This window comes from Rattus norvegicus, chromosome 1 (assembly GCF_036323735.1).
Source record: "Rattus norvegicus strain BN/NHsdMcwi chromosome 1, GRCr8, whole genome shotgun sequence".
Lineage (NCBI taxonomy): Eukaryota > Metazoa > Chordata > Mammalia > Rodentia > Muridae > Rattus > Rattus norvegicus.
In genome coordinates, this window is record NC_086019.1 from 243,912,648 (window position 1) to 243,973,595 (window position 60,948).

At 44.3% G+C, this 60,948-nt stretch overlaps 2 long non-coding RNA genes across 4 annotated transcripts; one reads left to right on the forward strand and one right to left on the reverse strand.

Annotated features, from left to right (window-relative positions):
* Positions 1-6,920: 6,920 nt before the first annotated feature.
* LOC102553702 (uncharacterized) lies at positions 6,921-11,432 on the forward strand. 3 transcript variants are annotated; one of them, XR_010063253.1, is made up of 6 exons: positions 6,928-7,092; positions 7,768-7,929; positions 9,170-9,495; positions 9,767-9,923; positions 10,998-11,089; positions 11,214-11,432. It is a non-coding gene; the product is annotated as an uncharacterized LOC102553702 (long non-coding RNA). The 3 variants fall into 3 exon arrangements; XR_005499662.2 differs by having other exon boundaries at positions 6,921-7,092; positions 8,916-9,923; XR_005499663.2 differs by lacking the exon at positions 9,767-9,923 and having other exon boundaries at positions 6,931-7,092; positions 8,916-9,495.
* Positions 11,433-36,861: 25,429 nt separating this feature from the next.
* LOC134485232 (uncharacterized) lies at positions 36,862-54,403 on the reverse strand. Its single transcript, XR_010063254.1, has 3 exons — positions 52,822-54,403; positions 41,033-41,085; positions 36,862-39,739 (listed from the first exon to the last, which is right to left on the reverse strand). It is a non-coding gene; the product is annotated as an uncharacterized LOC134485232 (long non-coding RNA).
* Positions 54,404-60,948: the final 6,545 nt, after the last annotated feature.

The following is a 60,948-nucleotide window of genomic DNA, read 5'->3' on the forward strand; positions in this document are numbered from 1 at the left end:
AGAATTTCACAGCCTGTGCCACCAGCCTGGATATCCAGAATTGAATAGCTTTCATCCCTCTGTTCATCCTTTCTTTCCCTTTCAATGGAAAGTCAGGTACATTGTCTAGTCTGAGACACAAGAAATCCAGGTATGATGAAACAGACTGAATCCTAGCACTCTGAAGTCACCACAAGCTGCGGCTAACCTGATCTACATAGGAGTTCCAGGCCAGGCAGGGCTCCCTTGTGAAACCATGTCTTAGAAGATCAAAACCTAAGGCAAAACAAGGCACTGATTCAAGAGGTAACTCAGTCGGTACAGTGCTTGCCAAGTAAGCAGAGGACCTTATTCTGATCCCCAGAAACCAAGTGAAAACCCGGGCATAGTGGCATAGCCTTGTAAACCCAGCCCTTGGGAGGCAGGCACAGCCGAATTCTCGAGTTTCACTGGAGTCCACTGGAGTTTCACAAAAAATAAAAAAGTCAAACAAACTAGGCAACAACAAGGTGAATGGCTCCTAAGGTACAATATCCAAGGCTGCCCTTTGGCCTTCAGATGAACACATATGTGCATGGCCCTTCATTTCCTCATCCCTCCCCCCCACATATATATATATATATATATGCGCGCGCGCACACACACACACACACACACACACACACACACGAAAACTAGACACATAGAGTGCTCAAACAAGCAACTGGCATGGGTAATTTCTTCCTACAGGAAGAGAAACTAGAAAAACGATTGCCCTAGAAATAATTCGATCAGTGGGCATCCTATGCCCAACCCCACCAGGTATAAATAGTGTGCTTCCTAGCTCTCCGTGATACACACTGGTGCCCCCAGAATGCCTTGGTGATGGTCTCCTTACAGTCATCATAATGATTGGATGTTTTTTGCTGAAAACAAGCCTCTTCCTCTCACCTGCACATCATGCCTCTAAGCCACGCAAGGTGCTGGCTGCTGCTTCCTCTGCTGCTAGGTAAAGACTTGTAGTCATGCTGCAAAGCAGCACAAGCCCAGAAGCACAGAACGATGGTCCCCTCACCTGTATGTTGTGTCTGCAACCTTGCCACCACTGCTAGGCAAGAGAAAATTAGTGGTCCTAAACTATGGCCAAGATTGGGTAGGATGCAAAATGGGTTTCTCATATCAAGACATTGGGTACCATTATCTGAATTCTGGCCAAGCGTAACAGGCAAGGTCCCACAACACTCCCTGTGACCTCAAAGCAGGACATCCTGCCTGCCTGCACCCTGACTCCTATCTGTCCAGCCTCCATAGAACGTTTAGGCCATTCATTCCAAACCCCGAGGTCTTGTTAGGGCAGCATCAGGCAGGGGTTAGATGACACGTGAAGTCGGTAAGGTATGTGTGCAGGTGGTAAGCACACATCACCCATAGGTTGGGTGGTGACAGTCACAACTATATTTAGGGAGCAAGATTAGCACAGTCCTCCATGGGTACGGTGAGTACTGGCACAAAGGCTCATTTCACTGTGCCAGGGAGAAGGAGGCTTAGCAACGCATGCCATGCCAACTGGAGACTCAGCCACATAGGGAAATGGAAGCTGAGATTTAAAGGGAAGGGGAGAGCTAACCCTTGGTCAGCCAAATGGCTCGTTAACGATGGACAGCATCCTGGGTGTCCGAAGCTCCTACACTCAGCCACTCAGTTGTCAGCATGAAAGCTGAGGCCCCAACCGAGTCCTGAAGCAGAGTGTGGGACATTAGGAGCTAGGAAGGGCCTCTCCTGTGGGCAGAAGGTGTACGGTGGAGACATACTGTCTCACAAGGACTGCCAAGGCACAGTCTGGTCTGGACATGAGTTGGTAGGTCCTTTAATTTAGGAAATTTTGATTATCTGCAGAAGAAGCCTTGCATATAGCTGGCATAGGTAGGACAAATGACATCCAAGACAAAAACTTAAATAAACCCCACCGTATTAGCAGAGGGCAGCACTAGGAGCCCACTGAAAAGAGCCACAGAGGTGAGAGAGTAGTGACTCTTGCATGGTGCACGATGCCCTAAGAATCAAAGCGCTTTCCTGTGATGTATTTTATCGCACAAAACCCAGTGAGGCACAGAAGCACGTGTAGCCATCAAAGGTGACACAGCTGACTAAGCCTGGACCAGGATTTGAACCCAAGTGTCTGGGCCCAGACTTAGCTGCATGCAAGGCAGTAATTGCTTTTGTAAAAAAAAAAATTAAATTAATAAAAACCCAAACACATTGCAATTTTACAAGCTAATGCAGGATCAAAACCTTTCTTTTTTTATTTTTAATGACTTTTTTCTTTTTAATTTCAAATGCCTTGGTGTTTTGCCTACAGATATATCTGAGCAAGGGTGTCAGATCCCCTGGAGCTGGTAAACAGCATGTGGGTGCTGGCAATTAAACCCAGGTCCTCTGGAAGAGTAGCTAATGCTCTTAACCACTGAGCCATCTCACCAGCCCAAAGCCTTTCTTTAATAGTCTCAGAGTCCTTGGGGGAAAACTAGGACCTCTCTTTCTCACAAGAACCGCTGGTCTGGGGAAGGATGACACCTCAGGTTGAAGATCTTAGACCACCATGATCGAGTCTACTCTGGACTGTGGAGACACTCCTCACTGACCATGTCTGGCCCACATCTCAGATTTCTCAAGTTAAGGAGCAAGTGAGCTTCCTCACAACTGAGGCCAGAGGCCTGCCAATGGAGAGGTGGCACGGGGCACTGCCGGGTACCCGCCAAGGCACTAGGAGACGTTGCCCAATGTCAGCACTAACTGACCTATAAAACAAAAAGGAGGCTCTTAAGAGCTGGCGATCAAATGGGAAAATCTATTAGAAATAAGATCTCAAGTATGCCAGAGGGGAACACTGTGTGCAAGTGGTGTTAGGTATATGGACAGAGGGTTTATTTTGCTCAAAGCCTACCTACTGTGGGAATATACCTTAGTCTAGCCACTGTGAAAACCAGTGTGGAGGTTCCTCAAAATACTAAAACTGCAATTACTGTATGATCCGGCTGGATATATATCCGAGAGGATGAAAGGCAGAAGTCATTGTGTACTTCTTTGCATTGTTCCGTGGCTCTGTCTCATTGGTCAGCCGTGGAATCAGCTCAAGTGTCTATCAACACTTAAACAGTTAAAGAACGCACAGAATGTAAGGTCGTGGAGCACAATTCCGCCGTGCAGAGAAACGAAACTGTGTGATTTGCAGGAGATAGGCAGAGCTGGAAGATCACCATGGTAAGCAGAACACGCAGACCCAGAGACACACAACAGCGTGCGTTCTTTCACACGGAGAATCTAGCTGGTTTGGGGTTTGGTTTTGTTTTTGTTTTTTTTAAGTCATGAAAAAAAGATAGTAAACTATCTAGGGGAGAGGAAGAGACCAAAAAGAAACAGGGTGAGAGAGGAGAGAATTGAGGGTAACTGAGGGGTGGGTATTCTCAAAATAGATAATACACATGTGTGGAAATGTTGACAGGAACAAACAATACTGAGAAAAATATAAAATTGTACTTTCTAACTTTCCTGGGGAAGGCATCATGGTAGGAACTGTGAAAGTGGAGATAAATCCACTCAGAATGGTAGCAACCAATACCCACGAGCCTGCAGTTCCTCGCTGGAGTACAGTGTGGCCGATAAACCAGGTCACGCCACGGACTGATGCTGTGGGAGCCTCAGGACAAGTTTTTACTGTACACAGGGAGTTTGAGGAGCTACCATCTGCAGTCAGCCAATCAGAACAAAGCTATGTTGACTTAGTGAAGCCAAGAGAGCTGGGCTAAGGACAAGCCGGGTGGTGTAGGAACACAGCCCCAGATGTAGGCAGGCCCCAGATGTCAGCCAACCCACCACCATCCTCCTTTCAGCAAACACAACCATGATTCAGCATTGTCCGTATAAATCCTATTGCTTACAGTTTCAAAGTCTCCTTTTTTTTTTTTTTTTTTTTTTTGGTTCTTTTTTTCGGAGCTGGGGACCGAACCCAGGGCCTTGCGCTTCCTAGGTAAGTGCTCTACCACTGAGCTAAATCCCCAGCCCCTCAAAGTCTCCTTTTAATGATGGTTCTTAAATGCTTTAACCTCCTTTCTAGCCCATCATCCACCAGAGGTCGTGGGGAAAAAAGGATGGGGGGTAGTGGACCTGTTTAGAAATGATTCTTTGGAGCAAATCTCATCTGCATTGTCAGGAAATGAGCAGTTCAGTTCACAGGTCGGCAATGGCAGCTCGATCCACTCACAAGCACTTCATGGATACACCAGCAGTCCAGTTCAGTAGAGTTGGACAGCAGCAGCGGTGGCATGACTTAGCAGGAGCAGCCAGGCCTCAGCCAAGTCGGCACGAGGCAGCAGGAGGGATCAGGACCAGCAGGGATATCTGGAGTGCTTTGCCCTGCCTCTCTCAGTGAAGACTCAAGACCAAGCAGCACTGCAGAACTAGCTCTTCCAGCAAGCCCCTCTCAGAATCCGTGGAGTCTTATTTACACTCCCTCCAAACATCACATGTCCTCCATGGGTCTTGCCTCAGCACCTGAGTCTGTCTTAGCAAAACTCCATGTAAATCTGTATCAGCTGACATCACTCTGCCAATTGGCCTGAGTCCTCAGAAGCAGTGGAGGATGAAGGGTTGGGGGTGGAGGTAGCACACCCCCAGAAGTCTTTGGTGCATTTCTTTCTATGGCATCCCAACAAAAGGAGCTCAACTACACAATGTAAGGTGGACCAATGTATACACTGTAGAGGGCCGCAATAACACTCGCCACCACTAGATGGCGCTGGCTTCCACTGCGCCCCACATGGAAGGCCAGGATAGCCTCCGCCATTACAAGATGGCGCTGGCCTCCGCCGCACCAGCCGACTTCCTTTCAGGAAGTTAACTGTGTGCGCATGTGCAAGAGTGCCTTCGTGCCAGGTCTTTGCCCATTCCAGGGCATGCCTTATGAGATCATGGGTAAGCGACCAATCAGGTGTGGATGCGCCGCGCTAGGGTGTATATAGCCGCGCCATGCGGGCGCGCGGGGGCTTCTCCTTAAGATATTAATAAAGTGGGGTTGGGGATTTAGCTCAGTGGTAAAGTGCTTGCCTAGGAAGCGTAAGGCCCTGGGTTCAGTCCCCAGCTCCGAAAAAAAGAACCAAAAAAAAAAAAAAAAAAAAGATATTAATGAAGTTTGGTCGCAGCTAGGATTCCTATGTCCCCGCGTGTTTTCTTGCTGGTGAGGTCGCGCGAGGGACAATACATGTGGTTAGCGAAGAATCCTTCACCACGTGTCCTTTCACGTGCTTGCTTTAGCAGAACGTCCTTTCACCTGTCTGCTTCAGGAAAACACTCCTTCACAGTGTTTGTCACAGCAAAACACCATCCCACACAACTGACTTTTCAAAGAACACTTAAGTCTCCTCTTCAGTGTCCTCTAGAGTCATAGAGCTTATGGAATGAATAAGATAGACAGACAGACAGACGGGCAGACAGACAGACAGACAGACAGACAGACAGACAGAAGGGGCTATAGTCCAACTAATTCAACAATGGCCAGCCATGAACGGGAAATAAATTATCTTGTTCTTATGTTGTCAAGTAATACCTCTACGACACAGATTCTCCAGGTAGGGCTGACATGGCTTAGCAGGCAAGAGCAAAGGACCCAGATTCAGCTTCCAGCACCCACACAGCAGCTCGCAACCATCTATAACTCTAATTCTTTGGGATTCAACACCGTCTTCTGGCCTTGGCAAGTTATGCACAAGCATACGTTCAGACAAAAACATCCATACACATAAAATAAAAGTAAGAAGAAAAACCTTTAAGATTCTACAGACACTCAAACTGGTTGACTAGTACTTCCTGATTGTGGGGAGTTGGAATGTTGTAGATCCTCAGCCAGTATTACCTTTAGTCCCCCTCAGCACCATTTATCATCTACCCTAGTATCTGCTTTAATATCCATCCACTTGACTGTTAGCTATAAGTATATAAAGATGGACACTCACTGGGATTTCTAGATTCTTATGTCCCTGAACAAATGTGAGGACAGAGATGTAGATGGCAACATGGGCATGAGATGACAAAGAGAGTTTATTGACATTCATTGGAAAAGAGAAAAGCCAAATCCCAGAGAGAGAGATGACACCATTAAGAGGAAGCAGGACCATGAAAGTCAAGAAAATACTTTATCTTATGGGCCATTTGCTCAAAGATTCATATCTAGATAGGCAGGTATCTCACTATCTCATTAAGTAGTAAATAGTATACTACATGTCTTTTTGACACTAGCCATGTAGTCAGGGTGCCACAGGTCCTCGGTAGCTATGCTCCAGATGCTTGTATACAGTAAGTCATGACCTAGTTGATAAAGTGTGGAAATTTTGTTTTCATTCCTGATCTGTCTCTACAAAAACATTCCACTAGTCAAGACAAGTCATGTGGCAAAGCCAGCATCAATGGATCAGGAATACACCATCTCTCATAATGTCAACAAGGCCACATGACAGAATATTGGAGATATAACATAATTGGTAGCCAATCAGGACACGGGGAGGAAATCAGGACCAGCCAAGCTAACCAGATGTAGCACTTCACAGCTTGAATGTGTCACTCAAGCCTGTTGATTCTGCTCACATGACGTGTCAGAATCCCAGACAGTACGTAAGTCTAATTTTTACTAATCCCAGACTATGGCTCCATTTCCACAAAATGGACAGGTCATTTCTGTCTAGAAAGGTCTAGAAATATAAAGAAATCAAAACCCCCTATTTTATCTGACCTCTTCCTCAGAGGCAGAATATCTTTACTCTAGTCATTTCCTGTTGCCTCCCTTAGAAAAACAATTGCTATTGGTTATTGTGACAAGTGTTTTAAAAATTGAATTGTGTTCATCTGGTTTAAGATTTGACTAATGAGTTTGGAATCTCACTTTGAGCTAACATTGTCCAGGCACTTTAAAAAGTCACCTAGATAACAGATTGCCTAACATAAAGAGCTGTGTTTGGTTTCAAGGTAATTCTAGTTCATCTGGTGGTTTATTAGCTGTGATCAAATCTGGCTGAAAGTGTCCAGAAGGACAGAGAAAGGGCGGAAAATCAAAGACCTCACCTTGCCTACATCTACACAGCCAAGGTGAGATTTCTATGCTGGTATTTAACATAGTGCTTGCTCCTGCTAAAAATAAGAATGTGTGTTTCTGGAGGGCTGGGAAGGAATCTAAAGCAGAGTATTGTGACCCGTTTCCTGATGGGTACATCTCACAGACTTAAGAACTTTGAACTTTTGGTTAGCATGCGTTTGGGCTGTCAACCAAGAGCTAGATTAAGTCCCTGTGGTTTTAAGCCCTTTTTTTTTTTTCCGCAGAGTCACCGCGTGCATTAGTAGAAGCTCCAGCTGTTAGAGGACACAATTTCATTCTTCTTTTACAAAATTGTACAGAGCTGTGAAATTTCTCAACAGTCTGGTCCTTCCATTCATAATGATACTTACCTTTGCCTGATCCAAAGGATGACAAAAAGCCCTGTCTAAACTAAGAGATCAGAGGGGGTTCTCACAGGGATTCCAGGGAGGAAGAAAAAGAAAATCACCAGCCCCACTCACCTTCTGCGCACTCATACACATGCTCTATTGCTAAGGATTACATCATACTATAGATCTTCTCCAATATGGGACAGTGACCTCTAAAAAGTCATCGTGACCCTTTTCTGTTTTTCTGAGACCTTAGAACACAGCACACTTCTATCCAATGAATTTCTTTTCCCACCTGCTCTTAGAAATCAACCAAGAAAGTACCCTTTATCCTTACAGACTGCCACAAAACAAGAGACAGAGTCTGCATTAAAGCAGACACAAGATATAGACATAAGTTGCCTGTTCTGCACCCATGGAACTTCCTGGACGTCCATTCGCTTTCTGACCTTTCCTGCCCATGCTTCAGACGGAGCAACCCATTCTTCATGGCCTTCCAGGGTTTGTGATTTATATAATGGCTTATCTTCTTGCTTGACCATTAATGTCAGGGCACAACAATCACACATGCAATTGATGAATAAATGTGTGAGACAAATGATCTATTGTTATCCTCCATGACGTTTTCATCTAGCCACGGGGAGGCGGGGGAACAAATGACAAGACTGTAAACGATGGACTCCTCTTAGAGTTCCCAAGAAGAAATGAGCAGTAAGTGACAAAGCGTAAATGCCCTATTTGTCACCACACCTTGGAGCATTTAATATAAGGGACAATTATCTCATGTATCCATGTTTTAATGAGACTAATTACACTAATCACGGAAACTCCAAAGTCCTTCAAATATTCCAGGCCTTCCCCACACACACCCACTCCCCCCACACCCACCCCCTTTCTATCTTTCTATCATGTCTCCTATGATATCATTTGACCCAGCAGTTAGAGGAACAGCCTAGCCTATTTACCAAGTCCATCTTTAATTTCTCCACTTCCACTATGTCCTTACTCCTCAGAATTTTTTCATTGCTTTTGTTCATTGCTTCCTAGCAATTCCAGAGAATTTAAGATTAAGTTGAAAACAAAGAGCTTAAAAACGTCCTGTGAGGGGTTGGGGATTTAGCTCAGTGGTAGAGCGCTTGCCTAGCAAGCGCAAGGCCCTGGGTTCGGTCCCCAGCTCTGAAAAAAAAAAAAAGTCCTGTGACTCTCTAGAATAAAGTGACTACGTAAAAACCGTGTGTACAAAGCTATCCTAGTGAGCTGCCATTAACCACTGTTTTCAATATAACATTTGGTCAAGAAGGCCGTAGTTTGTGAATGGCTCTGGTTTCTATCCTCACGCCGTTCAAGTGACATAGCATTGGGCTATCCCAATCTAAAGTCAAACCGTAGGTCAGTACAGCTCCTTGTTTTTCCCTTGGCATTATTTTCACTGTTTTCTTTGTTTGGACAAAGATTTCAACTGCTCTTTGCTTTTTGTTTGCAAGTAGCTGTCACGTCTGTTGTTCGCCGTCCGTGGACACCAAAGTGGAGAGCTGGCTCTCCTTGAAACAGCTTGAGAAAAATTCCAATGTGGCTCCCGGTTCTGACCTCCCGAGGACTTTCGGACAGAGCAAATACATCTCTGCAAAGTCAGATGTTTAAGGCGAAGGCTAAAACGAAGTCCGAGCTTTTACTTTAGACTTTGCCCGTCAGCCTGCCGTCTTCCCAGGCTTACTTCCCGCCTCCCCTCTGTCTTAACCAGATCACACCAGGCTCTCTCGGTTCCTGCTGCTTTCCCGAATCCTCATCCCTGAAGTCTCAGCGCACCTGTCCTGTCACCTCCATGAAACTCCTGCATCACCCTGTTTGGACGTAATCTGAGCTCGCTGGGCTCTTCCTACCTCACGGGGCTTTTCTTCTGCTCTTGTGATGGTCCGTGTGTGAAGCAAGACCCATACGAAAAGGATCCTGTGTAGGAGGCTTGGCCGTGGTTGAGGGCGCCGTTGAAGATGATTGAATGTTAAGTGTGTTAACCTCTCCTGGCTTTTAGATGAGGCCTATAGGTTGCCGGGAGCATCAATTTGGAAGGTATCTTTTTTTTTCTTTTAACTTTTTATTGATTTTTTTATGAGTTTTACATTATGCACCCCAGTTCTTCTCAGCCCCCTGTCCCTTCATATCCACCCTTCGTCCTTGCAACCCCCCCCAAAAAATAAAAAATGCACAAATAAGCAAACAACAACAACAAAAAATAAGCAAAAAAAACCCAAAGCACAGAAAGCCTCTCATCACGGAAGCTGGAGGGTGTCCCAGAATATATATCCCTCTGTTCGTTGCGCTGAGTCATTGTTCTGGTTAGAGATCTCTGGCTTCTGTGACACCATCAATATTGGATCCTCACCGGGCCTCCTCCCAGTTATCCTGTGTTGGCCTGTGTCATAGAGATCTGGCAGCTTTGGATCAGCAGTCCTGGCCTTTGCATGTGTCCCAACCATCCATAGATAACGGATTTTTGGGTGAGTCAACTCAGAGCTTTGGATCTGGGCCTGGGTGGTAGCTAAGCTGGTCAGAGCCCCCACTCTCCCTTATCAGCACCACCAGGGCGAGTTCTCCAGCACTGTCCCAGCTAGGACACCCAGTACCACCCATGCAGGGTCAGCTCTCACGCCCTCCAGGCCAACTCACCTGCACCCCTGCCTCCAGAGTCGGCTTCGCTGTGCTGCCCAGTCAAGGTGTGAGGCCCACTCTCCCTAGTGCTTCACCCAGTGAGAGAAAGAGCCAACTCACCCTTCCTCATGATCCCAGCCCATGCCACCTCATGGCAGACGAGGGCCAGCTCTCCTTCACTTTTTCCCAGCTCACCTGAGCCACCTCCACTAGGGTGAGCTCTACTGTGCTGCACAGGTGAGGTGTAGGGCCAGCTCACCCACTCTCATGACCCCAGGGTCAGCTCTCCTATACTCATGGGGAGGGGTATTGACTCACACCTCCATCACCAGGGTCAGCTGTGTTGTCTGGGTGAGGTGCAGGGCCCAGTGCCACCTGTGACAGGTAGGCCCAACTCTCCAGAGCACAACAGCCAGTGAGAAGCAGGGCCAGCTCTGCATGGGTCCACCTGGACGTCCACCTGGGCCACAGCAGCTGCCCCAACCGGGGATGTCCCTATGTTCCCTAGTGGTAATATGAACCACGGACATCAACACCAACTTCTGCTTCTGTGTAGCCCCAGACCCAGACATGGCCCTCAGTGGCAACTCAGGCTGGGGCCTCATCATGACCCCAGGTGGTAGGACTGGCCACTTACAACGGGCTGCTCCTCTCTCCCCTCGAGTCTCCATTTTCCTTCCTCTTCCACCTGTCCACCACATATTGCACATTGTGGTGGCTCCCACTGCAGGCTGACCACAAAGCTGACTCCCTGTGGTGAGCCCCCGGGTGACATCCTCTGGCAAGCAGGTATCTACAGCTCTCTGTGCCATGTACTGGAGGGTAGGTCTGTGGGTGGCATGGCCGTCAGCAGGTCTCTGTCTGTCTTCCTCCTCCCATGCTGCACTGCCTGGATTTGACTTGATATTTTTTATATGTCCTAGGCATAAAACAGCTTTGGCCACCTTCCTTGAAATCAAACTATACTAAACAAAGAACTGCCATCCACTCTGCCCCTAACAACACTACTGACAAGGTATCTCTTTGCCCATTTCCAGGGTGATGGAGGGTATCTTGTTTTGAGACTTTTCTGCTTTCTCTGCTTCCTGGTTACCAGGGCATAAGCAATTTCGCTGTACCGGGTCCTTCTATCACCACAGTGTTCTGCCTCGCTCCGGTCCCACCACGATGGAGTCAGCCTTCAATAAACAAAAACCTTCAAGTCATGGGCCCAAATACATCTCTCCCCCACCCCACGACGGCATCCATCTCAGATGCTTTCAGGAGTGATGTAAAGTGACCAACTCGCTGTCTTATTCTACAGGCTCTCATAAAACCCGTCTCCCGGACCGACAATAAATTATCTGTAGTAAGACCTCGCTCCCTGTATCCTCCGCTTCTTATTACACAGTGTTTGGCTGATTAAGTACATATGGTTTCACACTTGCGAGCTACCTGTTACACATTTAGAATTCAACACATGCTGTGAATATCTAGTCTCTATTTTGGATGCCAAGGCAATGGGATAGATAGAAAAATAGTTCATGAGCTAGATCAGGACATAAGAAATTTGGTTTTGTTGTTGTTGTTTTGTTTTATATACATTGGAGAGCTCACCATTTACCTCAGATTTATGACAGGAATATTAATTCTACCCTGAGTCGAGTGATAAACCAAGGTCACAATAGACAGCATCAGCACCTCCTACTGGGAGAAACTGGAAATGCAGGCATTGGTGCACTGAGACATCAATTCCAAAAGGTCAGAGCCACAAACTTCCACTTTGTATTGGTTCGGGTGACTCAATTCACATATACTTGTGAGTTCAGAGCACAGTGACTGAGTGTCCCCATAACAAAATATATGACTTCGATGCCTGGCTAAGCCTGAAAAAACATTACCCAAGATAGTTCATGACTGTATAACCAAACTTGAGAGCTACAAACACACTCGGGAGAGTATTCTGCACTGGGACTGGGAGAGCCAGGAGCATTCAGGGAACTGGGGTTCGAGACAATAGGAAATGAACAACAACAGAATGGTGACCTTGGGAGCCATAAGCAAACAGAGCAAGGTACAGGTCTGGAAAGATAAGTACTTAAAGAAAGTGAGATCCTCACTCAGGATGATTTTTCTCAAGATCTGTCCACTTCCCTGTAAAATTCATGATGTCCTTGTTTTTTTTTTTTTTTCTTTTTTTTTTTTTATTAACTTGAGTATTTCTTATATACATTTCGAGTGTTATTCCCTTTCCCGGTTTCCGGGCAAACATCCCCCTCCCCCCTCCCCTTCCTTATGGGTGTTCCCCTCCCAACCCTCCCCCCATTGCCGCCCTCCCCCCATACACTAGTTCACTGGGGGTTCAGTCTTAGCAGGACCCAGGGCTTCCCCTTCCACTGGTGCTCTTACTAGGATATTCATTGCTACCTATGGGGTCAGAGTCCAGGGTCAGTCCATGTATAGTCTTTAGGTAGTGGCTTAGTCCCTGGAAGCTCTGGTTGCTTGGCATTGTTGTACATATGGAGTCTCGAGCCCCTTCAAGCTCTTCCAGTTCTTTCTCTGATTCCTTCAACGGGGGTCCTATTCTCAGTTCAGTGGTTTGCTGCTGGCATTCGCCTCTGTATTTGCTGTATTCTGGCTGTGTCTCTCAGGAGCGATCTACATCCGGCTCCTGTCGGTCTGCACTTCTTTGCTTCATCCATCTTGTCTAATTGGGTGGCTGTATATGTATGGGCCACATGTGGGGCAGGCTCTGAATGGGTGTTCCTTCAGTCTCTGTTTTAATCTTTGCCTCTCCCTTCCGTGCCAAGGGTATTCTTTTTCCTCATTTAAAGAAGGAGTGAAGCATTCACATTTTGATCATCCGTCTTGAGTTTCGTTTGTTCTAGGGATCTAGGGTAATTCAAGCATTTGGGCTAATAGCCACTTATCAATGAGTGCATACCATGTATGTCTTTCTGTGATTGGGTTAGCTCACTCAGGATGATATTTTCCAGTTCCAACCATTTGCCTACGAATTTCATAAACTCGTTGTTTTTGATAGCTGAGTAATATTCCATTGTGTAGATGTACCACATTTTCTGTATCCATTCCTCTGTTGAAGGGCATCTGGGTTCTTTCCATTTTCTGGCTATTATAAATAAGGCTGCGATGAACATAGTGGAGCACGTGTCTCTTTTATATGTTGAGGCATCTTTTGGGTATATGCCCAAGAGAGGTATAGCTGGATCCTCAGGCAGTTCAATGTCCAATTTTCTGAGGAACCTCCAGACTGATTTCCAGAATGGTTTTACCAGTCTGCAACCCCACCAACAATGGAGGGGTGTTCCTCTTTCTCCACATCCTCGCCAGCATCTGCTGTCACCTGAGTTTTTGATCTTAGCCAATCGCACTGGTGTGAGGTGAAATCTCAGGGTTGTTTTGATTTGCATTTCCCTTATGACTAAAGATGTTGAACATTTCTTTAGGTGTTTCTCAGCCATTCGGCATTCCTCAGCTGTGAATTCTTTGTTTAGCTCTGAACCCCATTTTTTAATAGGGTTATTTGTTTCCCTGCGGTCTAACTTCTTGAGTTCTTTGTATATTTTGGATATAAGGCCTCTATCTGTTGTAGGATTGGTAAAGATCTTTTCCCAATCTGTTGGTTGCCGTTTTGTCCTAACCACAGTGTCCTTTGCCTTACAGAAGCTTTGCAGTTTTATGAGATCCCATTTGTCAATTCTTGATCTTAGAGCATAAGCCATTGGTGTTTTGTTCAGGAAATTTTTTCCAGTGCCCATGTGTTCCAGATGCTTCCCTAGTTTTTCTTCTATTAGTTTGTGTGTCTGGTTTGATGTGGAGGTCCTTGATCCACTTGGACTTAAGCTTTGTACAGGGTGATAAGCATGGATCGATCTGCATTCTTCTACATGTTGCCCTCCAGTTGAACCAGCACCATTTGCTGAAAATGCTATCTTTTTTCCATTGGATGGTTTTGGCTCCTTTGTCAAAAATCAAGTGACCATAGGTGTGTGGGTTCATTTCTGGGTCTTCAATTCTATTCCATTGGTCTATCTGTCTGTCTCTGTACCAATACCATGCAGTTTTTATCACTATTGCTCTGTAATACTGCTTGAGTTCAGGGATAGTGATTCCCCCTGAAGTCCTTTTATTGTTGAGGATAGCTTTAGCTATCCTGGGTTTTTTGTTATTCCAGATGAATTTGCAAATTGTTCTGTCTAACTCTTTGAAGAATTGGATTGGTATTTTGATGGGGATTGCATTGAATCTGTAGATTGCTTTTGGTAAAATGGCCATTTTTACTATATTAATCCTGCCAATCCATGAGCATGGGAGATCTTTCCATCTTCTGAGGTCTTCTTCAATTTCTTTCCTCAGTGTCTTGAAGTTCTTATTGTACAGATCTTTTACTTGCTTGGTTAAAGTCACACCGAGGTACTTTATATTATTTGGGTCTATTATGAAGGGTGTCGTTTCCCTAATTTCTTTCTCGGCTTGTTTCTCTTTTGTATAGAGGAAGGCAACTGATTTATTTGAGTTAATTTTATACCCAGCCACTTTGCTGAAGTTGTTTATCAGCTTTAGTAGTTCTCTGGTGGAACTTTTGGGATCACTTAAATATACTATCATGTCATCTGCAAATAGTGATATTTTGACCTCTTCTTTTCCGATCTGTATCCCTTTGATCTCCTTTTGTTGTCTGATTGCTCTGGCTAGAACTTCAAGAACTATATTGAATAAGTAGGGAGAGAGTGGGCAGCCTTGTCTAGTCCCTGATTTTAGTGGGATTGCTTCAAGTTTCTCTCCATTTAGTTTAATGTTAGCAACTGGTTTGCTGTATATGGCTTTTACTATGTTTAGGTATGGGCCTTGAATTCCTATTCTTTCCAGGACTTTTATCATGAAGGGGTGTTGAATTTTGTCAAATGCTTTCTCAGCATCTAATGAAATGATCATGTGGTTCTGTTCTTTCAGTTTGTTTATATAATGGATCACGTTGATGGTTTTCCGTATATTAAACCATCCCTGCATGCCTGGGATGAAGCCTACTTGATCATGGTGGATGATTGTTTTGATGTGCTCTTGAATTCGGTTTGCCAGAATTTTATTGAGTATTTTTGCGTCGATATTCATAAGGGAAATTGGTCTGAAGTTCTCTTTCTTTGTTGTGTCTTTGTGTGGTTTAGGTATAAGAGTAATTGTGGCTTCGTAGAAGGAATTCGGTAGTGATCCATCTGTTTCAATTTTGTGGAATAGTTTGGATAATATTGGTATGAGGTCTTCTATGAAGGTTTGATAGAATTCTGCACTAAACCCGTCTGGACCTGGGCTCTTTTTGGTTGGGAGACCTTTAATGACTGCTTCTATTTCCTTAGGAGTTATGGGGTTGTTTAACTGGTTTATCTGTTCCTGATTTAACTTCGATACCTGGTATCTGTCTAGGAAATTGTCCATTTCCTGGAGATTTTCAAATTTTGTTGAATATAGGTTTTTATAGTAAGATCTGATGATTATTTGAATTTCCTCCGAATCTGTAGTTATGTCTCCCTTTTCATTTCTGATTTTGTTAATTTGGACGCACTCTCTGTGTCCTCTCGTTAGTCTGGCTAAGGGTTTATCTATCTTGTTGATTTTCTCAAAGAACCAACTTTTGGTTCTGTTGATTCTTTCTATGGTCCTTTTTGTTTCTACTTGGTTGATTTCAGCTCTGAGTTTGATTATTTCCTGCCTTCTACTCCTCCTGGGTGTATTTGCTTCTTTTTGTTCTAGAGCTTTTAGGTGTGCTGTCAAGCTGCTGACATATGCTCTTTCCTGTTTCTTTCTGCAGGCACTCAGCGCTATGAGTTTTCCTCTTAGCACAGCTTTCATTGTGTCCCATAAGTTTGAGTATGTTGTATCTTCATTTTCATTAAATTCTAAAAAGTTTTTAATTTCTTTCTTTATTTCTTCCTTGACCAGGTTATCATTGAGTAGAGCATTGTTCAATTTCCACGTATATGTGGGCATTCTTCCCTTATTGTTATTGAAGACCAGTTTTAGGCCGTGGTGGTCCGATAGCACGCATGGGATTATTTCTATCTTTCTGTACCTGTTGAGGCCCGTTTTTTGACCAATTATATGGTCAATTTTGGAGAAAGTACCATGAGGAGCTGAGAAGAAGGTATATCCTTTTGCTTTAGGATAGAATGTTCTATAAATATCCGTTAAGTCCATTTGGCTCATGACTTCTCTTAGTCTGTCGACATCACTGTTTAATTTCTGTTTCCATGATCTGTCCATTGATGAGAGTGGGGTGTTGAAATCTCCCACTATTATTGTGTGAGGTGCAATGTGTGTTTTGAGCTTTAGTAAGGTTTCTTTTCCGTATGTAGGTGCCCTTGTATTTGGGGCATAGATATTTAGGATTGAGAGTTCATCTTGGTTGATTTTTCCTTTGATGAATATGAAGTGTCCTTCCTTATCTTTTTTGATGACTTTTAATTGAAAATTGATTTTATTTGATATTAGAATGGCTACTCCAGCTTGCTTCTTCTGACCATTTGCTTGGAAAGTTGTTTTCCAGCCTTTCACTCTGAGGTAGTGTCTGTCTTTGTCTCTGAGGTGTGTTTCCTGTAGGCAGCAGAATGCAGGGTCCTCGTTGCGTATCCAGTTTGTTAATCTATGTCTTTTTATTGGGGAGTTGAGGCCATTGATATTGAGAGATATTAAGGAATAGTGATTATTGCTTCCCGTTATATTCATATTTGGATGTGAGGTTATGTTTGTGTGCTTTCATTCTCTTTGTTTTGTTGCCAAGACGATTAGTTTCTTGCTTCTTCTAGGGTATAGCTTGCCTCCTTATGTTGGGCTTTACCATTTATTATCCTTTGTAGTGCTGGATTTGTAGAAAGATATTGTGTAAATTTGGTTTTGTCATGGAATATCTTGGTTTCTCCATCAATGTTAATTGAGAGTTTTGCTGGATACAGTAACCTGGGCTGGCATTTGTGTTCTCTTAGGGTCTGTATAACATCAGTCCAGGATCTTCTGGCCTTCATAGTTTCTGGCGAGAAGTCTGGTGTGATTCTGATAGGTCTCCCTTTATATGTTACTTGACCTTTTTCCCTTACTGCTTTTAATATTCTTTCTTTATTTTGTGCGTTTGGTGTTTTGACAATTATGTGACGGGAGGTGTTTCTTTTCTGGTCCAATCTATTTGGAGTTCTGTAGGCTTCTTGTATGTCTATGGGTATCTCTTTTTTTAGGTTAGGGAAGTTTTCTTCTATGATTTTGTTGAAGATATTTACTGGTCCTTTGAGCTGGGAGTCTTCACTCTCTTCTATACCTATTATCCTTAGGTTTGATCTTCTCATTGAGTCCTGGATTTCCTGTATGTTTTGGACCAGTAGCTTTTTCTGCTTTACATTATCTTTGACAGTTGAGTCAATGATTTCTATGGAATCTTCTGCTCCTGAGATTCTCTCTTCCATCTCTTGTATTCTGTTGGTGAAGCTTGTATCTACAGCTCCTTGTCTTTTCTTTTGATTTTCTCTGTCCAGGGTTGTTTCCATGTGTTCTTTCTTGATTGCTTCTATTTCCATTTTTAATTCCTTCAACTGTTTGATTGTGTTTTCCTGGAATTCTTTCAGGGATTTTTGTGTCTCCTCTCTATGGGTTTCTACTTGTTTATTTATGTTTTCCTGGAATTCTTTCAGGCATTTTTGCGATTCCTCTCTGTAGGCTTCTACTTGTTCTCTAAGGGAGTTCTCCACGTCTTTCTTGAAGTCCTCCAGCATCATGATCAAATACAATTTTGAAACTAGATCTTGCTTTTCTGGTGTGTTTGGATATTCCATGTTTATTTTGGTGGGAGAATTGGGCTCCGATGATGCCATGTAGTCTTGGTTTCTATTGCTTGGGTTCCTGCGCTTGCCTCTCGCCATCAGATTATCTCTAGTGTTACTTTGTTCTGCTATTTCTGACCGTGGCTAGACTGTCCTATAAGCCTGTGTGTCAGGAGTGCTGTAGACCTGTTTTCCTGTTTTCTTTCAGCCAGTTATGGGGACAGAGTGTTCTGCTTTCGGGCATGTAGTTTTTCCTCTCTACATGTCTTCAGCTGTTCCTGTGGGCCTGTGTCTTGAGTTCACCAGGCAGCTTTCTTGCAGCAGAAAATTTGGTCTTACCTGTGGTCCCGAGGCTCAGGTTCGCTCGTGGGGTGCTGCCCAGGGGCTCTCTGCAGCGGCAGCAACCAGGAAGACCTGTGCCGCCCCTTCCGGGAGCTTCAGTGCACCAGGGTTCCAGATGGTCTTTGGCTTTTTCCTCTGGCGTCCGAGATGTGTGTGCAGGGAGCAGTCTCTTCTGGTTTCCCAGGCTTGTCTGCCTCTCTGAAGGTTTAGCTCTCCCTCCCACGGGATTTGGGTGCAGAGAACTGTTTATCTGGTCTGTTTCCTTCAGGGTCCGGCGGTGTCTCTGGCAGGGGTCCTGCCGCTCCTGGGCCCTCCCCCACGGGAGCCCAGAGGCCTTATACAGTTTCCTCTTGGGCCAGGGATGTGGGCAGGGGTGAGCAGTGTTGGTGGTCTCTTCCGCTCTGCAGCCTCAGGAGTGCCCACCTGACCAGGCGGTTGGGTCTCTCTCTCACCGGGTCTGGGAGCAGAGAGCTGCTGCGGGCCGGGATCCACGGGTCGATGTCCTTGTTTTTAATAGCTGGATAGTATTCCATTGTGCAGATGTACCACATTTTCTTTATCCATTCGCCAGTTGAGGGACATGTAGGTTGTTTCCAGTTTCCGGCTATCATGAAAAAAGCTGCTATGAATATGGTGGAGCATGTGTCCTTGTGGTATGCTGGAGCATCTTTTGGGTATATACCCAGGAGTGGTATAGCTAGGTTTTGAAGTAGAACAATTTCCAATTTTCTAAGAAACCTCCAGATTGATTTCCAAAGCAGTTATACAAATTCACACTCCCACCAGCAATGGAGGAGTGTTCCCCATTGCTCAACATCCTCCCCAGCCTGTGCTGTCACTTGGGTTTTTGATCTTAGCCATTCTGACAGCGGAAGATGGAATCATGTTAGCATGGTTCAGCCACAAGAATTATCACAGCTCAATTAAACAGCCAAAATATGTCCTTATATAAGTTATATACCAATATCTATTTTAACATATTAAAAAGAAATTGGGTCAAATAAATAGGAAGAAATTTTTATTTAATTTTATTTAGAAATATAATAACATTTTATACATATTAAGCCATTTTTAGTGTTATTCTTTTTTTTTTCTTTTTTCCCGGAGCTGGGGACCGAACCCAGGGCCTTGCGCTTGCCTCCCACTGAGCCAAATCCCCAACCCCTTTTAGTGTTATTCTTAAACACATAATAGATTATCTGTTCATGAATTAAGATTCATTACACGGGGGTTGGGGATTTAGCTCAGCGGAAGAGCGCTTGCCTAGCGAGCGCAAGGCCCTGGGTTCGGTCCCCAGCTCCGAAAAAAAGAAAAAAGAAAAAGAAAAAAAAAAAAAGATTCATTACACGGAGCTGGAAAAGTGGATCAGCAATTAAAAACATTTGCTGCTCTTCCAGAGGACCTGAGTTTAGTTCCAAATGCCCATAGTGAATGGCTCATAATCACCTCAACATCAGGCGGTCTGATACTCTCTCCTGGAATTTATAGGCTCCTGTACTCACAAGTTCACAGGTCCACACATGACACACACAGATACACATAATTTAAACCAAAGATAAATCTAAAACTAACTAATAAATACAGGACAACCAAAAAACTATTTGGGTAAAAGTTGACTTAGAATCTTAATTTATGAACAGATAATCTATTATGTATTTAAGAATAACACCAAAAGCGGCTTAATATGTATAAAATGTTATTATATTTCTAGATGGAAGATGGTTTATATAATTTATATAACTAAAACAATAAATGCAAATAAATTATTTACATTTCTATACTTCAAAATCACATCGTTAAAAGAGCTGAGTTAACAAACTGGAAAAATATTTGCAACAATATTCTTAATATACAAAAGCCTAAAAGAAAAGTGTAAAAAAAAGTAAATATAAAAGTCAATATAGGAAGATACAAGTTACAAACAAGCGTGAGAAATATTTAACCCCACTGATAATGAGAGGTAGAATCAAAATATTTGCCAACAGTAAAACCATAGCATTGTTGTAACAGGCATGAGGTAGGTCCTGGAGCTCACAGATAAACACTAGGGAAATCAGGAACATTAAACACGCAGCCTTGTCTTTCAAGGGAAGAGATGTATACCCGTTTCTGCCCAGAAAGCTGGGGATATTCGTAGTTTACAGCCTGATAATCTGTGCTATCTGCAGGGCCAGGACAAACCCAAATACCTCAGACTATTATTATTACGTTTATCTCAGGTTCTTCTTCCCTGAGCCTTTTTATCCTGAGCACTGCTTCTCAGTCAATAAAATTCATCCTTAGGGGAGATGTCACATGACCAGATCCTCCCCAGGCACTGAAGCTGTAAAACCCTTTTTTTTTCTGAGTTCCTGTAAAAGCCATTGTGGTGGTTTGACTAGGAACGGACTCTACTGACCGTTTGAATGCATGGCCCATAGAGAGTGGCACTATTAGAAGGTATGGCCTCTTGGAGTAGGTATGGTCTCGTTGGAGGAAGTGAGTCACTGTGGGGGTAGACCTTGAAGTCTTCGATGCTCAAGCTACGTCCAGTGACACAGTATCCTTCTACATGCGAATCGATATGTAGAACGCTTGGCTCCTCCAGCACCATGGCTGCCTGCACACGGCCATGTCTCCCACCATGATGACAATGGGCTAAACCTCTGAAACTGTAAGCCAGTTAAAGGTTTTCCTTTCTAAGAGTTGTCATGGTCACGGCGTCTCTTCACAGCAATGAAACGCCGACTAAGACAGCGGTTATGCACAAGATAGCCCAAGACAATCGACCCAAAAAAGAGGGTTGGGGAGCAGAGCCAGAGTACATCTCTACCAGGGCGTGTAGTGCGATGGTGAAGACCAGGAGATACCCTGGTGCCCCTGGACAGTAACTTGTGCCACCCTGTGCCTCAGTTTTCTCTCCTTTAAAATGGAGCATCCTGCTGCAGAATGCTAAGTATAAGAAGCCCCGCTGCTAAATGTTCTCTTTCTAGTTCTAGAGGCTATTCGACCTCCGCAGGCTGTCATGGTGTGGGCAGACAGAGAGGCCAAAGCTAGACTGCTGTCGGTGCTCTCCACAAGGGTCTCCTCCCACTCATATCCTCGGAGATAAAACTTTCTAAAGCCTCGGGCCAAAAAGTTTCCTAATGCTTCAGAAATAAATTCATATGAGTAACCTGGGACCCAAGCCATGTCTGCAGGCCACTTAGGGCCAGAAAACTCAGCATTTGAGTGGGAGACCGGAAGCAAAGAGCTGCCAACCTCGTTTCCCACCAGAGACTGCAGGATCCATGCCAGCCCGTTTCAGAAGCCTCTGTAAAGTGCTCCCAGAACTGGAGAGTGGATGATTTTGCTCGAACCGAGTCCCATGCTGTGGGTTAGACTCAAGCACCCGGGTGGAATTTGGTTGGGCTGAGACCAGCATCAGCTATGCTCAGTGGGGAAGACATATTTGGCTGGCTGTCCCTCGTAGCTTTTACCTGCGTGGGGTCCCTGCAGGAGAGGAACAATATCCAACTTCCTGTCTCTATAGATGAGGATGCTAAATATTCTCACCTCGGGCCAAAGGCCCACATGGATTTCTGGCTCTCACAGGGAGTCTTGATGCAGCTAAGCTACAAAGGCAGCCTGACCCAGTACAAAATGTCAGTTCTAGAAGCTTTCACTGCCTCAGCGAGCAGACTGTTCTGAAGCAGTTATTTATCCTCAGGCAAAGGATTCACTGATTCGGGTTCTGTTCATGTTACCCTTCTTGCTACTCAGATACCTCTGGGGTCATAAACAATAAAGAGAATGCCCAGCTAGCTCAGCCCATTTGCTCCCCAAGGCCAGAGAGAAAACAAGACCTCCAAACCTGGGATTGATTCTTGGTTCTTAGGACCTGTTGTTGTTGTTGTTGTTGTTGTTGTTGTTTTGTAAGATAGCCATTTTTTCTTTTCTTTTATTGGATATTTTCTTTACATTTCAAATGTTAACCCCTTTCATGGTTCCCCCTTCAGAAACTCCCTATCCTATTCTCCCTCCCCTGCTTCTATGAATGTGTTCCTCCACCCACCTACTACCTCCTGCCTCCCCGCCCTTTGGCATTCCCCTACACTGGGGCATCAAGCCTTCACAGGACCGAAGGCCTCTCCTCCCATTGGTGCCCGACAAGGCCATCCTCTGCTACATATGCAGCTGGAGCCATGGTCCCCCCATGTGTACTCTTTGGTTGGTGGTTTAGTCCCTGGGAGCTCTGGTTCATTAGTATTGTTGTTCTTATGGGGCTGTAAGCCCCTTCAGCTCCTTCAATTCTTTCTCTAACTCCTCTAATGGGGACCCCATTCTCAGTTCAATGGTTGGCTGGGAGCATTCACCTCTGTATTTGTCATGCTTTGTCAGATCCTCTCAGGAGACAGCTATATCAGGCTCCTGTCAGGATGCACTTCTTGGCATCTGCAATGGTCTCTGGGTTTGGTGACTGTATATAGGATGGATCTGCAGGTGGGGCAGTCTCTGGATGGCCTTTCCTTCAGTCTCTCTCCTCCACTCTTTGTCCCTGTATTTCCCCCTGTGAGTAATTTGTTTCCCCTTCTAAGAAGGACTGAAACATCCACACTTCGGTCTTCCTTCTTCTTGAGCTTCATGTGGTCTGTGAATTGTATCTTGGGTATTCCAAGCTTTTCAGCTTATAGCCAGTTATCACTCAGTGCACACCATGTGTGTTCTTTTGTGACTGGGTTACCTCACTCAGGATATTTTCTAGTTCCATCCGTTTGCCTACGAATTTCATAAAGTCGTTGTTTTTGATAGCTGAGTAATATTCCATTGTGTAGATGTACCACATTTTCTGTATCCATTCCTCTGTTGAAGGGCCTCTGGGTTCTTTCCAGCTTCTGGCTATTATAAATAAGGCTGCTTTGAACATAGTGGAGCACGTGTCTTTGTTATATGTTGGAGCATCTTTTGGGTATATGCCCAGGAGTGGTATAGCTGGGTCCTCAGGTACTTCAATGTCCAATTTTCTGAGGATCCTCCAGACTGATTTCCAGAGTAGTTGTACCAGTTTGCAATCCCACCAACTATGGAGGAGTGTTCCTCCCTCCACATCCTCACCAGCATCTGCTGCAACCTGAGTTTTTGGTCTTAGCCATTCTGACTGGTGTGAGGTGGAATCTCAGGGTTGTTTTGATTTGCATTTCCCTGATGACTTAATGATGTTGAACATTTCTTTAGGTGCTTCTCAGTCATTCAATATTCCTCAGTTGAGAATTCTTTGTTTAGCTCTGTACCCCATTTTTAATGGGGTTATTTGATCTCTGGAGTCCGGTTCTTAGGGCTTATGATATTTAACTGGGTATGAGACATACAGTGGTTAAAAAAGAGTCCCAAGGAAACAGGCAACCAACTTTATGGCCTGTGTTATAGCTTGAACTCCGAATTTATGTGGAAACTTTAACCTCAATGTAGTTTTTAGAAATGGAGCGTTTGAGGGGCCAGTAGGGTTAGAGCAGTGGTTCTCAACCTTCCTCTTAGTGCTGTGACCCTTTAATACAGTTCCTCACGGTGTGATGACACCTAACCATAAAATTATCTTCATTGCTAGTTCATAACTATAATTTTGCTACTGTTATGAATCATAATCAGATATGACATGCAGGATATCTGATAAACGACCCCTGTAAAAAAATCATTTGACATACACCCCCACCAAGCAGTCATGACCCATAGGCTAAGAACCCCTGGGCTAGAGGATTTCATGAAGGTGGGTACCCCATGATGACATTAGTGCTCTCACCAGAAAGAACACCAGAGAACTCATTTTCTCCCTCTATATGAGGACTATTGGTCAAGAAGACTCCCCCCCTTACCTACTCTTAGGCAAACAGCATTCAACACTCAATTAACATAGGGCCAGTATCTCCCAGAAACTATGAGATGCTAGGGTCCAGCTATCAATGACGCCAATTAATCTGCTCCCCACACACCAGGGATTATAGTGACCATAGCATGAACTACAGACAACACTGGATGGACATTACAGAAGAGCCCCTCAATAGAGAAAAGAAAGGTTTCTCCTGCTTCCCCACTTAATTCTCTGGTGAAGAGAATCTGAGTAGGAACCAGACTTTGGCACTATCCAGCTCATTCTCCTGAGTGGGCTAGCCCATTGTGCTGAGTGGGTTTATTTCGGAAGAACTCAGAAAACACTGCTCACCCCGGGGTGGTGGTTTACTCCAAATGTCCTCAAAGCTGCTCAAAAACCATCAGGGCTGAAGAGACGGCTCCATTGGTAAATCACTTGTTTGGGGATACACGGACCTGATTTGTATCCCCAGAACCCATTTGAAGAAGCTAGGTGTGGATGCATTTACCTCACACCAGAGAGGTAAAGACAAGACCCTTTGGACTCCTGGGCATTGCCAGCCTAGACTACTTGGTGTCTTCCAAGACACCGAGAAACACTGTCTCAAAACAACAACAAAACCCTGGTGTCCTCTGGCCTCCACATGCACACACATACATGGGCACTAACAAATGCTCACACAAATATGTACATAAAAGTAAGCAACCCAAAGATTAAAACAGAGACAGAAGGAACACCCATTCAGAGCCTGCCCCACATGTGGCCCCATACATATACAGCCACCCAATTGGACAGGATGGATGAAGCAGGGAAGTGCAGGCAGACGGGAGCCGGATGTGGATCTCTCCTGAGAGACACAGCCAGAATACAGCAAATACAGAGGCGAATGCCAGCAGCAAACCACTGAACTGAGAACGGGACCCCCGTTGAAGGAATCAGAGAAAGCACTGGAAGAGCTTGAAGGGGCTCGAGACCTCATATGTACAACAATGCCAAGCAACCAGAGCTTCCAGGGACTAAGTCACTACCTAAAGACTATACATGGACTGACCCTGGACTCTGACCTCATAGGTAGCAATGCATATCCTAGTAAGAGCACAAGTGTAAGGGGAAGCCCTGGGTCCTGCTAAGACTGAATCTCCAGTGAACTAGACTGTTGGGGGGAGGGCGGCAATGGGGGGAGGGTTGGGAGGGGAACACCCATAGAGAAGGGGAGGGGGAGGGGTTAGGGGGATGTTGGCCCGGAAACCAGGAAAGGCAATAACACTCGAAATGTAAATAAGATATACTCAAGTTAATAAAAAAAAAAAAAAGTAAGCAACCCGCTTCAGCATCCCAGTCCACGCGCATCCACTTCCTTTCACTTGGTGTACATATTACTCCATCCTGCCTTGCCAGTCGTTGGTTTGAACATCGTCTTCTGAACTCATTCACCGCCTCTGCTGTTCTCTCCTCTTTGGTGTCTTCGTTCTCAGAGCTCCCTCCCTTCACCACTTAGCTCCCCTGGAGCGCTTCCAGCCTCCTTAGATCATTCTGAGGATATCTTTACCTGAATCTGCCCACCTCCTCCCTCTGTCCGGGAGCAACCCTTCCCTGCCTGCCACGACAGGCCCAAGAAAGGCCACATTCCCAGTGTTCACCCTTGCAGGGCGGACCCTTCTCACCAACACATGCCTTGTGCTCAGACCTCGTGGTGTTCAAAGCTCTTTCATAGATGTTCTCCTCATTTGACAGGCCTTTGAGAGGTGGGCAAGGCAGATTCTAGCATCCCTGGGATACAGGAAACACAGATCCAGACTTAACTAAGGCAGTACGTCAGTTGCACGGTGACATAAACTGTTCATAGGTAAGAGAATTAAAATCTGGTTCCTAAGTTATACCAGTCCCATGGTCCCCCTCCTACTGGCTGCATCAGAGCAATGGCCGTATCCTTCTCGTGGGTTCAGAGTAAAATCCATGCCCTCTACGGTCTACGTGCCTCACTCACCTCACGCCTACGTGGATGACCTTCTTCCCCAAGTTCCCCGATTCCCGGTGGTGAGTCACTTCTGCCCTTGTTGCTACTGCACAGATTATTAATGTCTCTGCCTCGGACCGAGCTTCTGGCAAGCACTAAGCTATAATAATGTTCGATGCACTTTGAAAACCTGTTAGAGACAAAAACCAGCTTGTTTTCTGTCTGGTGGTTTTCTGACACACTGCCTTTCACTGTTCTGGTACTCACATATCCTATACTTTTTATTACTGCCACTGCTACTGCTGCTCCTGCTAATTCGACACTAGGTTCCCCAGGCTGGTTTCAAACTCCTGACCTCAAGCAATTTCCCCACTTTGAGGAGCTTCCTTGAGGAACTGGGACTACATTTGCTTGTCACTAAACCCCACTAAAATACCCTAGAAGACCCAATGTTAGGGGCCAACGAGATGGGTTAGCATATAAAGTTGCTTGCCAACAAGCCAGATAACATGAGCTCTATCCCTTGGACCAAACAAATCTCTTAAGTCATCCTCTGATCTTCACAAACATACCGTGGCTCATGTACACCCACGCATAATAAATAAATAAGTAAATAAATAAATAAATAAATGTGATTTTTAAGCATTTAAAACCAATTGAACAGAGTGTTTTAATCACAGCCGTCTGTGAGTGTGAGGCTAGCCTGCTCTATGTACCAAGTTCGAAACCAGCCAGGGCAACATAGTGAGACTGTGTCTCAAAATTTTTTTATTGAAAAAAAAAGTTTCAGGCACGATTTTTAAGTCAAATTCCTTATAAACAATCTTAGCCATTCCAACTCAGAGGCAAGGCCCCTGCTTCCTACCATTGTTTTCAAAGGCTACTTTGTGTATACACAAAATACAGAGTTTCCCATTGTCCAAGAGTGTGATCTCATCTATTATGACAGAGCTCCACAGACCCAGCAGCACTTAACCCAAAAGAGACTGAGGGTGTGAGAAACGTGGGGTAGGTAAGCCTTTTGGGAGAAAAGTGGCTGGGCCAGTCTTCAAAACTGAGTGGGAGGGCTGGAAAGATGGCTCAGCAGTAAAAAACATTGGCTGTTCTCCCGGAGGACCTCAGTTCAATTTCCAGCATCCTCATGGTAATCCACAGCTGTCTGTAACTCCAGCTCCAGGGGCTCCTATGGCCTCTCTTGGCCTCCAAAGGCATCAGGCATATTCATGCACATAGCCGAAACACCCAAACACATAAAATAAACTGAGTCAGGCCAACCCAAAGGGTAAAGAAGGGAAGGCAGTCTATGCACAAAAAAGCAGTGTGCATGCTTATACACTGTGTGAGAAGCTGAGAGGCGATGAGAAACTCAGTGCGGCACAAGGCAGGTTGGGTGGGACAGCACTAGGACACGAGCTTGCAGAAGAACCTGTGCCAGAGCAGGAAGGACTTGAGTGGCCCGCAGAGGCCATGACTGCGTACTCAAGGACACAGCCATCCTTGAAGAATTCTCACATGATACGGTCACATTTGTGGGAACATTCTAGATGCATAAAAGAACTTCTGGCACTGAAAGGGAGCAAAACCAAGTTTTGGGATTTAGAACTACATACAATAGCATTTAATCTGTCTGAAGTCCAGTACTATTTCGTTCACTAGTTAGGAACCAGGTAGCTTATGTCTTTGGTATCAAAGCATGCATTAATCAGGTTCATTAAAGAAAATGTAGCCTCTGTCCAGTGGTCAAATGCATATGAGTTTGTGTAGGGAACCAGTCTTAAAGGGTTGGGCAAGTTGGGATAAATCCGGGATACTGAGATACTGGATACCGAGGGTGAACAGGGTCACAAGTTGCTAGCCAGCCAAAAGCCAGGGTATCAGAGTGGGGCTGGAAACTCAAGATACCACCTATAGCAGAGACACTGGAGACAAAATATCAACCTCCCTCCTGGGCACCTGCAAAAGTTAGGTCTGGTTCTTCCTCCCAGCCCCATGCTCCCAGAAATAAAACTCAGACTGAGAACATATTTACAAATGCCTTGGCCATATAGCTCGGCTCTTCTCTAACTAGATCATAATTTAAAATAACCCATTTATTTTCGTCTGCATTCTGCCACACGCTGATTACCTGTCTCAGGTACTATGTGTCTGCCTCTGAGCGAATCCACTGTGCCTCGATCTATCCCAGAATCCTTTCTGCCTCCCAGATGTCCCACTTTTGATTCTACCCTTTCCTATAGGCCATGGTTTCATTTTGTTTTTTACACAAGATACTCTTTCCCCATGCACCCCAGAGATGAAATGAGTCTAGGAGCCAGATAGATCATGCCAATTTCATCATCTCTGCCCAGGAAGGCTGATCTAGACAAATCAGCTTTAAACTCTGAACCTTTCAAAACCTCCAGACTTCTAACCTTTGCCCGGCCCCGTGATCTGCCTGCACTTCCTGGTTCCAGCAACTCTTACTTCGCAAAATTGATAGACCCAGAAACAAAAGTCTCACCGTGGTAAATATATACTGCTTAGCTGGTGCCGTGACTAAAACTCATGTGTAACAGACACTGGGAGGAATAGGGAAAAGAGGCACAACGTGTTAGCTTGGTCCTTATCTGACACAGGAGATTGACAGGCTCCATGTACATCAGATGAATCAAGATGGGGCTGCCTGACTCTGTCAGTTAGAGACCTGAAGGAACTGAGTGGCCAAATCTTTTTAAGTTCAGACTCCATTTTAGAGACCCTGACCTAAGTTTGAACTCAGGTAAACTAACAGGCTGGTACCTAGCATTAGTTTCCAAGTTGCCCCCCAACAAAACCTGAGTCTAGCTCCAGTCTCTAGGTTAATCCCCAACAAGACCAGAGTTTCCAGGTTATTCCCCCAACAAACCTGCACGCCCAGATTCCAAGCCCAACCCTTGCCTAACGACCACCAATGCAGAGGGAAACAGAAATTAATTATGATATGACTTCCAGTACCAGCCAATTATGTTAAAGGCCACAGTAGCTCTCCAATCAGATGCTTGCACACTCACTCCTGCTTGCTGCTCACTCTAAAGCCTCGCCCCGATAGACATCTGGGGCTCCCCCACCACCAAAACCATCCTGTGTGACAGTGGCACATTGCAGGGGCCTAAGCTAGCTCAAATAAAGACCCTGCTGTGAGTTGTATCAGATTGACTCCTTCCTGTCTGTGTTTTCGGAGATCACTAACATTTCCCTGGCACAACAGAACCAGCAGAACTGAGCACAGAAATGACTGAGAGGAGATGGGGAGGTCACCTTGGGCAGTGGGCTGCAGGAGGGAAGGGTAGAGTTCTTCTGTAGTCTCTGGCGTTCTTTGAGGAAGGCACCAGAGATTTCCTGTACCTGGATCTTGTCCTGTGTGGTTCTGTCTGGAATATGCTTTGCTCAGACACTCATTGCCTTGTTTCCTCACCTCTATAGGGCCTGCCATGAGCATCCTACTTAAAACAGCAACTTCCACATCCTTTTTCCTTCTTCTCCACTCATACCACTTCATACCGTTAATACTTACATGTTTTCTTGGTCACATCAAGTCTTTTCTATCTGGACCGGTCACAGTACAATCTGCGTGGGATCTGGACCACGAGGGCACAGCCGACGGACCTCCATGAACGAATCACAGGTGTCACCGAGGGAAAAATACTTTCATGACTGACAAATGTTTCTGATAAGCTCACTTTTCCCCCCAGTTTGTTATTTTGTTATGGCCCATGCTGAGGTAGCTCTTGTCCTGTTCACTAGGCCTGAAGTTTTCCAAGAAGATTATTTTGTATTCTTCTTCAGAGAGCCCCTGGAGTTCTACCTGGAAAAGTGTGAAACTCACCAAATGCAAGGAGCTGATCCCATTAGACAAAAGGAACACAGTCTCTCCAGGATCATACCCAAACCTCTGAGGACAAGGTTGCTTATGGTGATAACAAAAAAACCCAAAAACAAACAAACAAACGAAAACTTTCAAAGTCAAGCTTCATAGGGATTGACATTCTGCATGTGGGAATTTGCCTAAACATTTCAATTCGAGTCAAAAGCACTGAACAATTGTGGTTTAGACAGTATTGCTGTCTATTAGATAAAGATGGCCTTTTCAGAGAGCTTAAATTGTAGTCATGTGCCCTCCTTCAAAGTCTTTTGAAAAGGCAAGTGATCCCTTGTGAAGGAATCTGTAAATATTAACAGCCTCTCTCTCTGTCTCTCTGTCTGTCTCTCTCTGTCTCTCTCTGTCTCTGTCTCTGTCTCTCTCTGTCTGTCTCTCTCTCTGTCTCTCTGTCTGTCTCTCTCTGTCTCTCTCTGTCTCTGTCTCTGTCTCTCTCTGTCTCTCTCTGTCTCTGTCTCTCTCTGTCTCTCTGTCTCTGTCTCTCTGTCTCTCTGTCTCTCTGTCTCTCTGTCTCTCTCTGTCTGTCTCTCTCTGTCTGTCTCTCTCTCTCTCTGTCTCTCTCTCTCTCTCTCTCTCTCTCTCTCTCTCTCTCTCTCTCTCTCTCTCATCTCTCTCTCTCCCCTGCACCTTCAGCTCCACTTTATCGAGTCGGCACTCAGACTGAACAAGTGACTCCAGTCACGTGGGCAAGGCTTGCCCTCCCAGGAAGGCAGCCCACCTGGGCGCAAGGCTGTGATGGTTGCTTTGATGTTCCGCGCCCGCCCAAGTGGCCACAGGGCTCCCTTTTATCTTCTTGATCATGGTAAACATGCTTTAGAATCTTTCGGCTTGCTGACCTCGAATTTGTGGATTAATCATTCCTCATCTGCTCTGCTCACTCTCCCTGAAGAAGCATTGCCCACCCCCTCCCTTACTTGGGAATGTCACATGCCCTGTGTCCCAGAAGAGCCACTACAGAGAGTTTGATATTAGCTAAGTGGTTACTCCTTTTTTTTTTCACTATTTTTTTATTTTTTATTAACTTGAGTATTTCTTATATACATTTCGAGTGTTATTCCCTTTCCCGGTTTCCGGGCAAACATCCCCCCCTCCCCTTCCTTATGGGTGTTCCCCTCCCAACCCTCCCCCCATTGCCGCCCTCCCCCCATAGACTAGTTCACTGGGGGTTCAGTCTTAGCAGGACCCAGGGCTTCCCCTTCCACTGGTGCTCTTATTAGGATATTCATTGCTACCTATGAGGTCATAGTCCAGGGTCAGTCCATGTATAGTCTTTGGGTAGTGGCTTAGTCCCTGGAAGCTCTGGTTGCTTGACATTGTTGTACATATGGGGTCTCGAGCCCCTTCAAGCTCTTTCAGTTCTTTCTCTGATTCCTTCAACGGGGGTCCTGTTCTCAGTTCAGTGGTTTGCTGCTGGCATTCGCCTCTGTATTTGCTGTATTCTGGCTGTGTCTCTCAGGAGCGATCTACATCCGGCTCCTGCCGGCCTGCACTTCTTTGCTTCATCCATCTTGTCTAATTGGGTGGCTGTATATGCATGGGCCACATGTGGGGCAGGCTCTGAATGGGTGTTCCTTCAGTCTCTGTTTTAATCTTTGCCTCTCTATTCCCTGCCAAGGGTATTCTTGTTCCCCCTTTTTTTTTTTTTTTTTTGGTTCTTTTTTTCGGAGCTGGGGACCGAACCCAGGGCCTTGCGCTTCCTAGGTAAGCGCTCTACCACTGAGCTAAATCCCCAGCCCCTCTTGTTCCCCTTTTAAAGAAGGAGTGAAGCATTCACATTTTGATCATCCGTCTTGAGTTTCATTTGTTCTAGGCATCTAGGGTAATTCAAGCATTTAGGCTAATAGCCACTTATCAATGAGTGCATACCATGTGTGTCTTTCTGTGATTGGGTTAGCTCACTCAGGATGATATTTTCCAGTTCCAACTATTTGCCTACGAATTTCATAAAGTCATTGTTTTTGACAGCTGAGTAATATTCCATTGTGTAGATGTACCACATTTTCTGTATCCATTCCTCTGTTGAAGGGCATCTGGGTTCTTTCCAGCTTCTGGCTATTATAAATAAGGCTGCGATGAACATAGTGGAGCCTTTTTTATATGTTGGGGCATCTTCTGGGTATATGCCCAAGAGAGGTATAGCTGGATCCTCAGGCAGTTCAATGTCCAATTTTCTGAGGAACCTCCAGACTGATTTCCAGAATGGTTGTACCAGTCTGCAATCCCACCAACAATGGAGGAGTGTTCCTCTTTCTCCGCATCCTCTCCAGCATCTGCTGTCACCTGAGTTTTTGATCTTAGCCATTCTCACTGGTGTGAGGTGAAATCTCAGGGTTATATTGATTTGCATTTCCCTTATGACTAAAGATGTTGAACATTTCTTTAGGTGTTTCTCAGCCATTCGGCATTCCTCAGCTGTGAATTCTTTGTTTAGCTCTGAACCCCATTTTTTAATAGGGTTATTTGTCTCCCTGCAGTCTAACTTCTTGAGTTCTTTGTATATTTTGGATATAAGGCTTAGGATTGGTAAAGATCTTTTCCCAATCTGTTGGTTGCCGTTTTGTCCTAACCACAGTGTCCTTTGCCTTACAGAAGCTTTGCAGTTTTATGAGATCCCATTTGTCGATTCTTGATCTTAGAGCGTAAGCCATTGGTCTTTTGTTCAGGAAATTTTTTCCAGTGCCCATGTATTCCAGATGCTTCCCTAGTTTTTCTTCTATTAGTTTGAGTGTGTCTGGTTTGATGTGGAGGTCCTTGATCCACTAGGACTTAAGCTTTGTACAGGGTGATAAGCATGGATCGATCTGCATTCTTCTACATGTTGACCTCCAGTTGAACCAGCACCATTTGCTGAAAATGCTATCTTTTTTCCATTGGATGGTTTTGGCTCCTTTGTCAAAAATCAAGTGCCCATAGGTGTATGGGTTCATTTCTGGGTCTTCAATTCTATTCCATTGGTCTATCTGTCTGTCTCTGTACCAATACCATGCAGTTTTTATCACTATTGCTCTGTAATACTGCTTGAGTTCAGGAATAGTGATTCCCCCTGAAGTCCTTTTATTGTTGAGGATAGTTTTAGCTATCCTGGGTTTTTTGTTATTCCAGATGAATTTGCAAATTATTCTGTCTAACTCTTTGAAGAATTGGATTGGTATTTTGATGGGGATTGCATTGAATCTGTAGATAGCTTTTGGTAGAATGGCCATTTTTACTATATTAATCCTGCCAATCCGTGGTTACTCCTTTCAATGTTATCTCTTGGCACGAGCTTTTGGGAGTTGTATGGGTAAATATGAACCTGAAATCCACTTGCAAGATGGTTGGATATGTAATGAAGATTTACATGGTGGGGACTTTAGGCTTTGCATATTCTGTTTGAACTACTCAGACTTGCTACTGTTTCACACGAATAGTCAGACAGATGAATTTATTGGGGGTACTGAGACGAGCACAGGCCAGTCACAGACAGCTATACCACTGGGAAGTCCTATGGGCAACCTGTGGGTGACTACACCACCAAGAAATCCAGATCCCAGTGAGCCTTCTCCTCCTCACATTCTAGCATCCTTGCAAACCGTGCCAACAGTCTCACTGTCACTACTGCCACTGGCCTGGCCACTGGTGTCACTGTACATCTCAGTTCACTGCCGTGGCTAAGACTGAGGGTCTTCTGCAGGCCACCACAACTTCTCCGCCACACCCAAAGGAACAGATACACTATGACACAGATGTGTTTCCAATAAAACGTTATTTACAAAAGAGACCCAGAAATTAGATCTGGCCTCAGGACTGTGGTCTGCCAACATCTGGTGTAAATGGGCAATACATAAATGTTTATTATACAACTCTTTTAGCACTTTTTAAAGCAGAGTTGAAAGGTACTGAGAGACTCGAGCCGATTCTTTTAGCTTTTTTGTATACTTTTTTAAAGCCCTCATAGTAAAATATTAAAAATAACGTTTATCATATAAATGTTTAAATATTAAACATTTATAAATTGACAAGTGTTGTGGTGTATTGCCTGTAACCCCAGCACTCAGGATTATGAAGAGTTTGTGGTCATCTGAATAAAGAGTTAATAGAGAGACAAATAAAGAATTCAAGGCCAGTCTGGGCCAGATTGTGAGGCAATGTCTTAAAATAATAATAAAAAAAAAAGCTCAAGTTCATTATCAAATTATCTTCAATTTATCAAATTATCATTTTTTTGTTTTATGTGTGCTCTTTGACATCAGGTCCCAGATGATAAAAACTGTGTATCAATTTTTCTAACGAGCTCTTCATTTTGGGCATTCGAATTATCCAGGAAAAGGATAGTTAACCCAACTGTAGTCCTTGGCAATGGTAGGATGAAAATTTCCTTCCTGCTTTTCCCAGCCAAAAATATTCAGTGACTTTCCACTTGATTGTGACCTTTCTATTCCTGATAAGAAAGGGGATATATATGGCATATGTTCCCCCTTTCGGGAACTTCTTTAAAATGCCGTTATTTAAGTTAACATTCTCTAAAACTGACAGCTGTGCCTTTCCATATTGTTTTCCTTTCAATAATTCTGTTACCTGATGCTTAATATAATTTGCCAGATTTTTCACTTCCTTTCACTGTGTGGATTTTTAAACTGTGACTTACGGAAGTTGTGACAAACTACTTGAAATGTTAAAAGGGTTCCAAATCTGTCTGATCTACAACAGTCACTGATGCTGAGCAGACCAAGACAAGGGCCAGAGCACAGGACAGACACCCTTGGCCTTCTTGAAAGAAAGTGGGGGTGGGGGGCAGGGTGACAGGAGAGCCAGGGAGCCAGGGGTCTATTTTAAATCATAATACAAAGTAGGTTAGAGGAGAAACTAGTTGTGTCTTTGTCCCTCTCAGATTTTTTTTTCTCCAGTCCCATCTAGCTACCCTTAGAGCCAATTGTTCTTTATAGAAAACAAAAATATGGGAACAGAAAGAAAAAAATCTACGCTGTGAGACCATTTTAGCCACCACGGTGACAAGGTGCCTCTGTAATGACACTCAACACCCTCAATGCTAAATGCTGCCCTCGTGGAACATCCCTACCTAGCCACTGTAACTTGGCTCTTTTTTTTTTTCTTTTTTTCAGAGTTGGGGACCAAACCCAGGGCCTTGCGCTTGCTAAACAAGCGCTCTACCGCAGAGCTAAATCCCCAACCCATCACTTGGCTCTTTTAAAAACACCTAGGAAACCTCCCTAGAGGGCTTTGTGTCCTCCTTGGTCGCCTGTATTCAACAATCAGGTCTTTGTGCCGGAGTTTTAGTTGGGTGAAGAAATTAAACAGAGTTAAACCATGCAGCCTTCCCTCCTGCTTGGTGAGTTCCACATCTTAACCCTGCCTCCTTGCTGACAGGGGAGCCAACTCACAAAAGACTTTGAGGACAAATGGAGAGTCAAGCCATGGGGGGTCAGCTCTGACACTTTGTGCCATTGACGGTGACGCATTTCAAGTTGCTGAACATTGCTGAGTTACACTAGCAATGGTTCCACGGATGTATCCAAGTCTTAAGGAAGGACCTTGAAGCGAGGAAATAACCCTTATTTTTCCACATGGTTCTAATGCCATCGCCAATGCCCTTAGAACAGTGGGTGAGTCAACTCCACGAACATCAAGGAGGAGCCGTGAGAGAGCGTGTGTGTGTGTGTGTGTGTGTGTGTGTGTGTGTGTGTGTGTAGTGGGCACCTAAGAGCTGCTTTGCCAAGGAGTAACGACACTCACGAGGGAATTGCAAGCAGAAAGAAATCCCGGCATCTGCCCTCATCTCACGACTTTCTCCAGTTCTTTGGTCAGACCTCTGCTTGGCTTAATCACCCAAGGAGTGTCTGCCCAAACTGCCTCATTCTCCTCCAGGCTGAAGGCAGAGACTCGTTATAAACAGCTACACTTCACAGGACAGACCACAGCCCATCCCCAGAAGACAAGTAATTTTCCATGCTGGTCATGGCACCGAAGAGATGCTCTTGTAGGAAGTGCGTTGGTCCCTCCAAACTATGACAGCAGTCGGGACTTCTGACACTGACCGCTTTGCTGAGGCTGACTGGCACAGTGATCAAGCAAACTACACTTTGACCAGGGTTGCTTAATCATGCAAACCCCTCGCTTTGTGCCTTAATTCCTTCTCTACCTAAACCTAAAGCTAATGCCAGGAACCCCAAACAGACTTGTGGTCGCTGAACTCCCTGATCTGTTCTTCCCTGGCTCCCATAATCAAGGCTGAACCTGGGGCCTCATACGGGGCTGCACGCGTGCTAGACAAGGCCTCATCGCTCCTCTCATTAATTGGCATGTTGTGGTGATTGGCCAAGCCTTGCCTGTGGGCACTGCCACGGTTAGGACTTTCACTATACGTGCTGGATGCAGATAAATTCAGACTGGAGTGGTTCCGCCACAAACTAACGCAATATCCCCCATGCCGGAAGGGGAACCTCCAAAAAAATCAGCCCTCCTGACAGCCTGATTTTGGATTTCCGGTGTCTAGGCTGTGGTTGTGGTCATTTGCTAATAGCAGCCAAAGGGAAGCTAAAAATGTCCGCTAAAATTAGTTTTTCGCTTGTTAGGCAAACGGGTTGCTAGGCTATCAAATCCCACGAACACGAAATACTAACCCAGTGTCCAGCACAGTAGACACAGAGCACAGAGCACACACCTACAGCTGTCGTTGTTGCCTTCATTGTTATGGACTGCGGAAGGAGAAATGTTGGCTAAGTATAGGGTCAGACTAGTTCTCAGCGGCATCGTCTTTGTCTGGGGGGAGAAAATGCCGTGTATAATTTGTTCCAAAGGAGTGACTTTCATAAAGAAGCCAGCTCCGTGGCCTGTTCTGTCGGTGTTCTGCAGATTCCCTTGCCAATAATTAGATAAGCCATGCTTCCGATGTTCGCTTCTAGTGTGTCTAAAGACAGCTACACTGTACTTGTGTACGTAAAATAAATAAATATTAGATACACCGTGATACTGCTTCCCATGTATTTAACTGTACATTTACTACAATCGATATGTTCAAAATAGAAAGTAAACATTTCCAGGTGTTTCGAAGGTCCCTAATCTAATTTTGAACCGCTGAACTCTCGAAAAACCACGGAGATTTTAAGCATGCTGCAAGTGGTTTGAGCCACGAGCACCACTTACTCACTCGAAAGCTAGATATTCACCAGGGCAGTTAGGGAAACGGTAAGAGTCACTCCTCAGATCCGGACTGAGGTGTGGTACGTTGGGAGAATAATCAATTATACCTGGTTTTGGAAAATTTAAAAGTGGAGAAGATGAAGTTTCTACCTTGGAGGGACACACAGGGCTATGGAGGAGATAGAAGCAAATAGATTTAAACTTAGATAATAATGGCGAAATATAACATCGCAAAGATCATGTTCCAGAAACTGTATGACACTGTGTTAACTCGTTTAATCTTCACAGTGGGATTTTAGCAAGGTGAACTTGCCCAAGATAAAACAGTATAAGGACAAGGGCATAAAAAGTAGAAAAGCACCCGAGTAGTCTACAGAGTGAGTTCTCAGGAGAAAAGAAAACAAAGTTGAAAAGCCATATGGGGAGCTACACACCTGTAACCCCAGCACCACGGTGGATGGGGTAGACAGATCGCATTTGAGGACATCTTAGACTATATGGTGACTTCAAGGCCAGAATTGCTACCTAGAGCTCCGATCAATTTTTAAGATTGACTTACTTTTATTGTATGGGTATGGGTGTTTTCCTGGCATGTGCCTCCGAGCACTATGTGCCTGCAGTACCCATAGCTGCCAGAAGAGGTCAGAAGATTCCCCTGGATCTGGAGTTACAGAGCGTGGACGGTCAGGTGGGTGCTGGGAATGGAACCCAGGTTCTCTGAAAGAGTAGCCAATGTTCTTAATTGCGGGGCCATCTTTCCAGTTATCTGATGAGTTTTTTTTAAAGATTCCTTTTATAAAGTTTCTTTAACAAAGAAACGTTTTGGTCTGCTCTCTCCCTTCAAGCCTGTTGCCATCTTGGAAAGTTCAGCAGATGACACCTCTATTCGACAAGTTACACAAACCAGAAACCTGGAAATAAACACTTACGGCCCCCACTTCCTGCCTCGCAGATCTAACTCAGCACCGGTGTTTGCCAATTCTGCCTCCAAAACATATCTCAAACTCACAATATTCTTTCCTCTGAGGTTTTGGCCCCATCCGAAGTAGCTTTATTTCCTCTTCTCAACATTGGTGATAAATAGCTCTTACCTTGATCTCACCTTGACTCCTCATTCCTCCCAATCCATCCCACAGGAGCCAGAGAGAATTAGTCTTCCAAAGTATATCTGGTCACCACTGTCCAGCAGTGTCCCATTGAAACTGACGTAAAGCCAGCCGTGGAAGTACACGGCTGTATTCCCAGCACTCAGGAAGCTCGAAACAGAAGTGCTACAAACTCAAGACCAGCCTGGGCTATAAAACCAATAATAATAATAATAATAATAATAATAATAATAATAATAATAATAAAGCAAAAGTAAAATTAGAATTAAAAACCCAGGCTCTTTATCACTATCGTACAAGACCTAGCTTCTCAACCGATTCAACCTCCCTCCCATCTCTCATTGACTTCCCAATTCCCTCCAGCAACTAGCTAGCCTTTAAAATCTTCAAAAATATCAAACCCCTCCCATTTCGAGGAGTTTGTATGTTTTTCTCTCTAGCAAGTCACTACTGTCTACACTTTTCCCTGCGGCAAACACAGTTGGAAATTGTAAAATGGCCGTGTACTGGTTTTATGGACGCACTTTGCTCCTGAAGACATAAGTAATTTAATTCCTTCTCCCACCAAGGTACAGAGACATGTCTCAAAGCTTCCCACACAAGAACATCCAGAAATTGATTGATTAGGCAATGGGTTTAAATAACCAAGGGAAAGAAACCAAGTGAGGCTTTCGTGAGCACTGTTCAAACAGACGGAGATCAGAGTCTATCTGGTGGGAAGGACCCAACAGATGCTGGCAGAACTCAGTCACCAGCGGTGTGGCAAGCACCACTGTTTCGCAATCAGATACTCTTGTCTTTCTTGCTGCCATGTTCTACCACAGATGCAAAGAAGCCAAGTAGTCGTACCCCATCTCTCCTGGAGGTACGAGTACTTAAAAGTGTAGTTGGCGCTCAAGAAGAAAACGTGGAAAGTGTTACCTGACAAAGCCGGTGTTGTAACGTGCAACATCCTTCTGTCTTTCAGGCCGCACTGTGCATGTGGTGGCTGGATCAGTAGTAGCCATCTTGTTGCCATGAGTCCAGAAGACCTATAGATAATGGTCTAACCTGCACTGCTGGCTTGATCTTTCTGTTACATAGGAAAACTCAACCCTCCCTGAGCAAGCCACTATTGTCAGAGCAGAAATATTTCTCCTTCTACATTAACATTGTGTGTCTGCAGTAGGCGTACTAAAATACTGTCCAAAGCCGGAAGCCTGGCCCTAGTATGAAGGGGGAGGGGCTGCTGGAGATGGGAGTTGGGGATTATTTTCGTTCCCCGACCTGCAGCCCCCATCTGCACAGGTTCTAGTCCCTGCCTTCCGACCTTTACTGTCTGCTCAGTTTTTGTGATTTCACCTCTTGGATACTTCTCGAACCTTCTTACTTCCCTGTATTTTGCTTCTTCAAGCTACTAGGACTCAGGAGAGACGTTTTATACGTAGATGAAATTCTGGTGGTGAAAATAAGGGGATAGAAAGAAAATTGTGAAGCTAGAGCCTCGTCTCAGCCTGGGAAGGCGCCTGCCACCAAGCCTGAAGACCTGAGTGGATCTCTGAAGTCCCCAGATGAGAGATGAGTTATCCTTTGAATTATCCTCTGACCTCCACATCTGTACTGTAGCACATACATGGTCACAGAGAGGGGGAGAGAGGGAGGAGGAGGGAGAGGGGAAGGTGAGGGGGAGGGAGAGAGAACAAATGTAATTTAAAGAACTTTGTGGCCATTGATATATATATATAATCAAGACTGCATTTCAAAGTTTAAAAGCACAAAACCACTTGATTTTTCTCTCCCAAACAGTTTGTTCCTGGTGTTAGTTTTAATTAATGGCATTTCCATTCTCCTGTTTATGTCATTCAAAAACAATTATTCTTGACTCCTTTTCTTTTTTTTTTTTTTTTTTTTTTTTTTCCGGAGCTGGGGACCGAACCCAGGGCCTTGCGCTTCCTAGGTAAGCGCTCTACCACTGAGCTAAATCCCCAGCCCCTTGACTCCTTTTCTTTTTCTCCCGCATGCCACATTTGGTCCATTAGCAAACGCTACTTGCTCCAACCTCTTTATATTCCAAACCCTGTTATGTCCCTTGTAGCTTGGTCCCAGCCAGCGTTCTGTGTGCCTGAGCCATCGCAATAATTACCCGTTTGCCTCATCTTTTCCTTCCTAGATCTAATTTTCAAGGAACAGCTGGGAAGTTCGCATATGACTTTTTCTCAAATATTCCAATGTTGTTTGGTTTGGCTTGGTTTTGAGACTGGATCTTCCTATACAACCTGGAACTTTCTATGTAGCCCAGGCTAGCTTCAAACCCACAACCTTGCTGCCTCGGTGTCCTGGGTTTGCAGGTGTCACCACATCTGGCTCCCAGTTCTTCGTTAGGGGTTCGGGAGCTAGTTTGTTGTGCTTTTTATTTTTGGTTGTGAGCCTAGCCTTTAACGGCTGAGCCATCTCTCCAGCCCTGTTGTGCTTTTTAAAGATTTTTATTTAATTTGTGTGTGTGGTTTTTTTTTGCCTGTGTGTATGTATGTGTATCAGATGCATGGCTGGTGACCAAGGGGCTCAGAAGAGGTCATTGGATCCTCTGGAGTTGGAGTCAGAGGTAGTTGTAAGCTGCTGTGTGGATGCTGGGAACATAACCCTGGTCCTCTGTAAGAGGAGAGAGTGCTCTTAGCTACAGTCAGCTCTCCAGCTTCACCAGTGGTTTTTATTACAATTAAATCCAAAGCCTTTAACAACTTACGGAGCTGTGCATGCTCTGGCCTCATCCACATGGGTGTCTACCTCCTGTCTTTTACCCACCCTCCATTATTGCTGGCCTTTTGGTCGCCACTCAGGCATGTCAGACACATCAACACCAGGGCCTCCCTCTTCCTGGGTTGCCTCTCCCTCAGACACATTTCCCTTACTTACTTGTATCTCTGTGAGAATACCACACTGCTGGAGAATACTGCTCCGGATACTTCCTGTAAGATTGAACCACACTATCATCACTGCCTCTCACCAGCCCTTCACGGCACACTCCATAATTAGACCTTACATTAACGATGCACTTGCTAAGTTATCATTCTGACACAGGTGCCAAGAAAGCACAAGATTTTATTTACCTCTACTTCCTTTTTTAAATGCCTGATGTGAAGTGTGGGTTTAATAATCGTATTTGTTGAATTAATGAGCTTCATGGAGAGCTATCCTGAATTAAAATTATACTCTCCTGCCATCCATTCTTCATGGCTTCCCCTACCTTTTCTAAGTTAATAGTGGTGGTAAACTTCAGCCCCTGCCTACCCAGGAGCCTCTTATCTTCTATTTATAATAATAAAATCCTGAAGGATTGAAGGTCTTGACAGGGATGGGAACCCCACAAGAAGACCAACAGTCAATTAACCTGGACCCTCGGGGTTCTCAGAGACTGAGCCACCAGCCAAAAGGCATGCACAGGCTAGACAGAAGCCTCCAGAATACATATGGCAGATGTGTAGTTCTCCCTCATGTGGGTCCAGAGGCTCTCCCTAAAGCTTCAGAGAGCTGTGGTATCCATTCCCTAACAGGGCTGCCTTGTCTGAACTCAGGATTAGAATGTGCCTAATCCTGCAGAGACTTGATGAGCCAGGGTGGGGAGATATCCAGGGGAGTCCCACCCTCCCAGAGGAGAAGGGGAGGAGGACCAGGAGAGGGGCCAGCTTTTAGGATGCTAAATAATAATAGTAGTAGTAGCAGCAGTAGCAGCAGCAGCAGCAGCAGTAGTAATAATGATCCCATTACTCATGTGAGACTAGAACCACTGATTCACACAGTCCCAGGGATGAGTCTAACCCAGTCATGACAGTACTGATCTATTTTACCATGCATCATCATGCAGTAGGTACACAATTTCATTCTGTAGATGAGAAATAAGAAAGCGCATGATTTAAGATGGGGCAGCTTAATAAGAACGATCCATTCTTAAATAAAAAGACAGAGTCCTGGAAGAGAATGAGAGCTTCATAGTAATCCTGTCCCCCCTCTTGGATTACCGATGGGAAGAACTGGGTTTGCTTTTCTCTCTGCAGCCCTAATGGTTGGCTCCCTGTCTCAGTGACAAAACTTGGAAGCCGGAAGAGTTCTTCCTGTTCAGCATTGGTAAACTAGGTCTATTACTCCCTCCCTACCAAGAACTCTGGGCCAGAGAGGCCAAGAGCAGCCTGCAGCTTGCTGAAGGAAAGTGGTAGGAACTGTGGCTTCCTGGTATATGACGTAAGGGAAGACATGTTTTTCTCCTAACATGGACAGTGACTGCTGACTGTTTCCCTTTTTTCTTTCTTTTCTTTTCTTTCTTTCTTCCTTTTTTTTTTTTGGTTTTTGGTTTTTTTGGTTTTTGTTGTTGTTGTTGTTTTGTAGTCATTAGCTGATTTTTCTTGGCAAAGAATGTGTAACATACCCTTTCTCAGAATGGGTTTGTAGCCTCAGAAAAGCATTAACCAAAATGAAAGGCAAAGGTCCTCATTGTTCCTCACTTTACATCCACACACACACCAAGGCACCTCACTGAAACAAAAATAAAAGGCCACATTCAAACTGCCTTCTGTCCCTGCCCAGTATCTCTCTCTCTCTCTCTCTCTCTCTCTCTCTCTCTCTCTCTCTCTCTCTCTCTCTCTCTGTCTCTCTCTCTCCCTCCTGTTCTCTTTCCCTCCTACTGAATTGAAAGAATGTTTTTATCACCCACAACCATTGGTTTTCTCATATGCATTTTCTTGCCTTCTGCCTAAGTAAGAGTTTTAAAAATGAATCTAAATTGAGGGTGATTTAAAATTGAATTTTAAGTTAACTATATAAAAATAACATGAGCAAAATGTGATTTGCTGGGTAACTTATTTCTTACAAACCCGGATGCACGTGTGCTTAGTGGTCAGTGTAAAATGATTTTAAGGAGAAATTCAGTTTCTTCCATAAGGAGGCTTCCTTAGCGGTTATTGCATTCTGTCACTATTACACTTTAATAAGCAATGAAGATGATCACTGCTGTAAGCTCCCCTACCACAGTCAATGGCAGGAGTTTCCTAGGAATGCAGGGTTCCCGCTTCAATCCATCCCAGTGTCAGCTCTCCGCAGCCATTCCACGTGATAAGCAACCAGCTGACGAGACAGATCCACGTTTGATCGAAGTGATAGGCACCGCCCGGACCACTAGGTTTTCTACTTTTAACACAGTTAAAGAGTAACCGATAAGATTTTCGTCCAAGGCTGTGGAAAACCTCCACATGGCTGGAAGAATTATAAAAGGAAATGCTTTAGTTGCTGGTTACCTCCTTTCAGATTCTGCGTTTGACATTTTTTTTCCTTAATTGCTGCAGGGGACCCAGTGAAATTCTGAGTTCCCGACACTTGCACAAAAGGCTGGAGTATTTAAGTTTTGGACGTCGGATATGAGGACTAGATCAAGCAGGGTCAAGCACACCCCAAGACTTTTTTTCTAACCTTTCTCTAGTCTGCATGCAATATTTCATTCGATGTCTAAAATCTACTGGATTTCTTTCACATTCATTTACAAGGTGTTGGATTTAAACGTGTTCTTCAGACACACCAGAAGAGGGCATCAGATCTCATTACAGATCGTTGTGAATCACTATGTGGCTGCTGGGAATTGAACTCAGGACCTCTGAAAGAACAGTCAGTGCTCTTAACCACTGAGCCATCTCCCCAGCCCAAAATATATTGTTTTAAAGACAGTAAAAATGTCTCACAGACCTTCCTATTCTGTTTTGCTTTGTTTTGTTTTTAGAGACATGGTATCATATAGCCCAGGCTAGCCTTAAACTCAATATATAATGAAGATTATCTTCAACTCTTGATCTTCCTGCCTTCATCTCCCAAGTGCTGTCTGTTATTGTTGTTCTTGTTGTCTGTCTATCTGTCTGTCTGTCTGTTTCTCTGGGATTGGCTTTTTTTTTCTTCTTGTGGCTTGGAAAGACTATAAAGTCAGCCATAAGGCCTTCACAGCTCCTGAACAAGGCAAAATCAAAAGTGAGATTTTTGTAAGTCAGGTAGGTATTGCCAAACTTGTTTGAAACACTTTTACCTAAAGAGATTAGATATAACTGCCAAGTGAACCATGATGAAAGAGGTCAGAAGCCCGCTTGTGTGCGAGCCTTGGGGGGTGGGGGGGCGTGGAGGGGGTGGGGAGGGGGCAGAGTTCCAGGTCCATGGGGCTGGGTCAATCATCACTTCAACCTGTGCCAGGCCTCATTCATATCGTATTTATTCACCCTTTAAATACCATTCCCCACTTCTTCCTCTGCCCTCCCCCAGCCACCCTCCCACAGGAATACTTGCTTGTACATGTTCTTGTAAAATGTATTATTTTTGCATAAAGATAATTTTTTCATCCCACACTATGCTTGTACGTTCATTTATAGCCCATGTATATAAATCTACTTAGCTGCTTCTAACTCTTGTCTTGTTTCCATGGAAACCAACCTCCACATTTTACCTAGCCTCTTTCCAAGAGAAGGACACCCAAGACACCATCCAGACAGGGACCACCATCGATAATGCAAAAAATTCTTGTGTGACTTTCTTCCACACAAACAACCGATTTTAAGAGAAAACCTGTCAGTACACGGCTCCTTCCTCTGAGACTGTGGTTCTGCCTGCTATGAACAGACCCAGAGATTCTAGATATGGAATCAGAAGAATTAGAAGAACAATCTTAGAGATCACAATCTATACATTTTGTTTTTTCTTCAAAATCTAAATTAATGCAATAGGAATTAGACATAACTAGACAACAGGAACGTTTGTCGTTTTGACCCATGTTGTATTAGAAAAATTAGAAAAAGTAATGCTTTGTTCTGTTTTTTGAAGCAGAGTCTCTTTATGTAGACAGTCCTGACAGTCCTGATACTATGTAGACCAGGCTGGCCTTGAACTCACAGAGATCCTCCTGCTATGCCTCCCAAGTGCTGGGATTAAAGGCATGGGCCACCTTTAATTAATCTGCTAGAACAGATCATTTTTTAAGATAGGTCTTGGGGTTCAGGGAGAGGTTTGTAACCTGAAAGGTTTCCTTTCTGTTTAAATCTAGGGACAGGAGAGATGGCTCAGCAGTTAAGAGAACACATTGCTCTTGCAAAGAGCCCTGAGTTCTGTTCCCAAAACCCACACTGAGTGGTTCAATTCCTGGGCCCCACATGGTCAAAACAGAGAACTGAGAACAGGAACCCCTTGGGGGGAATTAGAGGAAGGATTAAAAGAGTTGAAGGAGCTTGCAACCCCATAAAAACAACAATGCCAACCAACCAGAGCTCCCAGGGACTAAACCACTACGGAAAGACCATACATGGACTGATCCAGGGCTCAAACTGCATACGTAGCAGAGAAGAGCCTTGTTGGGGCACCAGTGGAAGGGGGAGCCCTTGATCCTGCCAAAGCTGGACCCCCAGTGCAGGGGAATATGGGGGGGGCAGTAAGGGGGAATACCCATATGGGGGGTGGGGGAGGGGATGGTGGCTTATAGTCAGGAAATCGGGAAGGAGAATAACATTTGAAATGTAAATAAAGAAATAAATCTAATAAAAAATGTATTAGAGAGAGAGAGAGAGAGAGAGAGAGAGAGAGAGAAACTGGCTTGAAAATTTGCCCTCTGGCCTCTGCATGCACCCCATGGCACATGATTCCTATCCCGACAAATACATTCTATATTATTTTAAAGGTGGAAGTGATTGAGAAAGACAATCAATGTCAACCTCTGACTTCCACATGCACACATACACACATACATACACACACATATACATATGTACAAACAGGTACATATGTACAAACAGGTACACATGCACATGTACACGTGTACAAACAGAAACATACACACATTCAGATACATATATACACACATACACACACATATACACAAACAGGCACACATACACACATATATACACATACAGACATATACACACACATACACAAACAGATGCACACACATATACATGCACAAACAGGTACACACATACACACGCAGGTACACACACACGGGGGTGGGGGTGGAGGTGTTGGAGTGTTAGAGTTACATTTATCCTTTAGGGTAAATGTCCTAGTTATAACTAAAGAATATGAGTTTGTATCTTAAGCCAATATTAAGTTCCAAGAACCATGAGGCTATTACATCTGTATAAACAGGGCACAATTTAAAACTAATGCACAAACAATAATACAAAGCAGCATTAAAAATAAATGCAGTTTGTGGATCCTGTGAATGTGTAATGTATTCACAGGAATGGCAAATACATATAAAATTTTGGAGAAAGGGCAGACCCTCTGAAAGTCATAAACACACGGTACAAACACTATGAACAACTGGCAGATCCTCATAACATTGACCACGTGTACTCTATGGTCCGGGAAGCTTATTTCTGGCATCTACGGAGAGAGACGAAAATACACATCCAAAGACTTGAACCCAAAATAATGGTCAAAGCAATTTTATACATAACAGACAAAAATGTTGAAAACAACCACATTTCCATCGAGAGAACAAAAAACAAGAAAGAAAAACAAAAACAAAAACAAAGCTGTGGTTCTGTGTGATGCAATACTACTCAGGAAGAAAAAAGTAAAACACAGATGTTCACACTAACGCACAGACAAACTCAGCAAGACACAGAAAGCACACGCGGTACAGAATATGAGAAGTGGCTAGACCAGCCCGTGCTGACTCTCACTTTCCACAAAGATTGACTGAGGAGCGTGCTCTGTCCCCAGCCTGGGTTCTGGGGCTTGAACTCTGGTCGGCAGCAAGCACCTATGCCCGCTATGCAATCTTGACATTTTTGCGTACATGTATGTGCCTGTCTTGTGTGTATGTGCACCCCATGGATGCAGGGACCGTGAAGGCCAGAAGAGGATGTCAGATTCCCTGGAACTAAGTACAGTTAGTTGTAAACTGCCCAGGGTCAGTGCTGGGAGTGGAACTTGGGTCCCCCGCAAGAACAGCAGTGCTCTTAACCACTGAGCCATTTCTCCAGGCTCCAAGATTCATGTATTTTACTGTATGTAAATTGTGTGTGTGTGTGTGTGTGTGTGTGTGTGTGTGTGTGTGGTGTGCATACGTGCTGCTAGGCATTGCACCAAGGCCTTGTACAAACCGGACAAGTGCTGTACCGCTGAACCAGGTCCACAGAGCCATTTTAAGGTTTATAATGTGCACATCAATAAAAACAGAAAAGAAGAAATGTAAGCATTCCAGTTATATATAGCTACACCTGTACATACATGCAACTACACATATCCATTCTTAGAAGTGCTTTTTAACTATTGGTGTGAATTTTGAGAATCATTCTCAATTTTCCGTTTAAAGGAAAAGTAACACTTGGGCTTCCAAGTTATCACCTGGGTTGACTAATCTGTTTCCAGAAAAAAAATAAAATAAACAGAGACAAAAACAAAAATTGACCAAAAGCCCTACAGTTAGTATCACAGAGTCTCAATTACAGTGTTTTCTTTCTGTCTTCAACAGTGGATGTCATTTACTTTCTACTGTTTTGAATTGGGGTTTTTGTTTTGTTTTTGTTTTGAGAGTGTTCAGAGTTTTCCAGTGCAGCTGGGACTGACCTCAAATCTCCCTGATTTAGCCTCTCTAGTACTGGAGATAGAAGAAAGAATCATCGTGACACACTCTCATTCTCTCTCTCTCTCTCTCTCTCTCTCTCTCTCTCTCTCTCTCTCTCTCTCTCTCGTTTGTTTTTAAAGGTAAAGGAAAAGGGTAAGATTCTGCCTAAGAAGTCTCTTTGTTAAACAATTATCTCTAGGTGAGCAGATCACACACACTGGTCCTCTAGGCCGTTCTGTTAGTATGGCCTTTCCCTTGTGGGCAGCAGCTGCAGCTCTCAGAATTAGCTCTGCCTGAGCGGCCCTTGCTCACAGACCCAGCAGATGGGAATGAGGACTGCCTGGACCATGAGGAACAAGTCAGGAAGCAGTACTCCTCCATGGGCTCTGCATCAGCTCCTGCACACACTCACACACACAAACACACACACACACATAAACACAAACAGACACACACTCACACACACACAAACACACACACTCACACACAACATACACACACACTCACACACAAACATACACACACACTCACACACAACATACACACACTCACACACAAACATACACACACACAAACACACACACACAAACACACACACACACAAACACATACACACACAAACAGACACACACACACTCACACACACAAACACACACACACAAACACACACACTCACACACAACATACACACACTCACACACAAACACACATACACACACACACACACCAAGAGCTCTGAGAGGCAGAAACTTAACTGTGAGCCTTCCATTAAAATGTCGATGGGGTGGCTTACAAAAGATACGTGGCCTGCCAAAGGTGGTCAACTGCAGTCAGATGGGGCCCAAGGCATGGAGGGCACTCATGAGCAGAAGCCAGACACTCAATTCCTCACAGGCTATTAAGGAGCTCAGACTTGCCAAAGTCTATAGCAATGACTCTCAGGCTCATATCTCAGGAATCCAGATGGAGCTCAGAGGAAAAACTATTAAGAGGGCTTTTTTCACACACACTGAACAAATGTAGCCAGCAACCAATGTATCATTGCAGTGTGAGAAATGGGGAAAAGAAAACTGTGACAATAATCAAGATGCACCCAATCCATACACTAAGCTTAGGATAAGAAGACATTTTCAAAGAGCTCGAAGCAAGCTGGGCATGGTAAGCATGTCTGTGTAGCCGGCTACTTGAAAGGTTGAGGCAGGAGGGTCTTCAGTCCAGAAGGCCAGCCTGCAGAGCATGGCAGAAGCCATGTCCAAAGACGAGACAATGTGAGGCTATGTCATTTGATCACACACTTTTTAATATGAAGAAAAAGAAAGTTACTCTAGAGTCCGATGATGCTGGGAAAGGCCATCTGAAAAACTTCAAGTGACTGCCTTAGTTGCTGCTCTATATCTAACACTGACTAGCTGAAATGTCTTGTTTTAAAGTGTTTATTGTATCTTATTTTATATATTAATGTATTTTAAGTATTTTAAGGTATTTATTGGAATGACTTGAAGTGTTGATTTTATAAGAGAAAAAAATTGCTGTAGAAGTTAAGTCCTGGTTCTTCCTCCCAGCTCCATGCTCCTAGAAATAAGACTCAGACTCAACAAATACACCCAGGCTCTTCTCTGGCTAGATCATAACTTAAGATACCCAATTATTTTAATCTGCATTGCCACGTGGCTGGTTACCTGTGCTCATTACCATGCACTCGTCTCTGCATCTTCCTGGGAGAATCTCCCATGCCTGGCTCTATCCCAGGATTCTTTATACCTCCTGGAGGTCCTACCTTCTATTCTACCCTGTCCCATAGGCCATAGTTTGTTTGTTTTCTTTTAATTGAGAAGTGATGCAATTGATTACAAAACTTTTCAAGAGACAAATGCTTCATTCTGTCAAGAAAGAAATCCACGGTACATGAGGCATATTTTAAAACTATGACCAGGGCCACTGAGATGTCCTGAGTTCAAGCTCAGAGACCCTTGCAAAGGCAGAAACCCTCTACGAAGTTCTCGTCCGGCTCCACAAATGGGCCTGAGGATATTTTGCATATGCCAAAATGAACACATTGTACGTGATCATAATAAGAATGCTAATAAACTAAAAACGCAATCAAACTCTGTAGCATAGCATCAAACTTCTCTCTTGGAGCTACACAGACAGATGTTTAAAGCGTCAGCATCTGCCCTGACAGAGCCAGATGTTCTGCTGGGGGGATCTCTCCCAGATTCCTGGATTTGCATTCAATTCAAAAGCCCCAAACTATCAAAGTTTGTCAAAACCTGTGCCCCTCTTTAGTATGAGGAAGAAAACCCAGGATTTTGTGCATTCAAGGTGTGGGCTCTACCACTGAAAACCGCAGCCCCTCCCCCATTTCTGATGACTCATAATTGTGAATTAGTTCTAATTTAGAAGGAAATTTTAAAAAACTGCATATAAAATCTAACGTAGCTCAAGCACCCGTAACCGAACCTACTGCCACACTATTTATAATTTCAGTAGCCTTTGTTATTAAATTGTTACTAAAGTGTTAAGTCTAAATTGAAGAATTCATCCATTCTAAAAATCCAGTGATCGGCGAATAGACCGCAGCAGTTAAACGTTAATGGTGGCTGGGAATGTACCTTGCAGTCAGAGCATCTGCCTAAAACAGCACTTCTCAACCTGTGGGTCTCCACCCCTCGGGGGTCAGAATCGCGCCCTCTCACTGGGGTCACCTGGGACCATCGGAAAACACAGATATTTACGTTATGATTCACAGCAGTAGCAAAATTACAGTTAATGAAGTAGCAACAAAAATAACGTTATGGCTGGGGATCGCCACAGCATGAGGAAGTGTATTAAAGGGTCTAAAGGGTCGTAGCATTAGGAAGGTTGAGGACCACTGGTAGAATATGCAACACCATGGGTTCAACCTCTACCACTATAGATGGTGAGAACAAACTGCTCGTAAAGACGCACCGACACACACCCATCTACCTCAAGGCAAACTCAGTCCAGTGCTTGTGAGTTTCCTATTCTCTAATCTAAAGGCTGGCTCTATTTCCAGAACCAGGGAATAAAGGCCAATGCTCACCCGACTCGGCCCCGCCCAGCCCAGCCCCGCCCCGTCGCGCCCCGCTCCACCCCACCCCACCGTACCCGCTCCTCTCACCACTTTCAGATCCACTTAAGTAGTATCTGAATGTGGATTTTGTCTTGTTTTGGTTTCGGGGTTTTGTTTACTGCTTTGGGGGCTGAGGTTTATTATTTAGTACTAGAGACTGAACCAAAGGCCTCGTACATGCTAAGCAACCACTCTTCTGCTAAGCTACATCCCCAAGCCCTTCTTTTTTATTGTTTTGTTTTGTCGAGACAAGGTACATAGATCTGTCTGGCCTGGCGCTCACTATATCGGCCAGGCTGGCCCTGAACTCACAGAGACCTCCTTCCTCTGCCTCCCGAGTGCTGGGTAAAGTTTTACACATGCCAACATAACCAGCCTAGCCATTTTCTTTAACACCCTTAAATCAACACTGCAGTTTTCGGTTGGGCTGAGCACTCGGATTCCTTTTATTTGCTGATCCTCAAATATTTGCGGAACTATTTCCACTAGGTGGCTGTCTTCCCCAAGAAGTGTCAGAGCTATGCTGGCTTCTGGTAGTTTGAAACAGTCAAACCTTACATTTTACAGAGGTAGGCATAGAAGCAGTCATTTAATAGACATTCTCATGCAAGTATCAACCTGTGCCTCTCTCTTATGCCTTCACACTGGGAGGGAAAGGCAATATGTTTAAACGTGCCTTCAAAACAGGAAAGAGGAATTTTTGTTTGCGATTGAAAATATTTTTAAATGTACTTTTTTATTAATGTGTATGTGTGTTTGTGAGTGTATATTTGTATGTGTGTATTTGTGTATGTGGTGTGTGTGTGTGTGTGTGTGTGTGTGTGTGTGTGTGCAGGTAGATAAGTGCCCACATGCATGTCTGGTACCCATGGAGGTCAGGAAAAGATATGAATCACCTTATAAAACATGTGAATTCTGGGAACCAAACCTAAGTCAACAAGTTCTCTCAAACACCAAACCATCTTTCCAGTCCCCTGATTTTTTTTAAGGCTGTGTAAAGTAGGGGCTGAAGGGGTTGGAGAATGGCTCAGCAATTAAAGGCTGCTTGCTGGTCTTGCACCCATCAGGAGGCTCCCCAACTGCCTATAACCCCAGCTCTGTGGGATCTGACACCCTCTTCTAGCCTCTGTGGGCACACGTGTGCATGCATTATACACATACATGCACACACAGAGAATAAATGAATGAATAAGTAAATAATTTAAAGTGAATCTTTAATTTTTTTAAAAAGAAGGTTGAAGAGATGACTCAGAGGTTAAGAGCACTGACTGCTCTTCCAGAGGTCCTGAGTTCAATTCCCAGCAACCACATGGTGGCTCACAACCATCTGTAATGGGATCCGATGCCCTCTTCTGGTGTGTCTGAAGACAGCTACAGTGTACTCACATACACAAAATAAATAAATAGATTTTTTTAAAAGAAGGAAATGTGAAGTGTCCATCTATCCCACTCTTTGACAGATTCCCAAAGGATGCTAAGTCCACACACCACAAGATACTTGGACACCGTGTGTACAGTGGTACTCTTCATGACATCCAGGGAGTGGACAAGGTAGGGCAACAATACATCTGCAGAGAATCTCACAGAGCTGGAAGAAAATTGAAATTATGTCATCTGAAAAAAAAAAAAGATGCAGCTGACAATGATCATGCTCAGTAAAATATGACAGACTCAGAAAAAGCATCCCATTTTCTGTCATATATGGGACCTAAGTTTATGCTTGCACGTCACAAAACTAGAAAGCGGATGAGAAGAGGGGAAGAAGAGATCTTAAGAAAGATGATGGCAAGCCAAAAGGGTGACTGACTGGAAGGCAGGCAGGCAGGCGGCTGCACGGGGAGGGAGAACAAGAAAGGCAGTAGAGGAAGAAAAAAGTGAAAACAGTGGATAATGACACGTATGTGCGAAGTCGCCGTCACCCGTGTTCTTTGTATTATTCTATGATGGCTAGTGTCAATGTGACAACATCTATTACCACCCAGAAAGGCTGGGACAGTGAGGATGTCTGTGGGAAGTGCTTACCGTTAGCTGATGTGGGAAGACCCATCTTCATTGTGGGAGGGACTTCCTGGACTTTAGGAAGAGAGAACAGGAGCTGAGTAGCAGTCAAACTGCTTGCTGATCTGGCTCCCTGTCAGAAGGCTCCCTGGTTGTCTCTTACTACAGCTCCAGGGGATCTAAAAGCCTCTTCCAGCCACGGTGGACACTGGATATGTTCTACACGCACGCCCGCACGCACAGCCACGATGGACTTCTTTTGAACCATGAGTCAGAACAAGCCCTCTCTCCCTTAAGTTGTTCTTGACAGATACTTCATCATGGCTAAGACCCTAACTTTAAAAACTTAAAAACAGGCCTATAGCCACAGCCGCCGCTGTCACTGCAGCTAGAAGAGACCCGGTCGGAGAGACCCTGGAGTCTGACGGAGATGTTTCCTGAGAGGGGCTGGTAAGTCGCTGGAGCCACAGGTGACCACCTTTGATCTCTGCTCTTTGAGGCTCAGAAGATGCACAGATTTTCCAGGGCAACTTTGTGGATTGGGACCACTTCCTCCATGATCCTGGTTCTTCCTGTTGTCCTTGGGAGAGAAAGTTGCTAATGGAGCAACAACAGCAAGTGCAGCAATGGCAGATTCTTCTAGAGCGTAACACAGGACTGTCAGGAAGAACGCTCGGGGCTCTATCTCCCTTTCCTGGAAAGATCTAGATTGTTACCGCGATATTTGTTCTGATAGAACTTTGAAATTCATTTGTGTTTGAACTGCTGATTGTTTGAACTTTTTATTCTTCTTCTTCTTCTTTTTTTAACCATGGCACATGGATCTATTTGAACGTGGTGGGAATTTTCTCCGTTTGTCACAGAGAGACCCCAGGTACATCTGTGCCCTCATTTACTTCCTGTTCTCACTCCGATGCTGGAGTACAGCCCTCTGGAGGTCATTCCACTCTGTTCTTTTAGTAAATTGCTCCTAAGGAAATTCTTACATGCCCATTGTGGGAAGGAAGTAAACACCCCTGATCGTTAAGGACTGTTTTTTAAAGAATGGAAATGCCAGGACAAGTAAATAGTGTAGGACTGATGAAAATCCATTACAGCTACAGTACAAAACGGCCACCAAGAATCCCTGTGTAGCTGGCTGTAACTTTAGCCATATGGGGACTGTGGGCAGAGCAGACACTCTTTCCTCTGCTCATTTCGGCGCTTAGACCTGCACCTGTGTAAAAAAAAAAAAAAAAAAAAAAAAAAAAAAAAAAAAAAAAAAAGTCAGCGCTCACTTTTTGTACTTAAACATCAAAAGAACTCCGACTGGAAATAACTGCAAATAGAAACTGAAGTGTGACGTTATACCCAGAAGGTCAGTGAAAGGCAGCTAGTATTTAAAAACCATCTTTGGGCAATGGTTTATGTTGTCAAATCAAAAAGCACTTGTTCTTGGAGCTCGAAGAGATGGTTCGGAAGTTAAAGATGCCCACTGATCTTCCAGGGGTCAGGCTCAGTTTCAGCAGCCCCATGATGCACAGCCACCTGCACCTCCAGTTCCAGGCTCCAGTGACCTCTTCTGACCTCTGCTGGCACCTGCACACACATGGCACACATGCATGCACACAAGTACATACAAGCACATAAAGTTTTTTAAAAAATTAAAGCATATATATCATATATATACCTATAATTTTTGATGGATATATATCATTCATGACATATATGTATATAATGGCATCATGGAGCTAGATTAAGGTAGCCACTCAAACACTTCTATAAAGTTAGAATGAAGTCACTTACAGTTTACACTTTCACTATAGATTATACTTCTATACATTTATCCACCCCAAAAGAAAAACAAAGTAGAAAAGGAAAGAAAGAAAAACACATGGGATGGATGCAGGGCACTGACTCAGCAGTTAAGTGCACTGGCTGCTCTTCCAGAGGACCTGGGTTTCATTCCCAGCACCCACCTGGTGATTCACAATAGACAATGCTCTGTGTTCCTGAGGCTCCAATGCCCTCTTCTGGCCTCCGTGGGCACTGTACACACATGGTGTGCAGACATGCATGCAAGCAAAACGCTCAGACACATAAAATGAAAATAAATACCTTTAAAAGGAAAGCAAAGGATAGTTGACCTGCCACCTGTCCCTTTTCACTGCTCATGTGCTCTTTGGCCTGCATTCCATTCTTCCTCATCATCCAATATTATCCTTTTTTGGTCTCCTTTGTAAATGTTTTACTATGCCCACATTTACAGCCACACATACATGTATGTATTCATTATAAGCTAGGATCTACATAGGAGGAAAAACATGGTTGTTTCTTTTTTTCCTAATTTTGGGTGACCTTATTTAATATCATTCTTTCTAAGAACATACATTTCCCTGCAAGTTTGGAGGATTTCATTTTTCTTTAGAGCTGAACACTATGTACTATTTTTTTCATTTTTCATTCATCTGTTGATGGACATATATGTTCCATCTCCTAAATGTACTAAAGAGAACAGTAATAAGCAGGGGGGGGCAGAAGTACTCATTAATAAAAAATGTTTTAATACTTAGAAGAGATTGGCTACTGTCACTCATAGTTGGTATTTTGTTTTTATCTTATCTCCAACAGCAAAGGTACGTAAAGATAAAAATCTATTAAATGGAACTTTCCAGGTGATACAATTGCTTCTTCCCAGTCTGATGTTTTGTTACTTAGTGTCTAATGCCTTGATCTTGGAAGAAAAAACTTAGTCATCTTGTTTAGAAAGAATTGTTTACTTGCTTTCTTGTCAGTTAAATGTAAAAATTTTATCAGTTACCTGTGTTACTAAGGATTAGGGGTCAGTGGCAGCTATTAAATATTACATTGATATGATATTGGCAGAGGATGTGACCTAAAATTAATCTGAAACAGAGTCCTGCATTTTTGGGAGCTTGATGTGGGACTGTAGCACTTTTTTTTTTTTTAAGATTTATTTATTTATTTTATGCATGTGAGTACACTGTAGCTGTCTTCAGTCACACCAGAAGAGGGCATCAGATCCCATTACAGATGGTTGTGAGCCACTAGGTGGTTACTGGAAATTGAATTCAGTACCTCTGGAAGAACAGCCAGTGCTCTTAACCACTGAGCCATCTCTCCAGTCCTGTAGCACTCTTCTTAAGATGGGAGCATTCGATAAGTGGTGCTAGGAGATTTTCTATTATTATGACGGAAAAGTAAAGAAAATTAATACTTTTTTCATATTATACTCCAAAATCAAGTCCATAATGATTAATAATGTAAGTATAAAAGGGAACATTTTAATGTCTAGAGAAAAAATTAGAGTTCTTAACAATATTTTCAAATCTTTTAAAGCATTTATTTATTTGTTTGCATGCATGTGCGCCACAGTGCAGGTGTGGAAGTCAGAGGCTAACTTGTGGGAGTTGGTTCTCTCCTTCCATTTGAGGATTAATCTCAAGCTCTCAGGCTTGCCTGGAAAAGCCTTTACCAATGGAGCGGTTTTGCCAGAACAGAGGAAATGATATCATTATGACCTTGGAGTTCCAGTCCAAAAGAATCTTATCTTTATGACCTTGGAGTAATGGAGCTGCCTTCTCAGAGGTACGAGTTCTACATGAAAATATTATAAACCTAAGTACACTAAAATGAGATATCTTCTCTTTGGGAAAGTGGGAAAAGAATAAATGAAAAATTTAGAAAATAGATTTTTCTGCAAACAGAACTGATGAAGGATTAGTATCCAAAATTGATGGAGATTTTCTACAAAGAGCAAACACTATGGTCAGGATACAAATAGGCAATCTACTGAAGAATAGCTATACAGAGGTGGTAGATATTTGAAGAGATGCCGCTGTGATCTGAATGATGACCTCACCTCGAAAACTGAAGCTCAATCTCCACTACAACGACAATGAAATGAGTCCTGTAGTTACTTTTCCCGTTGCTGTGATAAAATATATGACAAGAAGCAATTTAAGGGAATGTCCCAGAGAAACCCCTTTCCCCCCCCCAAATTACACAGCTGTTGCCGTTGGCGTTGACATGACGGTATGACCCTATTTGAAGACACCAAAGACACCATACACTTCGGTCACAGGATATGAAGAAATCAAGTTGGTACTGACCGAGAAGCTTCCTTCCTGCTTTCATCATGCTGGATGGTGCTATGCCAGATGCTGGGGGCGGGGTGAGGGGAATCAACAGTCAGATATGCCCATGGGTGCAGCAGTGGCGTGGATGTCATAGGAGCAACCCATGAACCAATAGTTGGGGAGCTCATAGGCCCCAGGGTTGAACCTACTATTGTTATTTTGTTAAGTGGACACAGTATCGGGGTTGGGGATTTAGCTCAGTGGTAGAGCGCTTGCCTAGGAAGCGCAAGGCCCTGGGTTCGGTCCCCAGCTCCGAAAAGAAGAACCAAAAAAAAAAAAAAAAGTGGACACAGTATCACACTGCCCTCTAAATTTGTATCCCTGGTCCCATAGTTTAGTGCAGCTATCTGACCTCATCAGAAAATTTTCTTTTTGTGGTGGATGGCGGTAAATTTAGAAACTTACAACTGGTCAAAGTACAGGCAAAAGAGTCTGTGGAGGATAGGGGGAAGGGGATACAGAAGAACCTTGTGAGGGGAGATGGGGAAGGGGGTGGCAACATTTGGGATGTATATAAGTAAAATAATTAATTTTAAAAGACACAACATATGCAGACAAGTAATAGTATACAGAGAGGATGTTATTTATGTATTTATGAACACACACACAGACACACACACACACACACACACACACACACAAAGAAATATAACAAAGAAATAAAGACCATGAATTTGAGGGGAAGCAAGGCAGGAGCTAATGGGAGGGTTTAGAGGGAGGAAAGGAAAGGGGGGAAATGATGTAATTATATTATAACCTAAAACTATTTTTAAAACTTAAAAAAAAAGCAAAAGAGAACATAAGGTTGGATTGGTTTGGTGGGGACCTTCAGGAGGATTTAGGATTGAAGGGTAAGTACATCAAAGTCATTGTATGCATGTATAAAATTCTCAAAAACTTAATAAAAATATAAATTTTTAAAAAGAAATAATCTAAGGAAGCCAGGGTTGTTTTTGCCTACAGTTTAAAGGGATATAGTCCACTGAGATGGCGAAGGCATGACAGCCACAACCAGAGGCAGCCGGTCACACAGCACACACAGTCAGGAAGCATAGAAAAGCCGGGAATTAGGGCCGCTAAATGACCCCAAGGCCACCCTCAGTGACTCACCTCCACCATTAGCATCAACCATTAGCAGGATACCAAATGTTTAAATTCATAAACCTTTGAGAGACATTTCACACTCAAATCATAACTCCCTGGTACCCATACCCTTATGACCATTTCATGGTGAAAGATGTAGTCAACCTCAGAAGTCCCTACCGGGGACTTTAACAGTCCTAACACTATTCAAAAGTTCTAAGACCAGTGTCTTCTGACACTCGGTGCAATTTCCTAACTTCGAGCCCCGCCCCTGTAACATTAAAAAGTAAGTCGCAAAGTTCCAATACACAATACTGTACAATAAGCATGCCTGTTCTAAAATGGAGAAACGGGACGTAACAAGGACAAGCTAGGTAAGACAAGAACAAAAGCCAGCAGAGCAAACTCCAAGGTCTGTAGCTCTACACCCAACCCAGCCTGGGTTTAATGATCACCTGAGCTCCGAAGGGCTGGGAGGCTTCTTTCCCCCAGCTCTGCCAGCCACAGCCTCTCTCAGACAAACGTCACTCTGCCTACAGCTTTCCTTAACTGATGACCAAGATGCTGGCATCTGTCCCACCCTGGCATCTCTGTTGCAATCTACTTGTCCTTTCCAGCTTTATCCAATTGGTCCTGGGGCCTCCTTTAAGGAGCCCTAATACTGGCATACGGTGCATGGCCACGATACCCTCAGGAGCCTTGGAAGAAGCCACCACTATGTCCCCAATCATCCATGCCTGAAAAACCAGTGCCACAGTTCTTTCTAGCTTGGGGTAGAGCCTAGCCCTTTGGACCACTGCTGTAGGGGTCTCTGTATGCCTTGTTGGCTGAATCTTCAATCTTTAAGGATGCTTTCTTAGGCGGTCGATTTTGAGCAGGGAACCCTTCATTCTCAGTTCAGGCTCTGTCCTTTCCAATAAATTTGAATTCTCACAAGTTAAGGGGTCACTTACAGAATGACTCATTAAGCTCTGCTCACAGACTTCTAGGTCCTTTCTTACCAAGTTCCACATTCCTCCAATTCCTTCAGCAAACCAGTTGCAAACGCCCAGGAACCACATGGTCAGGTTCATCACAGCACTGGCCCCATTTCTTGGTTCCAGACCTCTGCATTAGTTACTTTTCTTGCAAGAAAAACAAGAAAGCAAAAGAAAGAAAGAATCTATTGTGGTTTGATTCAAGGGGATTAAATCCCTCAAGGAGGGCATGTCAGTAGAAGCAGGAAGCAGCCAGTCACATTTTAGCCACAACCAGGTTGCACAGAGACCAGGAAATGGGGTCAGGCTTGGAAACCTTAAGATCCACTTCCGGTGATCTACTTTTTCTAGAAAGGCACACCTGTCCCTACCAAGGTCCATGACTTTTCCAAACAATGTCACCAGCTCCAGACCAAGTGTTCAAACACATCAGCCTGTGGGTGACACTTTGTATTCAAACCGCACAGATGACTTGAGTCTGAAGAGAGCATTCTCTTACCTTCCCAACCTTTCTCTCTTCTTTTCATTTAAAAAATTATTTGGGAATCTCACATCATGCACCCCATCATGCTCACCTCCCAGTCTTCCCACATCTGCTCCCCCACCAGAGAAAAGCGGGGAGGATAGAAGTCCATTCTGTATGGTTCATATACTCACTGGGCATAGTCAAATTCCTAGTGGTCAGCCCCGAATGCAGAGGATGAGTCTTTCTCTGTCTGCATCCCCACCGGAAACCATCAATGGAGGAAAGTCAGGAAATAGCTTGAGAGGACCAGGACCAGCTCTCCCATGCCCACGTACACTAACAGGGTTTCTGTTTGCAGCCCAGACCAGGGACGTTCACATGGGCTCCAGTGGTAACACAGGACACAGACATCAACATGGACCCTAGCCATATCAGGACCACCAACCCACTCATGGCCCTTAGTGGCTGCACAGACCATCACCCCACCATGACCTCACATGGCCACACAAGCCATTCACATCAGCATGGGCCTGGAGGCAGGAAAGCCCAAAGACATCACCAAGGCACCAGGCACCAGTACCAGTACCGACTGCATAAGCCCACATGGACCTCAAGCTTCATGGAAGCATTGGAGCACAGACACCAAGGCCTCCAGGAGCATCAAGGACTGCAGTGGCCCCTTGAGGAGATCCAATCCAAAAAGTGAACCTTTCCTTATCGTGGACCTCCATCATTGCCCAGAGCTAGGGGGATCCTGAGGATTGGTGGCAGGTTCAGGGGCTAAGTCTGAGTCTGCATAAGCTCCAGGCTGCTATACAACATCCCACCTTCTGTTCTCTCTCTCTCTCTCTTTCTCTCTCTTTCTCTCTCTCTCCCTCTCTCTCTGTCTTTCTCTCTCTCTGTCTGTCTTTCTCTCTCTCTCTTTCTGTGTCTCTCTGTCTTTCTTTTGCTATCTCTGTCTTTCTCTGTGTCTGTCTGTCTCTCTCTCTCTTTCTGCCCCTCTCTCTTTGTCTGTCTCTCTTTCCTTCTCTCTGTCTCTGTCTTTCTCTGTCTCTTTCTGTCTCTGTCTTTCTCTCTCTATCTCTCTGTACCCCCTCTCTGTCTCTCTCTCTGTCTCTGTCTCTGTCTCTCTCTCTCTCTCTCTCTCTCTCTCTCTCTCTCTCTCTCTCTGTGTGTCTCTCTCTCACCTGTCACCATCACCTCTCCAATTCTGTCTCTCCCCATAGTACACGCACCAGCCATTTTTCTATCTCTCCCACCTTCCCACCACATCTTTGTTCATAGAGGCTGAGATGGCCTTGCAACCCTTCTTTCTAATGAGCTTATTGTAGCTTGGTATTGCTCCTCTCTAGATTACATAACAAGATGACATGACAGAAATAGAGAACAGACCTCACAGGATAGACACCATGTCTCCCAGTATCCTCGTCTGAGACTTCCTACTGTCCAGAACTGTAAGCTTCAAGGAATCAATGTTTATGAAGCG